Below are 72089 nucleotides of genomic sequence, written 5' to 3' on the forward strand. Positions count from 1 at the left end.
ACTGTATTTTTCCGCGAGGCATGTTCATGTTCGTTTGGGTCCCGCAAAAAAATACACACCGATTTAAATAGCTAATTAGTCTATGTTTTTTTCCCTGCGCAATTACGCAGTGTTTCACGCATCTCCTACTATATTTTGCATGCTGCGTTTTTTTTTTTGCGCGACCGAAATGTGCAGAAAAATACGTGCTTGTGAACGAACCCATTGAAATCAATGTCTTCTATTCTCTGTGTATTACGCATGCAAATTTTGTGCGCACAAATACGCCCGCGTGACGCTGACCTTGTACACATTTTTCTGCATGCAGCCTGCAAAGGGCTGTGGATTTTTGGGACTTGACCGGGTGGAATAAACACACATCTGTAATAACTGAGCCAGCGGGTGAGATGGCAAGCTTCTTGGAGCTGTACCTGAAGAAAGGTGAGCTCCTTCCACCACTCCCTCCTGCGGAGAAGGGAGGAGGCATGACAAGTGCAGAACAGGAAGGGCTAGTTTCATAACTCTCACACAACAGGAAGAGACTGCTGCAAACAGGGGGAGCGAGAAGTCATGGACAGGAGGCCGGTGAGTGCTGGGTCCACATGGAATAAGGGGGGTGCAGGTCAGGAACATGGAAAAACTAGGACTGAGACACTTGGGACTTTGTCAAAGAACTTTAAAGAAGATCTTGTGGGGGATCTGTCTGTCTCAAGGGGACTTTGGGAGACTTAAAACATTCCGAAAACTAAGTATAAAGTTTAATGTGTGCAAGTCGTATCCCATTTCTAAACCTCTTTAGCTGTACTGGTCGGTATGTAGGGTCTGTGAGACTTGTAGTTCTACTAAAGCCAGGATCAGATGAGATATTCCCTTTAGAGGACCCACTAGTAGGACTTCAGACTTCAAGATCTTGTGGTCCCACAAGTTGGGTCGGGGGAACAATAAAGTGCCACAGAAACTTAAAGTTTTGGCTCCTTCTACTTGAAATGCAAACTCTGTCGCATTGGGGTTGTAGTCCTACAAAAGCCGGGGGCCCGCGGGGAAACTAATAATGGTGCAATGTTCATGGTCTGAGACTTTTAGTTCTACTGTCAAGTCAGGACACTTCTTCCTTATGAATACTTTGTAACAATTGTAGCCAATTTAGAACTAGGGGTGCTGGGACTTCTAGTCCCCCGTAGCTTGGTCATGGTGCTTGTACTTAGTAGAAGTGATATTGGACACCGGGAAGTCTTGTTGGACTTTGTCTGTTGACTTCAGGCTGCAGCACACATGGGTTGTGTATATTGCTAGGAGCCGGCTGTTGTTAGGGACACAGCTGCTGTATACCGAATGATTTCCTGCTTGTCCCATCAACACTTGGATGTTGTGTGTCAATGAGAGTGTAGATTCCTCCACAGAGGCAATTAATGACTCCAACTTATGTCACCGCCATGACGTCTCCGTTTGCACCTACAAGGTCTCGTGTCCCAGTAGTGATGGAGTTAATACACTGCATGTGGCGGTAAAGCACTGTAGACTTTCCAGGACGCAGATTAGGTGTGTGCGTGCGATGACGTCAGGATATGTGACAGTGACACATAGGGCAAGCAGTGGCCCGCCACCCCTTCATGACCAGAAATGGTTTACATGTCACACCACGTATTTAAAAAATTCCTTGCTCCTAGAGTCATCCGTTTTATCTGCACCTAGGAAAGCTGGGTATATATATTGTCTTCACCCAGCTTTCCCAGAAGCCGATAAAACTTTTTGTAGTTGCATTAGAACAACAATGTAGCAAATGGCACATTGGACCCTTTCTTATGACTAGTTGGCCATAAATAAGTTACCAGTGGACCTTTTTAAGTTGTTTCTTGGCTACATCTTAGTCCAAAGGTTGTATACTTTTCAGGCGTCCTTGAGGGTCAAAGTACTGGCCACATAAGTTGCAGACGAAGAGCTGAATGTTTACAGCGACGTCTTATTTCTTAGATATATTTCAAGAAAAGTTGGGTGACCACTAATACAGCCTCCCTCGCAGTCTGCATAGGGGCTGTTCCCCAGCTTTCCTAGGTCTCTGAACGGCACATATATGGTGATACAAGGACTTGCATGTATCTCTGGCATTGGAGTCTGGGCCAGCAGGGTGACGGCGCCTATGGGAACTGCAACAATATACTCTTTGTTCTCTTTATTTCCCCAAGGAGATAAGCTGCTACCAGCCAAATATCTGGCGACGGGTTGTTCACCTTAGATGTGCGCTCAGCCGAGTAGTCAGATTGGCCTCTGGGTAAATGCAGATGCCCGTAGGAAGCAATCACATTCTGTGATTTTTTTTAAAAATTTTTTTTTTTAAATGTCCTTTTGGCAAAGAACTTGAGAAAACAGGCATATGGGGCGCAGAAATGGCAGTCGCACCTCTTGCCTGAAGCCTGAGAGGCTCAAAGACCCCATAATAAATGGCACATGGTAGGTAGGGCCCTGGCACGGATTTTGCATTTGGGAGCTTCCAGTTAGGTTGGCGTCACATGATCGTTAGCGTATTTTTGCGTGTCTGAGCACTGCATTGTTGCGTAATAAGCAATTCTGGATTTCTGGATTCTTTACGGAACTATAGAAAGCCACTTACAACTGGATGCGGTTTACAGGGCAGATACACATCAGACTGGCACCCCGGGGATGAAATCGGAACTGGGTGCAACTATTGTAATATAACCCTCACTCTGAGGCTAGTGGCACACTGTTGTAATTGCGAGCTGCGCCCAAAGGACACTGGTGCAACCCACATGGGTCAGCTCATAGGCTCCGGTCCGATATACATGGAGAACGCACATTGAAGGGCATTGCATGTCCTATCTCTTGTCTGTGGAATGGACAGGCCTTGAGATTTTTTCGACATGGACCACATTAAAAAATATCCCGTGTGTATAGCCTCACAGGCTTTAATCGAGCCGTGTGCTGTACATGGCCCAAAAATATGGCCTTGTGCCTCAAGCCTAAGACTAAAGCAATATTCTGCTCCGATAAAAGGATGAGACTTGCCTATTCTAGCCAATATGTCGCCCGTGTTTTATGAATCCTTTGCTAAAAAGTTCCGAAAAAAAAAACTGCGCCTGTTTCAGGTTTTTCACATCTGAAAAAGAAAAAAAGTGACACGCTGAAGTAAAAACAAAAATATGGACACCCTAATATGGATGGCATACGGAACTGGGCATGGATTGGAAAGAAATATCCGATGCCACATGCATTTTTATACGCTTGTATGCCAATAGCATAAGGCTGCTCTCACACTCGCTGCTTTGTCCCACGATTAACGCAACGTCCCGAGTACCGTGCTAACAGCGGTACAACGATCCCATTGATTTTTATGGGGTTGCGCAGGCTTGCGCTCAAGCGGAAATTTCACTTGCAATCTTAAGCCCAAGACTAAGCAGCAAAGTGGATGAGATTTGCAAAAATCTCGTCCACACGCTACAGACAGTCCGTTGTGGCCAAGCCGCGCTGAAATTGACATGCTGCATGGAATTAAAAGCTGCAACATGTCAATTGTATCGCCGTTTCTGCTGCGGGCTCTCTCTATGGGTAGAGATGACCGGAGCAGAATAAGCCGCTTTCATAACCCCCGCCAAATGTCTTGGGACTTCAGCTGCGGAAATCTCACGGAATTTCCATGTGTTCCCGCTGCAGACATTTCGCAAGATTTCCGCCCCATGTGAACCCAGCCTAAGACTGATGCTTAGAAGCTGATTGGCTGAAAACTGCCGCATGTAAAAAGCCGTGCAGCCTAATTCGTACCAGATATGTGCGATTATCCAACGAAATTGTGCTGAGTATTGTGCGATTTATGCAGTTATTGGGTGTGCCGCCCACCCCCCTCCATTGGCTCCTATGGGCCTTTGGGGTGCACAAAGATAGAGCATGTTGAAGGCTTTTTTTTCCACCCATAATGTGGGTTCTATTCTGTGTATTGGGTGCGCAAATATGTCCATGTGAGTTGGAACAGTATAAAATTTTAATGGGGTTGTCCAGGGTTAGAAAAACATGGCTGCTTTTTTCCAAACACAACGCCACCCTTGTTCGTGGGCTGTGTCTGGTATTGCAGCCCAGCTGCATTGAGCTGCAATACCACACACAACCCACAGACAAGGGTGGCGCTGTGTTTGGAAGAAAGCAGCCATGTTTTTCTAACCCTGGACAACCCCATTTACGGTCAGTTTCCGACTAACATTATATGGGCGCCTTTTTGCACCTGTAATATGTGTGCAAATCCTGGCTGCAGGCTTAATGATCTGAACTAATTGCATTGTGGGAACCTATAATGCTGTTAGTTTGCAAATCCATGTCCGTTAAGGGGACTAATAACCCAAACACACTTTGGCCGTGTGAAACGCGCCTGTATTTTTAGTTTTTTAGGCTATCGGGATAACTTGGTGGGCGTACATCACCATGGGAAACGCGTTGAGTACCGAAGGAGATGCCTGTTGTACTGGGAATAGGTCTTTGCATCTATAGGTAGTGTTATCTGTTGTCAACTCGCCTGGTTTTACTGGAAGTAGCCATATTGTAGCCTTACTAATCAGTGATATATAGCTTTTATCCAATTCCCCCGGGGAAAGGGTATAGCAAATGGTAAAACAAGTCTATTAGGTATTGGAGGTTCCATCATAGACCCGGCTGAAAATACCGGAGGGGAAAAACGCTAAATGTAGCACTTTTTCTTCTGTCCAAAAGGCGGGTGGAATGCGGGGTCTGTCCGGTTTCATCCAGAGACAGAGCCGTTCTGCTGTGGGGATTCCCCCTATCCACTTTTCCAAATGGAACAGGAAGGTGGAATCCCCAACGCCGGGGTGAAACCAGCCTTGGTGTGGTATCTTATGTTATGTACTAAGCAGATAAATGCCACAACAATGTCCTGAGTCAACCCAGCCGCAGGGTATGTACATATTTCTGCTGCTCCCACATATCCTGGGGACAAGCAAAACTCATCGGAGTGCAAAGTACAAAACTGGCAACCATTCTGGATGAATGAAGTAAGTGCATTTGGCATGCGGTATTGTCTTACGCAATTTTCAAACAAACGTTTGCGACTGAAATCGTCACTGACAGGGCACTCATTATTGCATTTAGTTTCCTGGTTCCAGAGTTGGCAGGAAATTGCACCCAACTGATGAAGTATGTTGCAGAGCTCTTCGTTGTATAAGGCTGCACAACGCTTTTAAAGGGGTTGTGCCGTGAAATCAAGTGGGGTTATACACTTCTGTATGGCCATATTAATGCACTTTGTAATATACATCGTGCATTAAATATGAGCCATACAGAAGTTATTCACTTACCCCCTCCGGTGCTGGCGTCCCCGTCTCCATGGCACCGACTAACGCTGTCTGCTCCTTCCATTAGACGTGCTTGCGCTGTGCGGTCTTCTGCTCTGTTGAATGGGGCTTCTCCGGCGTGCTCGCACCAGAGAGCTGGTCTGCGCATGCGCAGAAGACCTCGGCGGCGCGAGCACGCCGGAGAAGCCCCATTCAACAGAGCAGAAGACCGCACAGCGCAAGCACGTCTAATGGAAGGAGAAGGCAGCGTTCGTCGGTGCCATGGAGACGGGGACGCCAGCACCAGAGGAGGTAAGTGTATAACTTCTGTACGGCTCATATTTAATGCACGATGTACATTACAAAGTGCATTAATATGGCCATACAGAAGTGTATAACCCCACTTGCTTTCACGGGACAACCCCTTTAAGCAACTTTCTCATATACTCAATCATCCCCCCCTAGAAGAAGTTGGGATGGAATAAAACTTTCTGTGTGATTGTAATGTTGATATAAGTGATTACAGTATCAGAGCAAAGGGATCATTTATTATGGGAAACTGACCCCCTGAAGAGAGGCTCTAGTACCCTGTTGTACGGCCTCTAGCTTGGATACAGGATGTGATACTGGCAGGCATGGAGGCTCTAGTACCCTGTTGTACCACCTCTAGCTTGGATACAAGATGTGATACGGGCAGGCATGGAGGCTCTAGCACCCTGTTGTACCACCTCTAGCTTGGATACAAGATGTGATACAGGCAGGCATGGAGGTTCTAGCACCCTGTTGCACCACCTCTAGCTTGGATACAGGATGTGATACAGGCAGGCATGGAGGCTCTAGCACCCTGTTGTACCGCCTCTAGCTTGGATACAGGATGTGATACGGGCAGGCATGGAGGCTCTAGTACCCTGTTGTACCGCCTCTAGCTTGGATACAAGATGTGATACGGGCAGGCATGGAGGCTCTAGCACCCTGTTGCACCACCTCTAGCTTGGATACAGGATGTGATACGGGCAGGCATGGAGGCTCTAGCACCCTGTTGTACCACCTCTAGCTTAAATCGACTAATTTTATAAACGGAGACTTTCAACTTTTTTTTTGTTTGTTTACTACTTCCATCAAAAACTGCATCTGTGTTTCTAGCCGTCGCACTAGTCTAGGACGAGAGGGATTTGTCATGCTGGACCTAAGGGTCCTTTTAGACGAACGAATGAATGACGCCAGCACTAGCTCGTTGGCTCTCGTGCAGCCTGTTTAGACAGGCAGATACATCATTGGTTTGTTCAAACGAGAATCGTTCAGTCTTTCACATTAGCTGTTCCGTCTAAAAACACCTGAAGTGAATATACATTAATGGGTCCATCATCTTTTGTGAGCAGTAGCAGGTTAGGAGCCCAACAAGGGTGCGTGACTTTGTGTGTGAGACCACTGATCAGACCTCTTATGATAAGTGTCTGGTTCGCACACCACTAGTGGTATTGTTGGCCACTCATATACACAACACCCTCAGGGACATGTCATTTAGAAGATGCCTGAAATAGAAGCAGCTCAGACAACTTGCGCACGTTTCTTACCGCCCTTATTCGCTTCCGCCCCGCTAACCGCGCCCTCGTTATGTCTCAGCTGGAGTATGACAGAAGGGTTCTTATCCTGCCTGGTAGTTAAACATTCATGTGTTTTATCTTGAAGGAAGAGGAGGAGGGCTATCTAGATGAGGAGCAGTTGGTAGATGGTATCGAGGATTAGTGTTCAGTCAAGTCCAGTGGAATATTTTTTGCACTTACGCAATGTGCGCCTATGACAGGCACGGTGGAAGAAATAAGTAAGATACTTTTATTCTTATTCTTCCGGTATCTTGCGCAGGACCTGTGACCGAATCTCTGGCCGGCGGTTCCAACGCAGATATGAAACCGACCTTGCTGATACTTTTGTACAGCATATTAATAGTGCTCTTCCAGTAGTATTTCATATTGTGCACAGAGATCAGTCCCATAGGACAGAAATACGAATCGGGTAACATAGGACAGTCTTTAAAGGGTTAATATGTTACTTTTTTCAGTATAGTTTTTTTTTTTTTAGAAACACAGCGTTCAAACTCTCTTGAAGACGTCTCTGTAGTCGCCTGCTCACACGTTGCCCTCTAAATAATGTCTCGATCAAAATAAAGCAGCATATGTAACAGCAGTTCACTGAACGGTGCAGTCTCCTGGATTCGTTAACAGGCCTGTTGACTACTTAATAATGTCCCTGACTGTGTGCACACCTCATTTCTGTATTGAGGATGACCTCACTTACAGTTCATCGTGTGGGAGTCGTCACTACTACCGGCCCAGGCTTGTCTGGGGTCAGGAGCGCAACTCTACTAAGGCTCCCTTGGATTTTTGTCACAGCACAGATGCCCCCGCTGGGTTGTGCACATAGCGCGGTCCCTCTGGTAGCTTCTAGTAGTGGCAGTCTCTTACGGTCTTCTCTTGGCAGCTCCTGCTGCCTCTCCCCTCTTGGCAGCCACTCTTTGCAGACTATTGTGCCCCTCTTCAGAAATGCCACAGTAATACCTCCCAGCTGTCTGCATACCACCCTGCGTTCTCCCGTTGCACAGCAATGAATTGTCTCTTATCTGGGAGCCTCAGCTCCTGTCTAGGAGGCAAGCTCAGGTCTCAGACTTTGGCTAATGTATCTCTAGGGCGGACAAAAGGATCGAGTGTAGAATTTCAACATACTCAATCCTTTTCCTCAATAATCATCCATTGGTATGGAAGTCAGGAGGGCCTCACACGTGTGTGTTTATATGTATGTGTGTGTGTGTGTGTGTGTGTGTGTGTGTGTGTGTGTGTGTGTGTGTGTGTGTGTGTGTGTGTGTGTGTGTGTGTGTGTATGTATAATATATATATATATATATATATATATGAAATATAACTCATAATGACTTTGCATTGTAGTTTTAGACTTGATTAACACTTGGAGGAGCTCTTAAAAAATAAAAAAGTTAAAGGTGAGCTAATGGCAGGTGGAAAACTGATACAAAAAGGAAAAAAATATCAATCCGTTTTACAATCCGTTAAAATGCTAAAACTTCCCTTGAAACGAAAACCTTTTAAGAAGCACTGAACGTTTTAAACTGATAGTTTTTTTTCCCTGGAGAAGGTCTGACCTCCAGGCCATGTAAACTGGGTTCAGCTGCAGTACCATCAATGGCCACACTTGTATGGATGTTGCTGTTCCAGGTACTGATGTGAAGGTGGCAGTACCACTTGGTTCTACTCATCGATGGCGGGGGAGATCTGAGGAGTCATACATTCAATTGAAACTTCCCTCTTTTAGGAACATTTCCATGCTAAATGTATCTGTTTATTCACTGATACAGTTATATATGCTTTCCTCATAGGAAATAGTTTTCATCCTGACACACTTGATGCAGTTCAGACTGGGTGGATCTGAACAAATGGCAATGAAAGACTAGGTGTGTCCGAAACCACACCACAAGGAAGTCTGCACGGTCTAAGTGACCGCACATAAGTTGTTTGGTTGCAAATGGCTTTGTGGTATTTCGTGGCTTGGCGTGGCTGCAGATTGTGTGCGCAGGCTTAGCAGGAGGGGAATTCAAATCTATGATGGAAGAACATTAAAAGGGTGTGTTCATATGTACCATTTTTGTTTAGATATTTTTTCATGAAGCCGAAACCAGGAGTGAATCCAAAAATGAGAAGTTGTATCCGTTCTTTGTCTTTTTTTTGCTCTCCTTTTTATGATCCTCACCTGGTTTTGGCTTTAAAAAATCGGAACAAAACCTGCACATATGAACACACCCTAAGGGGTCCTGCCCACGGACGGATATCTGCTGCGGAAACCACGGCGGGCGCCCGCACCACGGATCCCCAGCAAATAGCGACCATAGCATTTTATGGGAAATCCAGTTTCTCCAAGATAAAACAAAAATACTACTGCATTTGTAAGCTACATTTATACCAGCCATATACACGGCTCATTTCATGTATGAGGATGTCTGAGGACATGGGGTGGAGCAGTTCCCCATGGCAGTAAAATTCTACATTTAGTTTCCTAACTTGCCCTAGAAAAAGGAAGGATGATTGGTTGCTGTAGGCAAAGATGACACTTTTGGCTACAAGTGGGGATCTATAGGAGCAAATGTTCAAGAGCGTGCAGAATATTTGTAAAAACACCACCAAAGGGAAACGTAGAAGCAGGGTAGATGGCAAAGAGTTTACATTACGTAATATATAGTAGGCCTCCCTAAAAAAAAAAGGTTTGCTTTTTGGGGGGGCACACTTAAAGGGGTTGTCTCGCGGCAGCAAGTGGGGTTATACACTTCTGTATGGCCATATTAATGCACTTTGTAATATAGATCGTGCATTAATTATGAGCCATACAGAAGTTATTCACTTACCTGCTCCGTTGCTAGCGTCCCCGTCGCCATGGATCCGTCTAAATTCGCTGTCTTCTGGCGTTTTTAGACGCGCTTGCGCAGTCCGGTCTTCTGACTGGTGAATGGGGCCGCTCGTGCCGGAGAGCTGGTCCTGCGTCGTCATCGTAGCTCCACCCAGTCACGTGTGCCGATTCCAGCCAATCAGGAGGCTGGAATCGGCAATGGACCGCACAGAGCCCACGGTGCACCATGGGAGAAGACCCGCGGTGCATCGTGGGTGAAGATCCCGGCGGCCATCTTGGAGAAGGAAGAAAGAAGTCGTCGCAGAGCGGGGATTCGGGTAAGTAATATATAATTTTTTTTTTTTTTTTAACCCATCCCTTGGGTTTGTCTCGCGCCGAATGGGGGGCCTATTGAATTTAAAAAAAAAAAGCATTTCGGCGCGGGACAACCCCTTTAAAGCTATGGGCATTAAAAACCAACCTGATTGTCAGGAGGTAGAGCATTCCAGACAACTGGTGCAGCTCTGAAGAAATCTTGGAGGCGGGAGGGAGGTTCTGATTTAAAGGGGAATTTAGCTTAAGGTCATTAGCAATGCGGAGATCTTGTGTAGATTGACACCGAGATGAAGGGAGGAGATATAGGGTGGTGCAGCACTGTGGATAGCTTTATGGATGAGAAAGATGGTTTTAAAGTGTAGTGACTGGCATAGGGTGGAGGCACTGGTGCAGTCGTTGGAGAAAAGGATAAGCCTGGCTGCAGCATTCAGGATGGATTGGAGAGGGGAGAGTTTAGTGAGGGGACAGCCGATCAGTAGCGAGTTGCTGTAATCAAGCTGAGAGCAGATAAAGGCAACAAGTTATTGATGTATCCACAGTGAGAAAAGGGCGAATACAGGAGATGTTCTTGAGCTACAGGTGAGATGAACAAGCAAGGGATTGAATATGAGGAGTGAAGGAAAGATCTGAGTCAAATATGACCCCAAGACAGCGGGCGTGCTGCCGAGGAGTTATGGTGGTTCCACAGACTAGGATAGAAGTATCAGGTTGGTTAGTAGATGGTGGAAAAACAAGAAAATCAGTTTTTGAAAGACTTCATTTTAAATAGATGACACGGATACAATACAAAGCTTTTGCCCACCAACGCCACAAAGACTTCCCCAAAATGTAGTGTGCTATCCATCCACATACATAAGGCACACGGGCCCCGTGGTGATCTGATGTTTTTGTTTTTTACTATAGAGTGCGGTTCTTTATTAAAGTTTTGCATGTAATAAAATTAAATTGTGTTTGATGGCAACAAAGCCTCAAGCTCCCTGTTTATTATAAATACAAGTTAATTCCGATTATTGCTGATGGCAGCAAGCTTTGTTTACCCTTCGTGTCGGTGACGTGAGATATGGGTTTAGTTTTCAGAGCAAATTCCATCATGGCGCAAGCAACACACAGATCATTTTCTGTGCAAATAGGGATATTGGCTTACATCAAGTAAATGTAATACTATACAATAATCCCATAGCCTAGCAAAATACATAGCATTGTTCTGTCTGGAGGACTCAGGGCATCTATATACTGCATGGAGACCTGCACGGTTCTCGGCACACCATAGCAAAGAGTATTGGCACCAGCCAGGACCAGTCCCTCTTACTCCATGAGCCCCCTAGTGGTCATGTGGTCTTCCTCTGTGGTCCGTACATGATCTGATGGGTATATCAATCAGTACAGTACATAATATATATAATTGTACATAATGTAAATGTCCACTCGTGTTTTGATTGTTTGAGATGGCTGGATGTTCAACTACCCTACTGGGCGCCGTTGGTAAATGGTTATATGATAGTACTACATACTGTTTTGAAATATGACCGTTTTATTGGGAAATCTTATTTTCCTGTTTTGTGAAAATTTTGTAGCAATTGAATAAGCCCGGGTGGATTCATACGGCCTTATGTCAGTTGCATCCTGAGAAACTCAGGCGCAACATGCATTGGACGGCGCACAGACACTGGTCTGTGTGCTATCCGATCTCCACGGACCCTGCATATTGCACATGCTGGCTTCATCCATGGATACAGATTAGAATGGGACATGCAGTGATTTTAGTTTCCGTGGAACATCAGTCCAGGTTAAAAATCATTCGTGTGAATAGCCTCATAGTCCATAGGGGAATGTGCTGTGCATGGAATACATGGCCTCCTAAATTGGTCCTAAAGATCAATTAGATTAGTGGTGATTAACTAGTGGATTGGTTGCTGACAACAATTTTTGGTGCAGCATAAAAGACACAATCCTCCAAAAACAAAAAAAAGTGTCTGCTCATTTTCAGTTGATTGCCAGCACCTTCACAAGGGGCAATAATCGGATGGGTGAAGATTCCTCTCCAATTATGGGCGAACATTCCTCCCCAATCATCAGCCCATGTAAAAGGACCATAACGCAAAAATGGTAAAACTGCCACATTGTAGGTTCATGTTTTACGATGCTTGTTACCGCTTTTATTTTTTTTTAAAGTCCTGAATCGTACAATGGTGTGAGGGTCTTGTACTCTCCGCAGGACAGAAGAAAGGACCTTGGGACAAGTGCAAGAAGTATCCATGACTGTGGATGCGTTAGGACGTCTGAAAAAGGCACGCAAACAATTCAGTCATGGACTGTACCTGTCCCTGGTAGACGACAATAGTTTCCACTGTTGAACCCCATAGTAGGGAGCTGAAGGCTTTCCATGTGCTGCCGTATGGTGGTCCAAAAGGCCCCATATTAAAGGGGTTTCCCATTAAGCAGATGTTTTCCTCAAGCGTTGCTTCCAATGTGTGGCTACAAATGAAAGGGGACCTATGGGGGTACATTGGGCCCCATGCATCTCTATGGAGCTTTCATGAAGCCATAATCTTGCCATGTATATGAGCCCTTACAGGAGTGTGATTGGTGCAGGTAGAAGTTCTGATATGTTTAGTTGGCGGCATGACCAATTTGTCAGATTCTCGTTACGCTCATGATGAGGCATTTATTAACCAAATTAGATGCACTTATGTCTCCTTATAACTTCACTAACTACATAACTATGTAAAATCACAGGAGCAGGTGACGGCCATTTGTAAACTTGTGCTGTACAAGTTGAGGCAAATGTAATGAAACGTGCAAACTTCTTAGATCATCTCATTGTTATGCCTCATCTCAATAAGCGTACCTATGACATACGCTAAGTACCATTTGACTACAGCCTTTGTGGCTGGCATAAAAGAAGCATAGGGGGATGTACTACAATTGACTTTTATTACCCATCCGCAGAATAGATAATAGGTCTGATCAGTAGTGGTCTTACTGCTGAGACCCCCACCAATCCTGAGAATAGGAGTCCAATGTCATCCTCTTCTCATCACTGTGGATTCGCACCCGTCTGCAGTGAAGTGTGACTATAGAGTGGTGGTCCCGCGTGTGCTGTGCTGCTCCATTCATTTCGGTGGGGCTGAGCACTTGTAGTCGATCTCCAGTAGTCCAGTTGAAAATAATTGGAGCACTGCGCATGTGCGGCCGCTGCTTCATTCAGTCACCCCCTCACTGCAGGGGTGCAGCACAACTCCCAACTTTTGAACAACGAGAAGAGGGGCAACTGTAGAGGCGTGCTATGTGCGCCAAGGAAAATGTTTATAGCAGGCCATGCCCTTTTAGCAAAGCCACATATCCCATCCCATAATAGTGCCCTTCTGTGACCCTCTTGCAGTAATAGTCCCCCACCCCCCTGGTTCTTCTTTCACATTAATAGTGCCCCAGGAAAAAAAATGAACTCTCCTAATAGCCAATGCCCATCTGCATCCATTGGAGCAACAGGTGATTCCAAGCTCAGACAAACTGCTGCGGCCTGTGAAGGTTTCAGATGAAGAAGTGCTGCCCATCTCAGGCTGTGGCGCTCTACAGAAAGTAAGAGCACAAATAAGTTGGCGCACTGCTTGCACAGAGCGACTGGGTCTGGTGATGGCCACAGCGTTGCACAGATTGGCTTCAGGTCAAAGGTGACTGGAGGTGGGGTGGGATGGGACATGCCTCCTGCTGCCTGGGACTGCGGGACAGGATTGCTTAGAGGAATGGGTGTAGTGAGCCCGCAGTAAGGATTAAAGGGACACAGGACCCTCCCATTCTCAGTATTGTTCTACATTAAGACCCCCACGGATCAGATTTTTATCACCTATCCATGGATTGGTGATTAGACCGTTGTGGTACATCCCCTTTAAGGGGGCATCTGTGGCTGGCGCACAGTTATGAGCGGTTTTATATCCAAAATTACCCAGAGTAATAGGGAAATCCTGTGGTCCACCATGTATGGGAAATAGACACATGGTTAGTGCTTTATTTCTATAGTGCAAGAAACAACTTTTAATTAGAATTAGAATTTAAGTTTTCTCCATGATATTGTGTTGCCCCTGAGTTTTTATACATGAAGGCCTATATACTGTATATCCTGCCTTTTTAATCCTGTTAGCCCGGATGTAACTACATCTCAAACAGCAGATTTTACTGTAAGTGAATAGTCATCAATGAGGTCCGTACAAAGGAACTATACAGAAGTATTTAGCAACTCTAGAACCTCGGAACCCAACTACAATAATGGCATTGTTTACCAGGACACATCTATTAGGAGAGAACACTTGTGGGCTGTGAGCTGGGACCCCCAGAAAGTGGCCATTACAGCTTTCAGTTTGGTGCTCATCATCACATGTCGGATCTTTGTGGTTTTGTTCATACATATCATATTAGTGCTAAGACCTATTTCTGGCGGTGTGCATCCCGTTGATTTGTCGGGGGTAGAGATGAGCGAGTAGTGCCTTAGCCGAGTATCTCCCCGCTCGTCTCTAAAGATTCGGGGGCCGGCGGGGGAGAGCGGGGAGGAACGGAGGGGAGTGATGCAAGGCTGTTTTGACATGACAACGCCTCTCATCCTCGGAGAATTCACATGGTGGGGAGCGGAGTATGGGGGCGGGATTCACAGTCCGATATTGCCTCGCCCCTGTGGAGTTGGCGTAAGGCCTTATTCACACGAGTGTTTTATCTCTGCTGTTTTGCCGCAATAAAACGTCGCGACCATGTGACACATTGGATTACATTACATTCATTCACATGGGCGCTTTTTATTTGCTGCATAAAAACGTCCAGCTGGCGAAAATAGGACATCAGTGAGCAAATACGACGGACGATATTTTGACGCGGCCGGAAAAGATAAGTCTTGCCCTATCTTTCGGCTACGATCAGCCGGCGGCTCCCATAGGCTTCTATGGGAGCTGCCGGCAAAGGCAGGGGAGGGAGTTCAGCAGCAGCTAGTACTGCTAAACCATGTCAGCTGGCTCTATTTAACTAATAGAAGCCATGCTTAACATTTCTCCTGACTGAAGGAATTCCAGGCTGCGGCATATATACGTCACACGTGATCGTGTGGATGGGTGATATGACACGCATTATAGCCACGACTTGGTCGCAGCTATTTCTCATCCATACGTTTTTCAGGCCACGAAGGTGGCCAGACGGAAAAAAAACACACCGCCTATGTGAAAGAGGCCTAAGGCCAGGTTCATGAGATGATATACACCATGGGTGGGATAAGTCCACAATGCAACCAATCTGTAGATCAGCGTAGTTTACAAATTGACTGCAACTAAAAAAAGTGGATTCATAGTTGGCCACGGATTTAGTTGTCCCCTGTAAAGTTTTACATAGAGCAATTGTCGTCCAGTTTTGTGACTACTGAATGGATTGTCAGGAGCATTTACATAGGCCAATGTATTGTCACCCCCCCCCCCCCACCCTCAGTGAGTAGGGAGTGTTCTTCTGTAGAACAGCAGGGTTGCCAACCTGCATTTTTTTTAATTTTTTTTTTCTTTTTCTGGAGAAACAGACTTGTACAAAAATCTGACAGACAAAAAATGTTATGAACACATTAGAAAACCATTCTGAGAGATCTAAGTGACACATCTTTATAGGTCAGAAACTGATGGGCACTCCTTACCAGCATTTACTGTGAGCTCTAAGGTAATTACAGTGATAATAACCCCAAGTACTAACAGCAGGGACTGTTCAATTGAAGATCGCTTGCACGTATTTGTGTGTTTTCAGGAACCAATAGGCGTTAAGTGGGAGGGCAAATGTTCTAAAAAAAAAAAAAGGCATGAACCAATAGGCTTTCAGTGGGAGGTGCATGCTGAACAAGTGCACGCCTCCTGCAAAGTTGTTGAGTAGTCCGTAAACAATGATTACCCGTTTACACCAGATGATAATTAATCACCCAGCGACAATTTTTAAGTAAGCTGAAGCAAAGAACATTTTGAATTCGCGAAACTGAATCGCTGCACGGTTTGGGGTTTGTTTCTGGAATTGCGTGCGCAAATACGCAACACCCATTCTGCAAATACGCTTATGCTTGTGTGAATCCGGCCTAATACAATGAAACGCCAGTTTACCTCGGGGCCATTGACAATGAAACTGTTTTACCTGCAGCCAATTTGAAAGCTACACTATGCCAGTATATCTCTGGGCACTGCGTAGCAGCGATGTGGTGCCCAGCCTTAATTTTTTAATGTTTTTAATTAATGAAAGCTGTAATACCTTACTATAGACAATTCGTTCTGGTTAACTTTTTAAATTACTTTTTAATAAATATACACACAAATGTATGAATCCTCTCTTTTCTTCGCATGTCTTCCTATTAGATTTCACAATTAAACACCCGGCTTCTGTGTCTTTGGGGTGAATTTACCCTTTTTACTGAACATTGCTCACTTTATCAGAAAATTAGCAATAAATAGGAATCGGTGGGCTAAATTCCAGTACATACAAATAAGACTCGGGGTGTTGGAGTCACACATCTTTATAGGGTTGCTTTGCTGTTTACAGTACCAGTCCTCCCACACAGACAATTGTCATGATTGTCTTGTTTAGTCATATTGCCTGACTGATGACCTATTCTTAGGGTAATGACTGCCTGCAGATTCTTGTAATGTTCAATGATGTTCGCATCGGCGGTGACTTACTATAAAAAAATTCTCTGACATTTTAATGACATCATTTGTGCAGGCAGAACAGGTTCTACAACTAGTAATGCTGCGGAAGTACAGCGCTTACCACAACATACCGCCATGTTGGGATGGTAGCACTGCATAGGGGTTGATTTAAAACGGAAGTCTTTTACCCATACTGGTTTGATTTCCTCAAGGGAGAGAATACAATTTAATGATTAAGCTTGGATATGACTATAAATTCCTCTAAGGACTAACATTTATGGCAACGCACATAGGCTTAGTACAGAGCTGCACAACCTCCGTCTGCTGCCATATAAGCGCTGAAAGTACGGAGCTTTTCTCTCAGCAATTCATTGGGTCAACAAGCAAAGCTACCCAACTTTTCAGGCTCCTTCTCTCTACACAGGAAGTTCTAGGGATTCACCAGCTCAAGTTTCTCCCAACCTCTCAGAAGGCTTCCAAGGTTTCTTTCGTGGCTCTTGGCTAGGCCACATCCAACCTTGCACAGACCTTCTTCTTGCTCGTGCACTTGAACAACATGGCCAACACAACATCTTGCGTGCCACAACTCGCTACCTAAACGAGCACCACCCTTCTCTTACTGTTCGTCTGTCAGACACCATCCCTCAAACACCTTCCAATGGATACTACCACATGAGTAATGCCCACACGGGCCACAACAGAGACCGTAACGTAAATCCGTTGCACGATATGCATTGGCATTGCACAATAGCCCTTCTCAGTAATTAATCATCAGCATTTGTACAATAGTCAGTTATCACAATTTCCTAATAATAAACCTCTGCAATTATATATTACACATTACTTATTTCTCAGAATAACCATTAGCACATATATCACATGTATTAATCATTACTGCGTTCCCTATAATAAACCTTTATGTATAAAGCATCAGTGTTGTGTCCGAGCTCGACACAAAACGCCCTGTCCGGATCGGACGGAAATGTCCTAAAAAAAAGTATATTGTTTGTATATCCGAACATGGAGAACGCAAAATATATATCACAACACCAGAAGTGGGGAAATCTGACTGTAACCCACTAAAGGTACACAGGACAGGCAGTCTTTCAAAGATTGAACAACTCCTGCTTACACTGAGCGAGAAGTTGCTCCCTAGTTGCTTTGTTTCAGCTCACTAAAAACAAAGTAACTAGCGACTAATGAGCAATTTCTTGCTTAGTGCCCTGTTGGTGACACTGTGTACACAGACCAAAATCGCTGTTTCAAGCAATTCTGGTGATCGCACAGAGTAAAGGTGCAATGAGATCATGCCGTTCAGCTGCGGGGATTGCTCTTCCCTGCTCCCCCAACTGAGAAGAAAAGTGAAAATTCCAGAAACTATTTAAAAAAATATATATATAGCAGGCGTCCTCCATAAGGAAAAGCTGGAATAAATGTGTACAGACACTCATTGGTTGGCTGAATGACACACCTCCCAGTTTTGCCGCAGAAAAAAAACGCAAGATTTCCGCCAGGAAAGCGCAGCGAAAAACCCGTGGCACTTAGCCGCGGGCCGTGGAGCGGCTTGGCTGCATGCTTTTCCTACGCGGCCAGATCCTCCATAGAGAGGAGCGCGGCCCCAACGTAAAAAAAAAAAAAATAGACCTGCTGGAGCCAGGGAATTCGCGCTGCAGCGCCGGTTTTGCCGTGACGGATTGGCCACCCCGTGTGGACTAGATTTTTGACAAGTCTCGTCCACATGGCTGGCCAATCCCGGGATTAGCGGACGCAGGCTGATCAGCTGCAGTAAAATCCCGCACAGAATTTCCGTGTCAAATCCGCCCTGTGCGAACCCAGCCTCATAAAGTCGTGTACTGAACTTGCTGTTCTACTGAAGGTGGTCATGTTATGCCCTTACTATTCGGAAATATTTTTTTCCCTAAAACTTTTTAGTTCCACTTTTTATGATGGGTATCTAGAACCATGTGTTTCTCAGACACCATATTGGGTTAAAGGGAACTGGTTACCAGCAATGAGCCCCATAAGTTATGGTGCTTAGAAGAAACCTTTCCAGGAGCCCAGGGAGGTATCTTTCATACTTGCCTACGACCCATGTTGGCACCGAAAGTTGGCGTGCAGACCATGTAATGAACCCCAAGCTGCAGACTGTGCACGTATACTCCCATAGCAATCAATGGGAGCGTGCAAGTGTGATGGCATGGTCCACACCCTGACTATCATGACCATGCAAGCATCAGGAGGCAGGTAAGTATAAAAAAAAACAAACCCTCTCCAGGCTACTGGGAACCTGCCCTATAAGCACCATCACATAGTTGCTCACAGCCTGGTCCCCTTTAAACATACCAGCTGATGCAATGAGTCTTTCTGTAGATTTTCTCAAGATGTGTTCAAGGGAGTATATAGGTGCAGCTGGTCAGCACATGTAAAAGGATATACAGGACTATCCCGACACGTGCTAAAACCCTACAGTGTGACCCATACGTGCCGCAGAGCTCTCCAACCTCCCATACCGTGCAGAAAGGAATTCCCTTACGCAATCAAATGTGCTCTGGAACAGATTGTGCTGTACTTGCCGATGGAAAGGCAGTAATATCTGACAGTCACTGCTTTCATCTTGTATAAGGGAGCTACAACAGACCCCTTAATAAGTTCCCTCTGTACAGCACATTACAAAGTACACCAATTGCTAAAACTGCCTATGCGGCAGGTGGGTGGTGTTGGGATGCAGTTTCAGGATGCGATGCAGCAGATGGAGTCACCAAAATGTACAATAATTCAAGAATAGAGGAATGAAAATAAACAAAGTCATGGCGATTAAGTAGATTACCTGTTGCCTTAAAGTGGCTTGTCGCTAATGATCTCTGGCTAAATCCTAGGATTAATACTACATTGTACTTAATACAAAATAACACCAATGCTGCAAAAACCCAGAATGCTATAAACTGGTTCCGTAATGTATACAATTCGTCTATAAAGGATTAATGCTTCACTTTTGGTGACCAATACTCCACTTGGCCTTTTAGGAGTTCCCACTTACCCGTACAATGTTCCTTTTAAATGACACCGTCGTTCAACCGCGTTCGAGTACTTGAAACTTGCAGGAAGTTTAGTGTCCATAACGCTAACCATACCACATATACGGTAGCAAGCCTGCTGGGTTCCTTTCTGGTGTGCATGTGTAACGGGGCGGCTGGATTCACATGTGCATTGTTGCTACTGGGCTAGTCCAAGCTCAGGAAGGCGACTCTTCCACAGTTCCCTTGGATCTTTGTCACAGTCGAAATACCGCGCCGGGTTAAGCCCCATTTACACCAGTAACACCGCGCCGGGTTAAGCCCCATTTACACCAGTAACACCACACAGGGTTAAGCCCCATTTACACCAGTAACACCACACAGGGTTAAGCCCCATTTACACCAATCTGGAGTTGCGACCCTTCTGTAGGTATAACTACCTTCGCTCTTCTGGATCGTTTGTGGGAATTTGTGCCCATTCAACCAATAGAACATTTCTGAGGTCCAGCATGGATTTGGGTGGAATTTGGAATTTACACACAAAGATTATCGCTCAATATTCACTCAAAAGATAGTTTGAGTGACCGTTTTGAGCGATCATTTTGCATAGCTGCTAATGAGCAATAATGCCTATTTGTAGCTTATTAGCTTCATTTGCATGAAAATGAGCCTCCCTTCGCTGTATGCAGATAACAGCGGGTGGTCTCTTATCTGCATACCGCTACATTGTTCTCCTGCGGGACACCCACTGAAAACAATGTTATCAGCACTCCCACGGAGAATCACAGCGTGTGGTCTCTGCTATCAGCTGGCCGGCAAAATGATTGTTTTTATGCTGAACTAAAAATCATTGTTCGGCTGAAAAGCTAACAAATGAATTTTGAGTGATAATTGTTGTGTGTAAATTTGCCTTTAGGGTTCGTAGCAAGGTCTTCCTCCCTGTAGTAGTAGTAGGCGTAGGCGGCAGTCTCTAGTTCCTCTGAACAGCACTCCTTGGTCCTCCAAACGGTCTTTTTCACCTCCAGTAATACAAGCTTCCCTTTACGATCTCTGTCCGCAGCATCCCTGCAGGCTGTTGCATCCTCTGTGGCGCAGCAGAAATTCTTTTTATGTGCCAGCCAATCAGTTCTACACCAGAGAGCATGCTCAGAATCACTGTGCCAAAATTTAGTGCACATTTTGGCGCATCTCACAGTTCAATATAGTAGCAATAGTTTAACCCATTAGTTCAGCTGTTTACACTTATTCAGTCTGCTAGAAGTTGTAGTCCCATAGACAATATCTGTACTAAACTTTTCTAGGTGTGGTTTCCTAAAAACCGGCATGAGCAGCTCTTATTGCTCTTGGGTACTGATCAGGGACAAAGGCAGGTCAGTATACAGCTCCAATGACACCGAGTGACGCTGCTAGTGATAGAACTCGTTCGGCCTGCTTAACAGATTCTGGCAGTGTCTGTCGGCGTTGAACAGGTCACTGCTACTTCCGCTATTACGTATTGATATTATAAACAGGTAGGGAAGCCATGGCGGGTGCAGACATTGCAGTTGCGGCTTCACACAACACCTCTAGTAATGGGATAAGCATCCTGAATCGGCAGAAGCTCTAGAACTACAAGTCCCAGCTGGGTTTCAATTCTTGCTGACAACTATTCCTCTATAATAAAGTTTAACTGCCCAGCCCCCGCTGAGTACAGACTACCTATTGATGGGTTAAAATGCAGTGGATTTTGATACAGATCCGCAGCAAACTTCATCAATCAAATGGGGTGGATTTCGGTGCAGGAACTCCACACAAAACCCACCATATACGAACGCACCCAATGGTTGACTAATGGCATTCTGGCTACACTACTGATAAACCCCCTCCCCCCCCCTCCCCTGCGAATCCAGACTTGAGAAGATATCGGTACTGTAGAAAATCGTACATAACAAAGTGGATGGGCATCAATGAGTTCCTCCATACAGGTACCAAAAATGGAGTGGCCGTTTGCACTAGAGGGGGTCCACCTAGCAGGAGTGACGCAATATATCCAGATCTATGAGGACACTTCAACGTCCCATTTGAAAACCATTGGTGTTAATTTGGAGTTGCGACTCTCCTGTAGGTATAACCACCTTCGCTCTTCTGGTAGGTGTTTGTGGGAATTTGTGCCCATTCAACCAGTAGAACATTTCTGAGGTCCAGCATGGATTTGGGTTGAATTTGGAATGCAAATTGGGAGTCTGACCTTCTCATCCGAGGTGTTTGAATAGGGTTGATGAAACCTGTGTGAAACCATGGGATGTGTTAATTTACTGATATTTTACACACTAGTTAAATAACGCTAGAATACGATGCACAAAATGTAGTAAGGGGCGCAAGCCTGTTACAACAATTGGCCCATCTTGAGCCACCCGTTTACCACTTACTGAAATCTATGGCACTCTAATTTATGCCAGTTTCGGGTGTCCTTTTCATGGTGAAGTTGTCATGTTACGGGTGGTCCTGCCCCCTTCCACCAAGCTCCGTCTAATTTTTAAAAAGGTGTAGAAAATGCTAAAAAGTTGCAAATTTTTGCTTAAGATGGACCGGTCCAAAAATTTTGTGGTTTTTGTTTAACGCCAGAATTACGGTTTAAACTGTTGTATGCAGTCCCTCACTTCATGCACGGTGATACTGGAACAGGAAGGCTTTCCCCAAACTGTTGGAAGGGGAACAGTCTTTCCATCACTCAGCCGATACTTGGTAAGGCGATCTTAGGATTGTGTGTATGGAAGCTCCTGACGCACGGTTCTGGTGCTGATGTCATTTGCTGGAGCCGTTTGTAGCTCATTGTCGTGAGCGATGAAATAGATGGAAGGCGATTTTACATGACGTGCTTCAGCACTCGGTGGCCCCACTTAGAGCTTTGTTCTTAGTTTCCACTTGTAGACCCTTCATTCCAGCACTTATAGATAACTGGGAGAGATCAGAACTTTCACAAACTGACTTGTGCAAAACATGGAGTCTTATGACTGTACCGTGTTTCCATTCCCTGAACTGTTCAGTATGATCCATACTACTATAATGTTTGACTATGGAGATTGCATGCTTGAGTGCTTAACTTTATGAACCACCATGTTTGCCTTGTCTATATTCAATAAAGGGTGTCTACGTACTTTTGGCTACGTAGTATATATTTAGGTGCATTTTCCTTAGTCATACACTGCGGTTGAGGTGTGGTTCTTGCTGGAAAGTTGGGAACTTCACGGCAAAAGTTGCACATCAAAACTTTGCATAAAATGAAGTCTGTTCACCCAGGACCGCCATTCTCCTACAGTGCCTGCAAAACTCCATAATCAAAGTTGGAAGGTTACATGGATACCTCCAGTGGACTCCAGATGTAGCCAAATGACACCTCAATCCAGTTAAACCGATATTTTTAGTCCAAAATTAAAAACACATTTGCTACGATGATTTACCGAGACGCAGGAGTAAACCTACGCGTTTCGAGCAAACAAAATTGGCAATTTTTCTCCTTGAAACATGTAGGTTTTTTAATATTTTTTTTATGAACTTTACTTATGCGTGCAAGCTGCAGAACTACACCAATTCATGGTAATATTGCATGGGGTTCTTTGCCACATCCTGTAAATAGACCTCTGGTCTGTTCAGAGAGCGTAGTTAAGCTGCATGGCCAAGAAGTATTTGGAAAAACCACATATAGTTGTGATTCTGCAGCTAGCACAGATGAAGCTCATTGAATTGGGGAAAAAAAGGCAATTGGGGGAAAAAAAAACATGTTTTACCAAGTTGTTCTGGCCACACAGCAAAAACCGCAGCACAAATGTCCAATCAGAATATACCTTTAAAAACTGCCTCGTTAGCTGCTTTTAGTAAATCTAATCATGCAGATTTGTTGGGGACCTGAAAAGTTGTCAGAAGAAACTACAAGAGCGAACAGTACGTTCCACGGAAATGATCAGTCCTTGGCTGGCGCTGGGTTCATTGCTGGCATGCTTGGGGCACCAGATCTTGGATGATAAATGAAAGCTTCTGTATGTTTGTGTGTGGGATAAAGAAGTCTGTGTGAAGGGCAGAAAATCCTTTGAAGAATGAAAATCCTATTTAATTACTTTGAAACTAAAGTAAAACGTCTCAATATTGCTGGCTTATATGGCTTCTGACTCGAGCGCCCCCTTTCCTCCTTGTAGGATATAAGCTCTTCGGATGGCGTTTTTCTGCTTCCTTTGCTGCCCAATATCCTATTAAGCATAAGTCCCTGTGAACCCCAACTAGAACTACAAAGGTCCCACTGTGGATTGTAGCCATATTTCAAGTCTGTGGGCGGTGTGTACTCTTCACGTTTCCCGGCACTGCTTTGTTTGAGACTGATTTAATGTAAATATTCATTGTATAACTTCTGCAATTCTTCATCTGTTTGCCGTCATTACATGAAAAACCTTCTTGGCTCCAATCTGCATTTGATCTGTTCAGACGCAATATTTCTCACAGCGAGTAGTTTGCCACATTGTATCCAAGGTGAATAATCTTCACTGCAGACATTGTAGCATATGAATAAACTAGTTGATATACATTATAAAGTCTGCCCTGCTGATAGATCTAGTACAGAGGATCCCATAGATAGGGTACAGCGCTGTGTGAGCAGGACTAGGTCTGTACAACAAATGTTCCCATTGGCGGGCAATAATAAGCGGAGTGGGCCACAGAAAAGTACCCCGGCACCCACACTCTTATGAAAGCTGTCTAAAAGAAAATCTGACTGTCCATTGACACTTTTGACTATAGCTGGGGTGTCCAGAGGAACAGCATCCATAGGAGCCCCAGTTACAGAGGAAAACATCCCTCTGTAGTAATGAACAGAGCTGATCTGAGTCTGCTAGGACCCTGCAGCTCTGCCGAGGTAGGGGACACCCAGCAGTCACATGATCCTCAGGTCAACTTGCGGAAGTGACACTTCCGCTTTCTCTATTCAGTGCATAGTGCTATGTAGTCTGCAATAGAGAAGGCAGAAGTGGTTAAAAAAACAATTTTTGCTGTCTCCGGGTTCTTAGCTGGGACTAACGGCCAAAGACCCAACTTGATCCTACTACATTGCAGAAGCTCTATTCCCACGCCGTATTTTTTTATAATCTGCCTAGATTAAAGCCTAGGCCCAAGTCCATAAATTTACTATGCTCGGTCCTTAAGGGGTTAAAAATCAAATAGAATGTAGAACTGAAACTGCTGAATAGTTTCACTTAATCCCCAAAATACTTAGTGTAACCTTCATTTATTTATTTTTAATGTACAGAATTGGCAATTTATAAGCATTTTTACAATAAATTTAATCAGCTTATTCTGTACACTTTTTTTTTTTTTTTTTTTTTTTTAGTAAAAAAAAAAAACTCTCTGAAGCTTGGAGAAGCCGTTGCTATTGCATAGCTAAATGCAGAGCTCCCTTCTGCACTGTGTTGTCTAGGGCAGGCACAGTTATTCCCATCTAAAACTTAATTAATTGCTGCCTATTTCATCAATTTACATACACAGTCACAGTGCATCAGGTCTGGCAGGTAGCAGGTGTGATCTGAAGAGGAGAAGCGGTTTGCGGAACTGACCTGATGTACTGAGAAAGACAGAGCATCAGGTCTGAAGAGGAGAAGCCGTCTGCAGAACAGACCTGATGTACTGTGACAGACAGAGCATCAGGTCTGATAGGGAGCAGGTGTGATCTGAAGAGGAGAAGCCGTCTGCAGAACACACCTGATGTTCTGAGACAGACAGTGCATCAGGTTCGGCATGCTGCGGGTGTGATCTGAAAAAACCGACTTGTTGTGGATTTTGCTACAGATCTGCGGCAGATTTGACTCTTTCAATTGAACTCAAATTGAATGGGTGAAATCTGCCACAGATCTGCAGCAAAATCTACAACAAAATTTGCTGCAAGTCAATGTGTGAACGCACCCTCAAATCTTCCACCATCCCCTCAGGGAGAGATTAAACCTTATGATTAAATTCTCATGCGAATCCCATCGTAAAGATCGGGATCCTTACATTATAAAAATTTTCATAAAAGGGGTTGCCCAAGTGAAAGGAAACCCCTGTCACCAGTTTCCCCGTGTTATAAAATAACAAATGAGCAGTTACTCCTCTCTCCCCACACCCCCTGTTCGTCCGCTGGCTTCACTCTCCCTGTGACCTCACTCTGCATGCTGAGCTTGTCTATAAACAAGCTGAAGCAGCCAATGACAGAGCTCAGTGATCATGGCTGGGTGCTGTCATTGGCTGCTACAGCAGGTTTACGGGACATCACCGCTGTCTGTAAACAGAAACCGGGGTCAGTGGTTTAGGATGAATGGGAAAGAGGCGAGTAACTGTCCTATACCATAGGGGACCTGGTAACGGGGGTTTCCCTTAACTTGGACAACCCCTTTTAATATGAAACTAGAAAGCCACATTAAGGGATAATCCGCAGCGTTATGCTGCAGCTATTAGGTTCTATTGAACCTAATATCTCAATGTTCACGCTGCGGAGTACTACTGCAAAATTCCGCAGCGTGAAAGAAACCGCGGCATGCTCTAATTGCCGCGGGAATACATGCGGCCAGCTTCCATTGTAGTCAATGGAAGCCATCCGTCACGCTATGTCGCGTGAATACGCATCACTGACGGCCGCGTCATTTCGTACCGCCGGCGTGTCATGTGCTGTACTGCACATGCACGCCGGCTCGAGGGACGGAAATAATTCGGTGGATCTGGGAGGTGAGTATGGGGGTTTTGGGTGGCGCCTTGGCAGACTCTGCTGCGATATTCCGCTAGGGGAGTCCGCCACGGCCGTGGGCATGAGGCCTAAATAGCTACTTTCTAATGTATAACTTTTGGAAGCGCTGGGTTTACATTGCGTTTTTGTGTTCCTGACCTTTCCATCCCAGGGTTCCATGGATCGCCGAAAACTGAAGCATTGGCCTTCATTACTAAAACGAAGACCAAAATAGCAAGCTTTGGTTTCCGTCTGAGCTGGTTTCTGTTCCTCTTCCGGCACTTATGTTAGACCAAATATTGTTGTTAAAGGGATATTCTGGCAATTTTTTTCTTCTTTTTGTTACTTTTTACCTATCCAGTGGATAAAAACTAATAGATCAGTGGGGGGTCCGAATGCTGGGACTCTCACCGATCCGGAGAACAGGGGCTCCTTTTTGCCCCATTGCCAGTAGCTTCTGCGTCACAGCTCCAACAAGAGTGACGTCACTTTGCACGGCACACTCTCTGCGCATGCGCAATGCCCTCCATTCTTTTTAATAGGGCTGATGAAAATAACAGAGCATAGAGCTTGCCTATTTTTGTCAGCCCCATTGACATAAATGCAGCAGCACTGCGCATGTGCGGGCAGCAGCACTGCGCATGTGCGGGCAGCAGCACTGCGCATGTGCGGACAGCAGCACTGCGCATGTGCGGACAGCGCTCGATCCACTCCTGTCGGTGGTGAATGTCAGCAGTGACCAGAATGGGGGCAAACAGGATCTCCCCCCTTCTTTGGATTGGCGGGGGTCCAGTGGTCGCACCCAATTTATCATTTTTTGGGGAGTTTTCACACATTCGCATCAACAGAATACTCCTTTAACGACACACTTGTAATGTGGCGCCCATAGAATTCTACGGGCTCCTCTATACCTACACCAACCAGCAATTTGATGTGAAGTTAGACAGATTTCTTTCTGCAGATTCTATTCGAATCCCTGCAGTACTTCATGATGTACACTATGGCGACACGCAGACTACCTATGGGTCCGCAGCCATGCTGTATATGACCAGACCATTGCCCCTGCAAAGTCTTTTTATGACTTGGTGCCGTTTTAACTGAAGTCTTCACAGGAGCGGTTTAGCAGTTTCTATATTTTTTTTAACGACCTTTCACATTTTTGTTCCTTCCTCGTTTCTCTATGATCGTCAAGTTTGATTTTCATTGCTCGGCAGAACATGTCATTCAGTAAACACGTTTTCCATATATTTGCTTACCCAGTGCTGGGTTCACGCGACCGCACAGTCTCCATCCTGTTACAGGGACAATAAACCTCACTGGTGGATGGCAGTATGCTTGTCATTGCAACACCCACAGTGGTTGAAAAGTAGCATCCTCAGACTGCTGAATAGCAAATCTTTCCATGTATGTTGTGTTGCCCTTTAATTTAAAGGGTCTGCATTAAAGGGGTGTTCTGGGACTACACTATTGTTAAGCTATCCTCGTGATAGGTTATCAGTAGTTGATCAGTAAGGGCCTGGCACTCAGAATCCCTCACATGAGTGCTGCTGTCACTCCAGTCCATGTTGGGCACAGTGCTGTACATTGTATAGTGGCTGTGCCTGGTATTGCAGCTCAGTCCCATTCACTTGAATGGGACTGAGCCGCTCTCAAGCCATTAGAAAAATGAATGTGGCATCACTGATCTGCGAAAAGGCTGCAGCTCCTGCCCAAGTGCTGCAGCCTCTTCAATCGGCTGATTCGCAGGAATCCTGAGTGGCAGACCCCTGCTTATAAACTATTAATGACTTGTCCTAAGGATAGTAACAGAAATGCATGCCTTCGCACTCATACACATATAGGCCCAATGCACATGGCTGTATTTGCTGTGCGGCATCTGCCCCGGATTCTGCAGCAAATACCTGCCATAGCATGCTATGCAAAATTCCCCCCACCCCCTTTCCCCACTCGCAGCAGGGAAATCTCAGCATACTCTATTCTAGTGCGGGCCTCGCACAGTTGGCTTCAATTGAAGTCAATGGAAGCTGTCCGTCCCACGGCCCTTCCACAGTGAGCACTGCAAAAGTGTTGCAGGGTCCATGTTATCATGTCGACGATGGCGCAGGTAACTGTACTGTGCATGTTCGATGGCTAGCACATCCACAGCACAGAAGAAGAGAAAAATGACAGGCACGCAGGGGTCGCCTACGTGCGGGATCCCACATCTGGAATCCAACTTGGCTGTGAGCAGGCTGCCTTAATATGTGAATAAATTTGCACAACTGTTTATACTAGCTGTATAAAAATGCATGGTTCTTGGCTCGTATAGTTTGATCAAAGCATGGGGACCCATCTGCAACATTCAAGAAAACTTTGTTGGACAGATACTTGCCTCTAAAAGACACCTGTCTTTGGGGCCAAAGGCCTCTAATGAACTCAGGGAAAGCTGGATACTTGGCTACATACTTTCATTAAGCCACTTGGGACTGATGGATAAAGAGAGTGCAAGACAAGTGAGAGCAGCCGCTCCCCTAATCATGCATACTAAAAACAAAAGTCCAACAAAGAAATTAAATGTGAAGGCACATGTAAGCCATGGCTTAGGCAAATATAGTTACAGAAACAAGTGCCTCAACGCTCATACACATCTAAAGAAGTTGCCCATGAGGGCATGTCTGCAGAATAGGCTATCAATAGATCAGTGAGGGTCTGTTTGCTGGATTTGTATGCTCATACAATGAGCTGATTTCTGAAGAAAGTCGACAGCTCTATTTTCGCTCCAGTGGCCAGCCTTGGTATTGCATGCCAAGTTCCCTTTCACTTCAATGCAAACTGGACCTGCAATATCAAGGCTGGCCACTGCAGTGAAAACGGAGCTGTCTGCTTCTGGTTTGAGCTGCTCTCAGGGCATGTGAACAATAACCGTGACGTCACAGGCCATGAGAAGCGATACAAGTCTTATAACAATGACTCGGAATGTGTTTGCTGTATTTGTCGCAGCTATAGCTTATGTGCACTTTCACATTTAATTTGTTGGAAGTGCTGTTTTTTGTTTTGCTATCCTACAGATAGATCACCAGTAGTTTTAGTCCTGGAAAATCCCTTTTAAAAACTGCAAGTGAAACAATGTCCTCCAATGGATTTTATTAAAGGGCTGATTAGGAGTCGGCCAGGACGACTTTAAAACAACCAAGCTCAGCTGAACTATGCTGCTTCCATAACTCCCATAGAAGTCTATGGGAGTTACCCAAACCATATAGCACAGGTAGCTTGTAACATGTTATGCACACAATAGCTTGCTGTGCTACACTGTTTGCATAACTCCCATTTACTTCTATGCCCCATGTTGGGCAGCTTGGCCTCCTCCTAGTAGCCCCAGTGGCCTAATGCATAACTGGCCTCCTAAGCTAGGGATTGTGGGTTCGAGTCCCATCTGGGGTGGTTGTCCACCTTCCATCCAAAAGCATGTTGTGTTTTTCCTGCACCTGAGCAGGGGGTTGGACCCGATGACCCTGGAGGTCTCTTCAAACTCTACCGCTCTATGGGAGTTACAGAAACAAGGTAGTGCAGGGTGCTCTGCTATTTCTGCCTTCCCAATCGTTACATTCAGGGTATATAGGGGGCCCTACTTCAGGATAGAGGTTGGACCCACATCCATCAGACTGTAATGGTAGATCATATGGATATGACCTTAATTTCTGGGGGCCTTCATAACTCTTCATTGCATAATAAAGGTAGATTTCTATGCCGTACATCTAGGAATGCTGGATAATAACCCCTGAGGGATTTGTAATGACAACTGTATGATGCATCACCATATTCTTGGAAGCTTGATCATGGGTTCAGCCATACAGTGCGGAGGCTAAAATCTCACCTGGGCCCTGGCTTCTTGAGGAGCCCAAAGTCCCCTGTGACACATAAGACACCAGTATTATATATGACACGTGGCACAGTATGTGGAGAACCAATTACTGATTTTACATTGACGCCCAAGAGCTTCAAAGTCTAGACCTAACGAAGATATTGTCTCACCACAGGTTGCTGCTTCATTCCGTTTGTGAATATTCCCTTTATTTCTGTATTCTCAGGAGACAGGAGGGCCTTCGGGCCAAGTTGCCCCAGATCGCGTGAGGGATCTGCAGAGTGAGGTGGAAGGTGTGAAGAACATCATGTCTCAAAATGTAGAGCGAATCCTAGCTCGAGGGGAGAACCTGGACCACTTGAGAAATAAGACCGAGGACCTGGAGGCCAGCGTGAGTATATCTGTCCTAAGATGTAACGGACACCTGAACTGGGATGCAGTGTTGCTTGCATGCCCCCCCCCCCCTATAGCCTTGGGCTTCATGAATACTTTTTCCTACTTGCTGAATTCGCATGGCTCCAGTATGAGTAATTCATCACCATCTTCAAGCATTCAGGAATTTACTTATTGACTGATAAGGGCCAATGGGGGCTGTAAAGAAATTAATAAATGTCGCTAATCAAAAAGGAGTTAATATATTTTGCTTAGTAATCTATTTGAATCAATAAGGTTGAATACTGCAAATATTCTATTCTGCTCTGAAGGACTCATGACTATTGAGTAATAGGCCAAACGTCTGATCTAAGTGGAATCAGGAAGTTAAGAGCAGATGTTCATAAATGTAGTGAGACATAGCCTAACCGCAAAGAAGTTGTCAGCTATTTCTCTATATTTACTAATGTACTAGTCTAAAAGTCATGTGAAATCAGCTATTTCTTGAATGTCATATATCAAGCCTAAATGTCAAAGTTTATTGAATGATTATGTCATTGTAAGATATAGAAGTCATGTGTTTTTATCAGATGAATGTATGTATCATGAGGTTACTCCTTGTATTACCAGAGGTCGCATCCCTGCGTGGGCGATCTTCTATATAAACTGAGACTATGCCAATAAAGACTTAGAGTTCATTACTTCATCATATACCGTGTGTATGGTCAGTACTTAGACTCTCAAAAGGAGCGCTCCTCCTGCTTAGGTCAATTCGGAACCGACAACATAACTGACCAGTCTGTTTGAACAAATTAACCCTCGACAGTTCTTGGCGTCCAACTAGGGGGCGGGGCTTACCTTTACGGGACATCGCAACCAGTAGACTGAAACAAACTCCTGGCCCGTTGACGTGGATACTGGATTCGGAGACCCCAGACTAAAACACCGGTGTAACAGGTAAGAGCTTATCTTACTATTATACAGTCTGGATTCTTTTGATCTGTGTGTCTCTAACGGACTAGAGGTATGTTGTTGCCTGTTTCCTATATTTTCTGCCCCGTCCATATTTTAGAGTGAATAAGTTCATTTAACTGTCCTAGACGGAAGAACTCACTCATTGGGACTTAAAGAGTCATGTTGTCTGTATTGGAGATTGAAATAATTGTTATTGTTATAGTCTCATTTCTGGCAGTCATATTGTTACTCTGGATCTGTTATAATATTACTAAAAGTTCCCTAAGAGGCGAAGTCTGGTCTCCCCTGAATCCTAGTGTTTGAAGTTGACCACGTTTTAGTTCTGTAAATCTATTCCGGGACAGGGAACTGTGTGTTCCCAGATAGTCTTAGTGATTATCTTAGTTTACTGTGTGAAATATACGTCCTGTATACTTAGTGAAGAATAGTCGGAAGTGGTCAAGATGGGGTCTGAACAATCTAAGATATATCAGACTCCTATTGAAATAATTAAAGATAGAGAAGGGGAGGACATTTGCAGACAAGCCTATAAAGTTTACAAACGTATAGGCCTTAAGAAGGCGGGAACATTCAATTATGAATTTTGGTCACAATATGAGGATAAGCATAGAAAGGAAATAAGAAAAAAGGGTTTGGAAAAAGGCATGAAGGCTATTCTGGACTGCTCTAAAACAGCAGAAGACGAACACTGGGACTCCGAGTCCCGAGGCGAGGGCATTTTAGTTTATTGTCCTATGCCCCGGCCACCAATAGACGTTCCCATGGAAACCCCTACGGTTCCATTAGTCTCTCCTGTCGTCCCGGCCGTTCCACCAATGTCTCCTAATAATCCCTTTAATTCTCTGTATCCCAATTTGCCACCCTTGCCTCCTACGTATCCACAGGCTACTGCCCAGATGGATACACCTCCCTACAGCCCTCAATCAGGATCCCCGGGCCCTGAAGTAAATAGAGGTCCGGCTTGGGACTGTCCACGTTGTGGTCAACAGAATGCCTGTTTTAAAGAACTCTGTACAGTATGTGGGACTCCACGTCGCAGGGATCAGTGTAGACAACCGATTCCCTTGTTCCCAGTTACAACCTCCACTACCCATTATAGAGAACCAAACAGACCGAGTCCACCATTGGGCACGGTCAGACAAGAGGACACTGACAGACCATCGTCTTCTAATGACAGACCTACGGACGCACATAGACCAACTCCCGGGTCTACAGTCACTACATGGCGACCCTGGAGCGCCACAGACCAGATGGCACTGTGTCAGCAACTGCCCGATCCCCAGACAGAGTCAGCAGCTTTCCATAGAAAGTTGGAAGTCATACAGAAAAACTATTCTGCCACTTGGACAGATATGGAATGTCTTATGAATGTAAAATGTCCTCTGGGCCTTTACAATAGTATTGCTCAATTTTGTGGTCTTGAAGATCGCCCAGATGACCCCCAGACATTACCTAGTGGTACTCAATATGTTGACAAGGTTAAAACCTGGTTTAAGGACAAAGCCCAAGAGAGACGTACAGCCCTAACCCAGTGTAGACAGAACAAGGGCGAGTCTATTGAATGTTACTTTGGCCGTTTAGAGGAAGTTGGCAGAGATCTGGGTTTATATGACTGTCCAAAAGCAATACGTAATGCTGCTTTTTGTGAAGCCTTTATGCAAGGAATAGATAAGCGCCTGTCTGAACGCGTTAAAGCATGTACCCCCGATTGGCGACAGGCCAGACCGCGTGATCTATATAAGAAAGCTGTAGGATTTGTCATGGACACAGAAGACCACGCAAAGTGTGTTATGATTAAACATTACACCATGGAGGGGGACACAGTCCGACTTAACGACCCCAGGCGGGAGACCCGTAAGTGTTATAACTGCGGGAAGACTGGACACTTGGCCCGTAATTGTAGAGCCCCTAAACGCCCTAGACAGAACATGTCAGACGAAAGGGGGCAACAGGGAAGTACGGCCAATACCACATCATCCCGCCCACAGGGAAACAACGGGTATACCAATTACCAATGAAGGTCTGGCACTCCTTCCCCCGTGTCCCTTATAGTTACTGACGCACGTGGGCCACAAATTTTTCAGCCTCTAAAAATCCAGGGGAAGGAGGTGCCCTTTTTAATTGACACAGGGGCTACTAAATCATGTGTCAGTACCTCACAAGTCAATGACCTTAGTATTCCCCTCTCAGACTCCATAGCCATAGCCGTTGGAGTGTCCGGGGAACCAACACCCATGCGTGAGACCGAGCCCATAGAAGTCTCCTTTCAAGGGTCACGAGTCCTCACTCGCTTCCTGGTGTCACCCGCTGGGGATTGCATCATGGGAACCGATGTGATGGGACCCCTGGGGTGCTGTATTCAGCTCCATCCTTCCGGTGAGGCTCATGTCAGTACCTCTGCGGCCGACCACCAAGTATTCTGTCTCATGGCAGCAGACTTGGTCACTCCGCCTCCTTCTTGTACTGTATATGTGTTGACCCCAGAAGATACACAGGTTCTCTCAGCAGTGCCAGAGACCCTTTGGGCAAAAGGGAAGACAGACTTGGGCCATCTCCACGTACCCCCAGTCATGGTATATCTCAAAGATGGGGAAAAAGCCCCCATGATCCGCCAATATCCCCTAGCCATGGCACAGGAAGACGCAATAGCCTCCACTATTACAGAGTTATGTGCCTTGAATGCTTTAAAACCTTGCGTCTCACCCGCTAACACGCCACTCTTCCCAGTTAAAAAGAAAGGGAAGAAAGGCGAACCTGATACCTACCGGATGGTTCACGATCTAAGAGAAATCAATAAGGTGACCATCCTAGAAACACCTTTAGTCCCCAACCCTTACACTCTGTTGTCCACCATACCATCCGGAACCTGTTGGTACACTCTGATCGATCTCGCCAATGCATTTATGTCCGTCCCGATCCACCCCGATTGCCAGTACCTGTTCGCCTTCACGTTCCGAGGAAAACAGTACTGCTGGACTGTCCTACCACAAGGGGCACAAAACAGCCCAAATCAATTCACCCGATGTATGAGGCTTGTACTTGATGCATGGACGGTCCCACCAGGTGTGGCCCTGCTTCAGTATGTTGATGATCTCCTACTGTGTGCACCGGACAGACCTACCTGCGTTGCGGCCTCACTCAGCCTCCTTTGTTTTCTTGCAGACAGTGGGTGTAAAGCCAGTAAAGACAAATTACAGTTTTGCAAATCTCATGTTGTGTTTCTTGGTCACTGCCTAGGTCCTGGTACAAAACACCTCACGCCAGAACGTACCAAGGTGGTGGAGGACATGCCACTCCCTACCTCCCATGCTCAGTTGCGGACATTTCTGGGGTTAGTTTCATATTGTCGGCCGTGGATTCGCTCTGCCTCCATGACCATGCAGCCTCTGTACGACTGCCTGAGTTCTAAGCCATTTGCTTTGTCTCCGGAAGCCGAGTCAGCTTTTCATCAGCTGAAAATACAGATTACCAGTGCTCCAGCACTGGGTCTGCCAGACTATGATAAGCCCTTCCAGATGTTCGTGACTGAGATGGCGGGACATGCTACTGCCGTCCTCACACAAGAGCATGGTGACAAAAAGCGCCCTGTAGCATACTACAGTGCACATCTTGATGCAGTAGCCAGGGGTTCACCCTCCTGTGTAAGAGCAGTTCTGGCTGTACAAGCACTACTTGAGAAAGCTTCTGAGGTGGTCCTAGACTACCCTCTTGTGGTCCTCACGCCCCATGACGTACATGGAATTCTGACACAGGTGAGCCGTAAACATCTGTCTCTTGCTAGACAGGTTAAAATGGAACTTGCAGTACACTCTTCATCCAATGTCTCATTTCAACGTTGCACAACTTTGAATCCGGCCACCTTACTGCCATTAGGTGACACTGATTCAAAAGGGGGAGTAAGCACAGGGGATCAACTTTTTGTCAATTCCCTAGGCGAAGAGGAAGCTTTTGACACCGAGCACCAGCATGACTGTGCTGCTCTGATGGAGCAGGAGACAGCTGGATTTGCTCATGTCACAGATAAGCCTCTCCTGAACCCCCACCTTGAAATGTTTGTGGATGGATCACGATACCAGAATGAGATGGGCAGATTTGTGACAGGGTTTGCTGTAGTATCAATGAATGAAGTACTGATAGGCCGCGCCTTGCCCCCACATATGTCAGCACAGGAAGCGGAGCTGTGCGCTCTGACCGAGGCCTGCAAGTTAGCCCGGGGAGTCACTGCTAATATCTACACGGACTCCAGGTACGCGTTTGGCGTTGCGCATGACTATGGGCCGATTTGGCGCGCGCGGAGCTTCCTAACAGCTCAAGGCAGACCGATAAAGAATGGTGAGGCAGTAAGTAATTTAATGTCAGCTATCATGCTCCCGAAGCAGGTAGCCATAATAAAGGTAAAGGCACACACCCGAGGGGACTCCTTGGAAAGCAGAGGCAACGAGAAGGCAGACGGAGCAGCAAAGGCTGCAGCCCTGCTGGACTGGAGGGCACCCGTGTGCAGAGTTCAGACCAGGTCCTGCCCAGCGGAGGATCCTGATCCCCCTGCCAAGGACCAGACCCTCTCTGTCCCACCACAGAAGGAGGTGGACCTACTCCCCTCAGGGCAAGAGCAGGAGCGCTGGGCAAGTGCAGGGGCAGTAAAAGGAAATGAAGGTTGGATGATGGGTTTCCGTATGTGTTTACCTGCGGCTGCCTATCCTAGTATGGCCCTTTTGGCTCATGGAAAGGTGCACGCTTCTCGTAATGCCATGGTAGCCCTGGTGGAGAAAATGTGGTACGCTCCGGGATTTGACAGGATGGCAAAGGCATACGTCAAGGCTTGTGAAATCTGTGCACTACACAACCCCGGTCAAGTAGTAAAGACCCCTCGGAAGTGCACTCCGCGACCTTTGTACCCCTTCCAGAGACTACAGATAGATTACATCCAGCTGCCCAGATCAGGAAGGTATGAGTATGTCTTAGTATGCGTTGACCTCTTTTCCGCGTGGCCCGAGGCCTACCCGGTCACGAAGGCCACTGCCCAGGCCACTGCAAAGAAACTTGTGTCAGAGTTAGTGTGCAGATTTGGGGTACCAGAGACCATTGAGAGCGACCGTGGTACTCACTTCACTGGTGAGGTAATGAAGGAAGTCATGTCCGCCTTAGGAGTAGAACAGGCCTTTCACACCCCCTATCATCCGCAGAGCTCCGGAAAAGTAGAAAGACTCAATGGCACCCTCAAACTTAAGATACAGAAAGCCATGGTTGAAACAGGAAAACCTTGGCCCGAGTGCCTACCTTTGGCACTCTACTCAGTACGAACCACGCCAAATAGGAAAACAGGACTGTCTCCTTATGAGATTCTCTTTGGCTCCGTGCCCAGGTTAGGACTGTATCACCCCCAAGCTCTATCCCTGGGTCATGATAAAGTTACTTCCTTTGTGCAGGATTTATGCCAAAAGCTAAAAATAACACACGACCTAGTCTTCTCTTCTATTCCAGACCCTGATAGTTTGGAAGGATCCCACTCTCTGAATCCCGGAGATTGGGTGGTGGTAAAGAGACACGTCAGAAAGACTTTGGAACCTCGCTTTGACGGACCATACCAAGTGCTGTTAACCACTCCCACCTCGGTCAAGCTAGAAGGCAAACCCACTTGGATCCATGCCTCACACTGCAAGAAAGTTCCAACGCCTCAGCACCACGAGGGGGGTGGAGAGTAAGCCCAACCCAGGGTGGGGGAGGAGGATGGCAACCTGGACACCAGCATTGATAGTCTGGATAGGTGTATTATTTACCCTTTGTTTTCTTGGACTACTCTCTTTTCGGGACAATTCTTCATCAACTGTCAATGTAAGAAGAAGATGGACTGTTTGGGCGGAAGGACACCCCAACATGTGGGAATACTTTGCAAAGGACGTACTGAATATTTCCCACATGTGCATGCCCAACCTGCGGAGTGGGGAAGATATTTTACGGACTTGCTTACTGTCTATCCCCACTCCAATAAAGACACTTCGTGATATATATTCAATAGTGCATAATGATAGTGATGTAGAGGAGAGCAATGTTATTCAGGAAAATACCTTTCTTAATGTATATGAATATTGTCCCCACTGTGATGCGGTCGAACATACACTTTGGTCTAATATGACTCGTTTCCGGGTCAGGAATGTCGCTCCGGCTGAGGTATGCTATAACTTCACGTGTAATAAAGAACATATGGGAGGCTGTGCGCAGAGAACCAGGGTGACTAGTGATTCCCAGAGACTATGTAATCGCACAGTCCAGCAATGTAGAAAGGTACACACTCCTATGCTTTGTAACCACACAGTCCGAAGCCCCAGCCATTTTAGGCACGTCAAATTACCATTAGGCTGGGTCCTGTCCTGCGGTAACCTGACTTACACATATATCCCAGCTAACCTGACCGGAGGTCCCTGCTCCTTAGCTAGATTAAGTATACTAATGTACCAAAAACCTAGCATCCCACAACTCACCAACAGACAAAAGAGGGAGGTAGAAGGACTGGATAGCAACTGTGAAGGACCACCCACTCTACTTAGCTACTCAGAACATACGGCACTGGCAGTCAGTATTGTGGGTGTTCCCGGGTTGGCACAATATAACACAAGAGTAATCAATGGATTAGCATGCGATATGGTAAAGGGCCTGAATGCGACATCACAGGCCTTGGACCTCCTCCTACTAGACATACAAGGAGTCAGGAAAGCAGCTTTACAAAATAGAGCCGCCATAGATTACCTGTTGCTCGCAGTAAACCACGGATGTGAGGAATTTGAGGGGATGTGTTGTTTCAACCTCTCTGATCACTCAGAATCCATTCACCAAAAGATCAATACCTTGGGAAAAATAGCTACTAGCATAAAACAGGATAAAGACCAGGGATGGTTTAATTTTCTTAACCCTGCAAATTGGTTTTCTGGTCTGGGAGGATGGTTCATGGGAATCCTACAAAGTATATTACAGATAATTGTCATGCTGTTGTGTATATATATAATAATCAAAGTCATAATCTCTTGTGTGAGCAAATGTACGGCAAAAGCCTTTACAGCCCCTGTGTAGGCCGACCCCTGCTGGATGAAGGCAGAACATACGGCGGTTCCTTCCAGTCTTGTCACTAGGTAGTGTAGGGTCAGGGTAACGCGACCTGGACGTGTTCACCACTAGGACTATCTCCAGGAGGGACATTGGTGTGGGTGAAGATTAGGGAATCCCCTGCCGTGCGTACCTATGCACGCTACTAGTATTGTAACATCATACTAGAGACACCTTATATGGGCTAGTCGACCAATAAGACCTACCTCGACTATGACTTTTCAAAATAGAACTGGACCCTGTGTGTGACTTCCTGATGTCCAAAATGGGGGAATGATAAGGGCCAATGGGGGCTGTAAAGAAATTAATAAATGTCGCTAATCAAAAAGGAGTTAATATATTTTGCTTAGTAATCTATTTGAATCAATAAGGTTGAATACTGCAAATATTCTATTCTGCTCTGAAGGACTCATGACTATTGAGTAATAGGCCAAACGTCTGATCTAAGTGGAATCAGGAAGTTAAGAGCAGATGTTCATAAATGTAGTGAGACATAGCCTAACCGCAAAGAAGTTGTCAGCTATTTCTCTATATTTACTAATGTACTAGTCTAAAAGTCATGTGAAATCAGCTATTTCTTGAATGTCATATATCAAGCCTAAATGTCAAAGTTTATTGAATGATTATGTCATTGTAAGATATAGAAGTCATGTGTTTTTATCAGATGAATGTATGTATCATGAGGTTACTCCTTGTATTACCAGAGGTCGCATCCCTGCGTGGGCGATCTTCTATATAAACTGAGACTATGCCAATAAAGACTTAGAGTTCATTACTTCATCATATACCGTGTGTATGGTCAGTACTTAGACTCTCAAAAGGAGCGCTCCTCCTGCTTAGGTCAATTCGGAACCGACAACATAACTGACCAGTCTGTTTGAACAAATTAACCCTCGACATTGACTAAGAACCTGAAGACAAGCAACATTCCACAGTACAATACATGACTACGGGTGCTCTTACAGTGTATCCGTTCAGTAAATGGAGGTGGAACGCGTTGGAGAGCTCTTCCAGCCATCAGCCTCCATTCGCTGAACAGGCTGTTGTTCACAGTTGGGAGACTGCCTGTTTACACATAGTAAGAAGTTGCTCACTAATCACTTTGTTTCTGAGCTGTAACAATCTGACTACCGTCTAATGAGCAATGTATCGCTCCATACCCTGTCAGTCTCCCCATGTAAAAGTGGAACCCATCTGTCAGAATCGCTCAATTGAGCGAATTATACAGCTTTAAAAAAAAAAAGTGCCCTAAAAATCTGCACATCGACGGTGTTGTAGTTTCCATCACATTTCATAGCACTGCATGCAGCACTATTTTTTTTCCCCCCTCTTTCTTTCAGGAAAGAGACATCTTAGCAGAACCCAATAGAAACCCCCATTGTAAGTCTGTTGGGCGCCGTTCATGCCTGTCATGTGACAGAAGCAGCACTGCATCATGGTTTGTTAGAAACTGAAACCATGGTGTAGATGTAAACGGAGCTTTACTCGCCAGTTCAACTTCTGGGTGGGGGCCGTATTGTAAAATACATCAGTTATGTCATTTATAAAAATGGTCAAGGCCTTTATTGCAGTAGTGGGAATTGGTCCTAATTCCACCTTTTGTGGTACTGGTGCAGGATTAGTAAGAGGTAGACTAAATTAGGCAGATCACTAGTGGCGGTATCCACCAGCTGGTAGGCTTATTAAAGGGGTATTGCCATGTTGTAAAGTGGTCTATCCTCTTGATACGTCATCACTTTATGGTTAGTGGGGGTCTTGCCTCTGGAATCCCTGCTGATTCTGAGAATGAATGGGTCGCAGGGTGCTTCGTCCACCCACTTGTACAGGTTTCATGTGAAAGCAGTCTCGTATCACTTCGGAGATGAAGGGAATCCCGCTGTGGCTGTCAGTCACAGCAGAGGATTGCGGAGTTCTACCATTGTCTTCAATGGGCCAGTGCTGCTGCTGCCGCCGGCCACATTGAGAACAATGGGCGAGATCGCCGAAAAATAGGACATGCTGCGAAGTGTTTCCTGCATAGCAACTTGGTGCCATGCAGGAGAACCTCGCAAATGTGAATGAACCCATTCAGAGGAATGGAATTAATATTTGTGCGTCTCGCAATCTCTCAAAATTTTCTCACCAGTGTGAACCTAGCCTAAGGGTTTTGTTTGTTTTTTTTCATCAATAGTTGGCCTGTGTAAATCGTCAAATAAGCAATTTCCAGTGAAAGTCGTCCCATGTGAAAGCGGAACCCGAGAGAGTACGGAGCGAGAAATCCTTCAATAGTCGCTTTGTTTCAGCTCACTGATTTGATGGCTCCTGTGTGAAAGCACAGGAGTGATAGTTGTTGGGACGACTATGTAAGAGTACCCTAAAATATCAGAGTACGGCCCTGTTCAGACCTCGTTGTGGCCCTCGTCCCAGGAGTCCTGTCGGGGGGTTCCATTTAACCCTTTCCAATCCACTGTCTGACGTCTAAAGACATTCTGATTGAAGGCTGTACAGCTCCGATCTCGAAAGACGTCCAGCAGGGTATTCTTACTGTATATTACTGGCCGCTCTGTCGGGGGCTTATCCCGAATGTCCAATACCACAGTACTGGCTCTAGCCAGCAGGTGGCGCCATTGTATAATGGCAGAAAGAGAACCTCCCCCCCCCCCCCCCCCCCAGGAAACCCTGAATCCAAAATTGGATTGCAAAGGGTTAATCGATGGAAACTGGAGCAAAACCCCTCAACTATTAATGAAAACTGAAATGGAGACAGATATGTCTCCTTTTCAGCAGGTTTCCATTAATTTCTGGGAATTTTGTGCTGGAAAGAAGAGCATAGTCCACTGTGTTTATTCTTTCTGGCACAAAATACCGAAAATGTACAGAAACTTGTTAAAATGAAGACATTATGATTTTCGCTTCAGCAGTTTTCATTGACTGGTGAGAGGTCCCACTCAGAACCCATCAGGGGTGGTGCTTCCGGGTATTTAAATGGAACCCCTGGGCTTAATGGGTCACTTTGTATCATCTTCTTTCTCCGATTGTGATGTACCTTCTTGAGTATCTACTTCATTGCCTTCTAACCATATTCTTGTCTTCCTCAGTCTGAACACTTCAAGACCACCTCGCAGAAAGTTGCCAGAAAATACTGGTGGAAAAACGCAAAGATGATCGCTATAATTTGTGTAGTTGTGGGAATCATCGTCCTGCTCATCATCCTCTTGGCCACCGGTGTCATCCCCACATAGATTTCCTCTACTTCCAAGCTTCTGCCCTGAAGACTGGCGCTGATCTCGAATCAACCCCCAATACCTGGCACAGAAGCGATCCTGTGACTGTGATTATGATGACCCTCCAAGTGTCTGAGGGGATATAATTTGCCTCTATGTATGACTGGATCCTGTTTCTGATATCCAGCGTGTGTGTATATGTATGTGTGTACTTGGATATCTTCTTGTATAGCCAAATGGAAGTGCATCCATCTGTTTTGTGTCCATGTTCTGTAATTAGAGCAAATAGATAATCCGATCAAATACCTTTTGTCGTCTTCCAATGTGCCACGCTGTCTGGATTTTGGTTCAGCCCGAGCTTATTTACTGTGGAGGTAGCTTTCGGGTCCATAAAGTGAAACTCGAGGGACAAGTGACGTCATCGCTGTGTGATCTGCTCTTTGATAAATACTCCCTCTATTGGATATAGCAATATCCAGAGTATGGGATAAGTCATGGCAATGCTGCAAGAGGTCGAGAGAAGCTCTGAGGGCCCTTTTTAATATGACCCATGTAAATATGATCAGCCGGCGGACAAGCAAACGCTCGCTTGTCAGCTGATCATGTCTTTTATGCAAGCATAGAAATGCTTGCTTGGTCAACTGCACATTTTCCCATGTCAATGGTGAGATATGCAACTGACCATGCTGTTGCTTCATAACTAGGTTTTTTTCCATTTAAAGGGGTTGTACCGGATTAGAAAAACATGGCTGCCTTCAAGTTTAAAAAAACACAAAAAGCACTGCCATACCTGTTCACAGGTTGTAAGAGGTATTGCAGCTCTGCTCCATTCACTTCAATAGAGCTGAGCTGCGATACTGGATACAACCATGGTCAGATGTGGCGCTGTTTTTAGAGGAAAGCAACTATGTTTCTCTAATCCTATACACCCCTTTAAATATGTTTTAGGGCAGATTCACACGGGTGTGTTTGCATGCAGTATGTAGAGATTGGAACCCATGGATTAAAATGGGTTTCACATAAACCCGAGGTCCCCATAGAAGTTTAAGAGGGATGCGCAATTCAGTGGGGGAAAAAGCAACACATTTGGAACTCATTATGCGAAATACCCATTTAAATCGAGGCTGTGATATAGCTCCTCCCTCAAAAAATAAAGCTAAAAACATTTGAAGACCTAAAAACATCATGGCGACAAAAGGATTCAGTTTAAAGGGGTTTTCCAGGCAGTGCCGGCTGTCTGTGCCAGATACACCGGGGTGGGAGTGGAAGCGCTGCTCCAACCCCTGTAATTGCAGGCACAGCTCTCATTGATCAGGCCAACTGTAGTATAATGGGGATGAAGCTGTGCTTATGTATATACAGAATATATGTACTGCTGATATGAAGAGAATGTAATTTAGCAAAGTGTATTTTAATGGCAGATAAGAGAAATGACTCCTAAAATATTTTTTTCTGGCGACTCGGCCTGAGGATGCTGTAAATTTTCTGATTTATTCCAATTGGGTCGAGTGCTCTTGTATATTGGATTGTGAATTATAGAAGATGATTGTAATAAATAAAGACCTAGGTGCCTTTCTTAAAGGGTTTTCCAGGATTAGAAAAACATGGCTGGCTGTTCATAAACAACGGGTCAGGTTAGGGTATCGTTTCTCCTTAGGGAGACCACTTATAAGGCCATCCATGCTCCTCTGGGAAATATGCAAATGTGAAGATGGAACAATGCCTCTACAGCTCCACCTATTGGGAGCCAGCATTCCTGCAGAAACAACCCCACCCCTGTCCATGTATTGTGTATGGTATTGCAGCTCAGCTCCATTGAAGTGAATGCAGATAAGCTGTAGTGCCAACCACATTTCATGGTCAGGTGTGGCATTGTTTCTGGAAGAAAGCAGCCAGGTTTTGCTAATCCAGGACAACTCCCTGAAATAACATCCTTTCATACTGCTCTCCTTTGTTACATGATTGTACTTTTACTGTTGCCTTACTACAGCTCAGATCCATGATCTTGTACCTCCGTTAACCTGTCGTCTATAACAATGGCTGGGAAGCTGTTAGTGACCCTGCTGATATTTATATTGCACAATGACTGGATTTCAATAGACGGACATATACAGATTTATCTTCCATACATTAAAGGCTTCATATATGGTACTTCTATTCAGTGCCTGGTTCAACTTTATAATACATAAAACGGCCTGGATGGAATGAATTTGTAATATCTGCAAGAAGTTCATGAAGTTACCCCCCTCCATCCCAACCCCCTAATAAGCATCTAGGGGTTGCAGTGTGTGGAAAGCCCTGTCTGGTGGTAGCTTTTAGCGAATCGGCAGGATGATGTGGCCAGATCAGATCTCCTCTACAAGTAGACTACCAGACCATGTAACTCAACTGGTACCATGTGGACATTGCAGGAAGCAATAGTAGAAAGGCTGCAGGGAGTAGCACAGCGCAACGTTTTCATTGATTGTGCAAGAGTAGACCAACACTTGAAGGCCATATGTGACTCATGGTGTGGTCTACTGGGTGTAGTATAAGGTGCCAAGCCATTTATGTCCACAGGTTCTTGCGGTGGAAATCCAGTTCTTCATAGGCTTAAAAAAAAAAAAAAAAAAAAAGAGGACTATGGAACCTATTGGTATGGTGACACCCAGTTGTTAATGTATATTTCCAGGAGATAGAACGGAAGACCTCACAGCACTGACATCTAAGAAAAGGAGCTCCAGACTTATAGGGAATACGAGCAGTTGCTTAAACGGACACATCAAGAGTGTGGATAGGCCATCTTTAAGAGCCTGTTCACATGTTTGGGATTAAAGGGGTTGTCCACCTCTTAATTACTGATGACCTTTTAAGCAGTTGATCAGCAGGGGTCCACTGCTTGCAACCACAGACAATCAACTGTTAACTGGATTGGGAATAGTGCCTACAATACCAACCTGCAACACTGCCAAGTGTGTGCAGAAATCTGCTTCTCGTCAATGGCCCAGCGAACAACTGATCAAGAGGGTTCTGTAACTTAGGACCACAGCCAATCAACTATCGATGACCCCTCCTGATAATAGGTCATCAATCGGTAACAGGTGGACAAGCCCTTTAATGCTTATGCTGTACATTTTCCAAAGATTGGCAGTAGAAGCATGATACTTGCATTTCTGCTGCAGATGTAGTGCAGATCGACATTCGGATTAGCTCAATTGTCATTCAAAGGATTTTTTTTAATTTTTTTTTTATGTGCGGGAATCCATAAGAACAACAACATGTGATTCTCAGCAAAAGAAACCAAGGAATCTTGTAGATATGATACCTTTTAATGGCTAACAAAAATACATGACGTTAATGCGAGCTTTCGAACTTCTCCGGGTTCTTCCTCAGGCCAAGGACCCTAAGTAGGTTCGAAAGCTTGCTATAACATTATGTATTTTTGTTAGCTGTTAAAAGTATCATATCTACAAGATTACTTGGTTTTCCAGTAAGAGAAACCATCACATTTTGCTCTACTGGCTAACACGGTACTAAACGCTTTTCCCCTTTTCATAGGAACGAACATGCTTGCTCTTCTCACAATCTCTTTTTTCCTCCCGTGATGCAGGCAAAACTCTGTGCATTTCTAGTGCAATGTGTTAGTGGGGTACAAAATCCTGCATTCCCTTGCATTGAATGCGGAATGTCAGCGGATCAATGAAGATTTGGGTGCAATTTTGTTTAAAGGCAACCTGTCACCCCCTATAAATGCCACTAGGGTATGGTGTTTATAGGAGAGGTCCTGCTCAGTCCGGGGTCTAATTTTTACACTCACAAGGCACCCTGTTCCTTTGTGGTCAGCAGTTTGACTTTTTTTCATTTAGTCTGTGTGTGCCCACTCCCATAGAGAACAGTGGAATATATAAGCACGGACTCAGTGGGACCTGTCCTATAAGCACTATAACTTAGTGTATGGCACTTAGAGGGAACATGCCACCTTCTGTTATGTGATTTATGTAATGGGTGCATTTAAATGAGAAAAAGAAGTGGCCGTTCAATGTTCTGTGCACAATTAAACACCAATAAATGAATACACACACATGCTTGCAGCGCTCATACCAAACAGCAGAGGGCAGCTGAGTACTAGGAAAGCCCAGCTGCAGAGGAAGACAGCGGGTACTGTAGACTAACATGCTGTATACTGCACGCACCAGGGGCAAGAATAGATGTGGTGCTAGTGGATTTCAGCATCAATTCTGTAAATGTCTGCAAAGAAATGAATCAGAAGCTTTATATTCTACGACTACTAATATAATTTGACGGAAATTATTTATAAGACTCGGCATTAAAGAGTTAAATTGATTCTGGTTTCCTGTGATTTCATTTGTAGAGCCTTTTCTTTGTTTCCCATTCTTTACTTTTTGTCTCTTCTTCCAGCAGCTTTCTAGGCTATGACGGGACTTGTATAGCACCAACTTATTCCACAGTGCTTTTAAGTAATTTATTTATTACCCTCCCCCCCCCCCCCCCATGTGTGCTGTTGCAATGTACTGCCTTTAAAAGGCCTGACGCATGACTCTTCTTCAGGCAGGGCTCACACGAGCGTATCTGACAGCGTGCAGGCTCCGAGACATATGCGCCCGACACGCAGCCAGTTCACAATGACCTTGTATACTGGCTCAGTGCAGGGTAATGGGCACTGAGATCTTGACGTGTACATGCATGTAATATGCACCAAAATAGAACATGCTGTGACTTTTCTTGCATGTCGTGTGAGCAGCAACATGGCCGCCTATAGCAGCGTACTATATGTGGAATATGCTGTACCGATACACTCGTGTGATCCCTGCCCTAAGATATAGTCATTTTAAGGGTATGGTCACACGCTGTGGATATTTTGCCGCAGAAAATGTGTATTGAAGTTTGGTGCAGAAATGTTGCAGATTTGCCGCATATTTTACCCTTTGCAGTGTAAAATCCACAGTGGAAAAAAAAAACATGCGGATTTAAAATTTGCGCTTTGGTCAGTTTACGTGTGGATTTTGTCGGAAGCATGTAGCTCAGATTTTGAAAATCTCGCCCGTTTTATTTCTATAAATACATATTTTCTTAATCCAAAATCTGCCCCACGTGAACGACACTTAACCCTTTGTAATCCAATTTTGGATTCAAGGTTTCCTAGGGGGCTTTCTTTTTCTGCCATTATACAATGGCGCCATCTGCTGGCTAGAGCTAGTACTGCAGTATGGGACATGCTGAAGAGGCCCCTGACAACAGAGCGGGACAGAAATATACAGTAAGAATACCCTGCTGGACGTCTTCCGACATTGGAGCTGTACAGCCTTCAATCAGAATGTCTTCAGATGTCAGACAGGGGATTGGAAAGGGTTAAGGCTACTTTCAAACGTTTTTTTCGCTGGTAAAATATGGCACAGTGTTCATGTGGCCGCTTTCTGTTGTATGAGGTCATACACATAAGCTTTTTTTTCCGCATCGCAGTGTGGGAAAAAGTCGTGGTGGTATGTCCATGCTTTGGGCGTTCCCTCGCATCACCCATTGTTTTCAATGGGGCCGGCAAACCATCGCACAGTATGCGAGGTGCACGTGAGTGTGATGCGATGTTTACCATTGAAAACAATATGAAACACTCTGATCGCTACTTCCCCGAAGTGATGCAAGGCGTTTTTAACAAACTCCTCACATTTGCAGGAACTTGGCATGTTGGTGAGTGTGTGATATCAGGCTGCCGTTGGTGAGTGTGTGATATTAGGCTGCGTTTCACGGCCCGACATTACACTCGCCCGTGTAAAATTAGCCTCGGGTGACATTTGTATCGTCTTTATTGTACGGAGAACTTAGTTGCTTAGTTTTCCAGTCTCTTCATTTCCTTTAGAAACTACTATGGGAAAAGGTTAAAAAAAAAAAAAAAAAAAACTGTACAAAAAGCACACTTCATTTTCAAAAAAGAAACAAAATTCTACTAAAGCTGCACCAAAACCTCAAGAAAACGACACAATAACCCCCATTGTTTGCGGGGATTTCCATATCTGTTGCCTTATGGCTGGGCCCGGCGGTCAGTGTTCTTTTTAATAAATGAGCGGGAGGAGGGAATTAAAGGGAAGTTGATGACATTTTTCGACAATACAAATCTAGGAGGGGAGAGAGGGGAGTCAAAAAGATCGAGACGAGCTGCAACGTTTTTTCCTCCATTGATTTTAAACTGAAAGCTTTGCTTCTGTTCCGTTTTTTGTTTTTAGCCGAAGCAATAACGCAGTCTGCCGCGCGATTTGGTTACATTTCCATTTTGGGAACCGCAAAACAGAAAGAGCACGTTTCCATTTTCACGTCCATTGAAATGTATTGAAGCAGAAGGTCTTCAGTTTCAATCCGCTTCAGTATTTTCCATCTCCGTTCCATATTTTAAACCGGATCAAAAGCTCTGACTGTTTCGGAAACAGAATACAGATGAACCTTTTTTTTTAATTGCTTTTGTACTCAACGACAGCTGGATGGAAGTGGAAGATGGAGATGCTGCTGTCTCTTCAAGGAATGTAGGCTCAGTGGTTAGCACTGGGGGGGTCCTGGGTTCAAACCTCAGCAAGGGCAACATTAATTTTGGAAAAATTCTGTACAGCCATTATCCTTGGTCAGATGTGAACCTACAACGTCAGTGCTGCAAGGCAGTTGTACTAACGACTGAGCCACCATGCTTGAGAAAAGCCATAATGAGAACATACAACCTCCGTGCAGATGTTGTCCATAGTCTGACCTGAACCTCGACCTCCAGAGTTATAAGGCAACAGTGCTAGCCACTGAGCTATCAAGCGTCTTTCTTCTTCACCGTCCTATTTCTTCCTTCTCTAGAGGAGGATACCTTATTCTCCTCCTTCCACTTTCTTCTCTTTCTCACTGTTGCCATGTTGAAATTTGACCAAAGACAACATATGGATGGTGTTTCTTGTTCTCTTCCTTTCTCAGAGAAGAGAGAAGTAAGTGCCAACATGGTGGCTCAGTCATTAGCACTGTTGCTTTGCAGTGTTGGAGTTTTATGATGTCTGTATTGGCTTTTTATGTTCTTTGTGTTTCTTTTTATTTCTATGGCAATGAAAGAACAAGCATGGTGGCTTAGTTAGCACTGCTACCTTGTAGTGCTGGCATTGTAGGTTCAAGGCGATCCTTCAGGATACATCAGTATACAGACCCAGCCTAGCTATCATGTCTGTGTTACAAAAGCAAAATGTGCCTCTTGCATGGACAATCCCTATGCGAGTATTCATACAGCTGCATTTCTGGTCCAGAACCTCTCCATAAGCCTATGTGAAAAGAGTCTAAGACCGTAGCTTCTGCACTCGAGCGTAAGAGCAAATATTGAACATGTGTGGCGACGCCATCCTGCGGGGCCTTTGGTACTTTCTGGGCTTGTGAGAGAGGAGCTGAGGTTGGAGACGTCTTCTGATGACGAGGATGCTGTTCTGCCTTAGTAGCTGACGCGCACATGTATGTAGTCATGGGAGATCTTGGACAATGTTTCGAAAAAGCGGAGGAGTTTCCGGGTTCATTCTTTGGGGTCCCAGACTGCCGGCCTCTGATCTACGAAATTTATGAGCAATTCCATCTCCACTCCATTGAGCACGCTTCCGAAAGGAGATTCTCCTAAACACTCTCCAAAACGACTGCCATGTCTTTCCTGAAATTAGCTGCAAACTTATAGCACCCTCCCCGAAGGCTGTGGAAATACACCGCTTTCATGTTCGTGCGCATTTACGCGCCCCCATAGACTCCTATGGGGCCTTTAGTGCGCAAATCTACACAGAAATAGGGCAAATAAGGCATGTCATGAATTTTTTCGTCTAATGTAAATGCACATTGAAAAATGACCAATGTGAGTTAACCCATTGAAATCAATGGATTCTATTGGATTTCCATGCGCAAAAATGGACGCAACATCTCCCATGTGCAGGAGCCCGTAGGGACCTTTTACGTACAGGGAATATTTCCACAATAACCAGCAGAATTTGCCACGTGGAAGATTCCGCAGCAAAATCCCCACTATGCAGAATTTGATGTGGAATTGCCAGGAGAATGATGCCATTTTCAATTTTGCTCTAAAATTCGCAGTTTTGGGGCAGAATTTGATGCACAGCCACAGATTCTGCTGGCGTGTTGCGGAAATGAACCGCCCCTATGAAAGGCCCCTTTATAGTGTTTTCCCACTGAAGACATTGATCCACAGGACGGGTGTTAAATGCTTGATTGCTGCAACCCCCCCAAAGATCACAGGAACGGCACCCCCCGAATAAATGCAGCAGAGGAGGGACTTAGCTGAGCGCATCGATCTCCCTCCATCCCATAGAATGAAGTGAATGGATCGCTGGTCGCTCATGTACACTCCTTTCATGTGCGGCATTCAGGGTGACCACTTATTGTGATCGCTGAGGGTCCAAGCGATGGGATGTTTAACCCTTTGCAATCCAATTTTGGTTTCAGGGTTTCCTAGGGAGCTTTCTCTTTCTGCCATTATACAATGGCGCCATCTGCTAGCTAGAGCCAGTACTGCGGAATGGGATATGCTGGAGAGGCCCCCTGTCAATAGAGTGGCCAGTAATATACAGTAAGAATACCCTGCCGGACGTCTTCCAACATCGGAGCTATACAGCTTTCAATCAGAATGTCTTTAGACGTCAGACAGTGGATTGGAAAGGGTTAATGCCTATTCTGTGAATAGATGGTTAAAGGGGTTGTCCCGCGCCGAAACGGGGTTTTTTTTTTTTTCAATAGCCCCCCCCCGTTCGGCGCGAGACAAACCCGATGCAGGGGTAAAAAAAGAAAATGGGATAGTGCTTACCTGAATCCCCGCGCTCCGGTGACTTCTTACTTACCTGGTGAAGATGGCCGCCGGGATCTTCTCCCTCGGTGGACCGCAGGTCTTCTGTGTGGTCCATTGCCGATTCCAGCCTCCTGATTGGCTGGAATCGGCACGTGACGGGGCGGAGCTACAAGGAGCCTCTCTCCGGCACGAGCGGGCCCATTCAGAAAAGAAGAAGACAGGACTGCGCAAGCGCGTCTAATCCGGCGATTAGACGCTGAAAATTAGATGGCACCATGGAGACGAGGACGCTAGCAACGGAACAGGTAAGTGAATAACTTCTGATAACTTCTGTATGGCTCATAATTAATGCACAATGTACATTACAAAGTGCATTAATATGGCCATACAGAAGTGTATAACCCCACTTGCTTTCGCGGGACAACCCCTTTAACTGTCATTTAAGCTCCCACAATGCACTGCTTCATGGTAACATCATAACAGCAGAATTCCAAATTTAGTTTTCAATGTGAATGGAGAAGAAAATATGAAGTCATTAATAATCAAGTCTGTTGTAAAAAAGCGGAATTCGCCTCCATGCCAATCCTTCTATGCACACATGATCCTCCTATGGGGATTCCATTGCAGCTGTAAGTGGGAGTGAATTCTTAGCAGAAATGCTGACATTTCATCAGGAAGGCTTTCATCTGGGTTGGTATTTCCAGGCAGGACAACATGACATATCTGTTTAGTGTCAGAGTTGGCATTTGTATCTTCAGACTCTCCACTGTGGGTCAGCTGACCCTCCAAATAGTCCAGTCCTGCTACCACCAATGTACTTACAATGGTACATTGAATGGGTTGTCTGCTTGTTAGTAGGCCATGTCTGAGTGCTGGGATCACAGGGATCATCTATAATCTGTGGCGTAATGGGAGTGGAAGTATTAAAAGTCTCCTACAGCACCATCCTATGGAAAATGAAGCCCTATATAGTTCACATTGAAATGAATGAGCACGTAGGAGCCTGTACGGTCAGGGCGACCAAGGACTGAGGTATCGATCCGCTTATGTGTAAGTTAATACCCATAACTGTGTGCAGTATATTAATGACTATACATAGTTGGGATGGTTTGCAAACAGTGTTCCGGTCAGGCATGGCTAACAGCATGCAGTGTGTTCTTGGGAAAAGACAGGTCTGAGGACTGCTGCGGAAAAACAGGGAGTAGTTGGGGACTAGTATATCAAGTCAAGCATGGTGGACGTTTCCTGAAGAATGCCAGCTGTATCAACTGGAAGAGTGGTGAGCCTGTGGAGAAGAGCAGCTGAGAGAGTACATTGAGGTTCACCCAGAGTCAGTAAGTCTATTGTTTTCATCAATCAAGCAATGCCAATCAGGTTTCTCAGTAAAGAACTGTTGGTTGAGGTATACGTGGCAGTATATTCAGTGCTGTGCCACCCCAGCATTCTCCAAGATTCACCCACTCCAACCAGTATTACTTGGTGAGAGTTTTACCACCTGAGAATAAGCTGAACCACCAGAGTACCGCAGTGACATGACTAATGTAATGCATGGATGTGTTGGTTCTGCCAGAGTTACAGATACTCTTTGTAGCCTTTTGCTGCTCTAGCTAATTTATGAAAATCCGAAATACAAGACGCCCTTTATTAATTCAGAGTTTTCCAAGCCAAACCACTCCCTTATTGACTTTATATATGGAAATACCTATTTGTCATGTAAGAAATTTAAGAAGAAAATGAAATGTCACACAAGATGCAGGGGGATAAAACGAACACCCTGCAAAATAGCACCTGCCTAACTCAGGAGGAAGTGCAGATTCGGTTAAAAAAGGTTAAAATCGACAAATCACCAGGCTCAGATGGAATACACCCAAGGATCCTAAGTGATGTGATAGAGAGAGCGCTATTTCTTATATTTAGGGACACTATCGAGAGTGGGGTTGTACCACTGGATTGGCGTATTGCCAATGTGGTTCCAATACACAAAAAAGGGGTCAAGAAGGGAGCCTGGTAACTACAGACCAGTAAGTCTCACTTCAATAACTGGAAAAATATTTGAGGGGTTTCTGAGAGATGTCATCCTAGAATACCTCAAGGAAAACAATGGCATAACTCCTCATCATCAGCATGGGTTCATGAGGGGTCAATCATGTCAGACCAATTTGATAAAACAAAAGAATGGTTTGGTACTGTGTTAGCCAGTAGAGCAATGTGTAATTGTTTTCAGTGAGAGAAACCAAGTAATTTTGTAGATATGATACCTTTTAATGGCTAACAAAAATACATGATGTTACAGCGAGCTTTTGGGAATATCTCGCCCCCTTCGTCAGGATAATGAATGAAACTAGTTTGGATGGCACACAATTATAACATACAGATGCAGAGGGGAGGGGGACACATTCCTCTTGATCTAAATAAATGTTCACACACAGAAATTTGAGACTGTTTTTCACTCAAAACTTAAAATAGTCATGGTTAAAGCCCCCTTTACATAAGCATAGGCATATTTGCGCACACCTGAGTGCTGTGTATTCGCAGAATGAACTAAGCTTTTTTTGCGCGCACATCGGTGTATTATACTGTACTTTTTCTGCGCATAGGGCATGTTCATTAATGTGCGGCAAACAAAGACGCACTGATTGAAATGGCAAATTGAGTTCCAGATGTGTTCATTTTCCTGTGCAATTACGCAGTGTTTCACGTGTCATCTAGCGTATTTTATGTACATTTGCGCATCCCCATTGACTTCCATGGGGACTTTTGGTGCACAAATGTACAGATAAATAGAGCATGGCGCATTTTTTCTTTCACATGACTGAAGCTTGCAGGGAAAAATATGCCCATGTGAAGAAGGCCCATTGAAATCAATGGATTCTATTCTCTGCGTGTTGCGTGTGCAAATACGCCCGTGTGAAGGGGGCCTAAGAGCCGTTACGCTGGAAACGTGTTGCAGGAAGGGGCAACTGATTCCTGTTAGCGCTGTTGATTCGTAAGATCCCATAATAAGTGAAGCTTTGATTTATTGAGTCGTTCTGGATTTTACGAACCGGCTTTGGAAGTAAAGAAAGCTTTCCTCATGTCTGCTGGTGCTACAATAGGCTGTTGTACCAAACAGGAAGGTCCTACTTGTATCTATATCAGCTCTTACAACGTCAGATGGCTTCCTGTAAGGCAGAACAATACGGCTTACAAGCAGGCGGTGACGTCACCGAGCTTCCAGCTCTGGAGCACAGGACATGTAATGGTTAGTGATCCTGACAGGTGGGTCTAAATATAGGGACATAACGCAGAGCGCCGGCGCGGCTGGGGCACCGTGTGAATCTACTCTTCTACAGTTGCTAATATACCAACTCCCTAATATAAGAGAAACAACAGACCAGCGTCCATCTTATTAGAAGCGCATACACGGTGAAATTGCGCAAGGCGATTGGTGGCACGCAGGAAATATGCATGTCAATGGCAGCATGCAGCGAATTATGGCCACCTGAGCCTGGCCTAAGGTCATTGGTTCTGTTGCTAAATCAAGTTGCCCTTGACAGCATCAGCATAATGTCGTGTTTCCTTTAATAAAAATGCTTATATCTGTTGCCCAGATGTTTTCTAACCATTAAATGCCACATCACATAACGTCATGACTTCTATCCTGCACTTTTTAGCAGTTTTTCCACCTCTGACAGCTGTACCTGTAAACTTTACTTTTCCTTGAGCTGGTGGGTATAGACTAGCCACTATGATGTCTCCCATACACTGCACACACAGGAGAGGAGATTCTGCTCCCCTGTCACTAGCTCTTATACACACAGGAGCAGCATGAAGGACATTATACAGCAGTACTGAGCAGTGTAGATGTGATTTCGGTAGCAGCAAGACAGTAAAACACTATTAGCTGCGTCATGACCTCTAACATAGTATGTTAGGCTGAATGAAGACAATGTCCATCTAATTCAGCCTGTTTCAACCCCACCCCCTCGTCCCCCTTGTTGGTCCAGAGGAAGGCAAAATAAAAACAATGAGCCAATTGAGCTCATTGGGAGGGAAAAAAATCCTTCCTGACTCCATAATGGCAGAGTAATCCCTGATTCTTTTGCACTTGACTCCTCCATCATCCAGGCAGCATATAATCTGACCTCTCAGTGATCCGTTAGTCTGTCTCGTCTACCAAGATGGATTTTTAGCAAGTAAGTGAATAGTTTAGGAAAGGGGGGAGAGAAAAGAAGCTCAATCAATGGAGGAAGAAGTATTTTACTGTAACGAGATCTATTGCAAACTTTCTTATATTCACCCCTATTATTGATGTTCGTCTGTTATAGTTTAGATACAGCAACATTTTGTTAGAAAGTCTAGGGAAGCGACAGACATAATAGAAGTATATTGGGGGATTCTCCTGCATGCGATTTCCGATCCCACTTTGCATTCACTTTTGGTTCAGGCTTTGTAGGCTAAATTGTTACAAGTCACAGAACAAGTAATTAATCTGCTCCGTATGTTGTAATATGGGTGTGGAGATCAGATAATGAGTATTTATTCATGCCTGCAACTTGTGATTGCTCTGTGGTGGCAGTAGCAAACATCTATGTCCAGCTCCTCCTCTAGGGGTGGATGACTAGATGGCTGAGGGGGAGGAATAGGGGTCAGCTGCCAGAAAGTTCACAGCAAAGTGTCAGCAGTACTTCAATTCGTTACATTCACTACTACAATGTAACACACCTACAGCCACCACCGTTCATACTCGCTGCTGCCAGGATCAGCCATGGTAAGGGCAAACCGCATGCCACTTTCCCTTGCACTGCTTTCCTGATGTCTCGCTCACCAGCCTATTTCTGTTCCCAGGCTTTTTTTCCTTGTTAGTTTCACTTTTGAGCAATGGGGAAGAATTATGGATCTGTGCGAAAGGGGGGGGGGATGTTGGTTAATGCCCAACATAAGGGTACAGGAGGTCAAGCTGGCACTCCGCCTGTCTTCCATAACTTCGGTGTATTTCTCCCGTATACGTATATTGCTTTTATTTTTGTTCTATTGTTGCTGTATTTTTGGATGACCATGTAGTAGTAGTTTTTGCTTTTTGTTTATATCCTGTATGTTACATTTTTTGCTTTTATGTGTAAACAATTGAAGAAGTGATTTCCAAAGTGACTAATTCAACAAATGCCATTTTCAACAATAGGGCTTTCTGTGATGTAACTTCGGAGACTTTGGGGTAAAACATGGTCTTTGCAGTGAATGTTTTGTAACTTTTTGAGTGATTTTTGGCTAGAACATAGTACTAATGATACAGCGGGCATCATGAAAAGTATGGAACAACTCTTCATTCATTTCTTCGGAAAATGGATATAAGGGTGGTTTTACACCTGCGTTGGGGATTCTGCTTTCCGGCTCAGTTTGGGGATCAGCTCTGTCTCAAGACGGAACCACCTTGACTATAATGGGGTCGGCCCGCTTTCTGCCCAACTCTTGGACGGAAGTAAAAGCACAACATGCAGCGCTTTTTTTCTGGTATTTTGTAGCCGGAAGTTCCGAGGAAAGATGTGAAAGCGGCCCAAGTCACTTGGGAGATCTTCAATGATAGATTTCAGACTAGTGAGCTTTCTTGTGATCCCTGATGCAAGAATGCCAGACAAGTTGAGATGTGTGATATTTGTTTTGTACAACCTTTTGTTTTCCTCTATATTAGTAAATAGAAGAGTCATTCTCCAATTGTACAGTCAGAGGAGTGTAAATTTCCATTAGCTTGTATGGGATGTGACAGCCACACTATCATTCCACTAAAATTGGCATCAGCAGTCATGTGACAAGTGATATCAGATGGCTGTAATATAGATAAATATTAGGATCCATATTACATCTATGCTAGACAATAGGGCTCTATACTGATCTAAATGTGTTCCAGTAAGATTACACATGGAGCACAAGTGCTGTCAGAAGGGCCTTAATATGGGTCAAATTGGGATCAGTAGACGACTGGGTCAGAGCATCCAACCAAACAGCAGGTATGCAGTGGTTAGTACATACCAAACCAATCTGAAGAAGGCCCACCAGTGAACCAGCAACAGGATCATGGCATCCAAAACTCACGGGAAGCGAAGACTAGTGCATCTGGTCCAATCCCACATAAAAGCTGCTGCAGTAAAAATTGCTTAAAGGGGTTGTCCCGCGCCAAAACGTTTTTTTTTTTTTTCAATAGCCCCCCCGTTCGGCGCGAGACAAACCCGATGCAGGGGTAAAAAAAAACAAACGCACAGTACTTACCCGAATCCCCGCGCTCCGGTGACTTCTGACTTACCTTGTGAAGATGGCCGCCGGGATCTTCACCCTCGGTGGACTGCAGGTCTTCTGTGCGGTCTATTGCCGATTCCAGCCTTCTGATTGGCTGGAATCGGCACACGTGACGGGGCGGAGCTACGAGGAGCAGCTCTCTGGCACGAGCGGCCCCATTCAGAAGGGAGAAGACCGGACTGCGCAAGCGCGTCTAATCGGGCGATTAGACGCTGAAAATTAGACGACACCATGGAGACGAGGACGCTAGCAACGGAGCAGGTAAGTGAATAACTTCTGTATGGCTCATAATTAATGCACAATGTACATTACAAAGTGCATTAATATGGCCATACAGAAGTGTATACCCCCACTTTGTTTTGCGGGACAACCCCTTTAAGAGATTAATGCTAGTTTATGATAGAAAGGTGTCAAAAAACACAAGGCATCACAGCTTGTTGTAGCTGCAGCCCAGTCAGAGTGCCCAAGGTGACCGCTGTCCAGCATCAAAATCTCCTACAATTGTCATGTGACCATGGAACAATGAAAGAAGGTAGTCTGGGTGTGTCTTGAGTTGCTCACCTGGGTAAGGCCTGGCTCACAGGAATGGGTCGGATTCCACATGCAGGAGGCCCACAATGGATTCCGGCTGTGAGCCCGGCCAGTCACCCTGCGTACCCAATTCGATTTTTTTTGTTTGCATTGTTTGCATTTACTGCGCTGTCACTAAGCGATGACACAGGTACTCACAACCTACCCCGTGTTTCCCCGAAAATAAGACAGTGTCATATAAATTTTTTTTTCAAAAAGGTTTAATTTTTTTACATGTATAGCTGCCTGGACACTATTTAAATTGACTTTTTAAATTAACTGTTAGCAGGGCCTAATTTTGGAGTGGGGCTTATATTTCAAGCATCCTCAAAAAGCCTGAAAAATCATTTTGCATCTTCAGAAATTCTGAAAAATCATGCTATGTCTTATTTTCAGGGGATGTCTTATTTTCAGGGAAACGGGGTATATACAATGTTAATTGCGTATGGGCTGTGGGTCGGATGCCTCCATTGACTTCAATGGAGACTGTCCGTGCGGAGTCTGCAGCAAAATAGAGCATACTGCGATTTTTCTTTTGCTCGTCGATTACACAATTTGTATACTGCGAGTGTGAATGAAAAATCAAAAGTTCATGCTTTTAATACCTGTGTTTTATAGAGAATCCTTCATGCGGACGGCGATCGCGGATCCCGCAATTACAATGTGTTCATGTGAGACCCCCCTTAGAGATAGCATAAGCATGCACTATGCAAAGAGGACAAGCTGCTCAGTGATCCAATGTTTGCACTCTTTTACCCACAGGAGTCTCCTCTTTCCGTTTCCCTTAGACACAATGGCGCTAGAACAGCGCAGGATAGACCCCATTGACTATAATGGAGTCCGCCCGGCTGCCTGACTTTTAGACGTAAGAAAAAGCACTGCATGCAGCGCTTTTTCTCCCGGTATTTTCAGCCACATCTGTGACGGCACCTCCAGCCAGAAATTCAGACACAGATGTGAAACCCCCCAAACACGCCCGTGTGAATCGGCCTGCGCAATTGTCACAATTCTGCCAAGCACATCTGCTATAACTTTGTATGTGTTTCATGTATCCATGTGCGACACACAGTGTAGGTAGTGCTTTCCTTCTGTGGTATATTTCTGGGTAACAATGTTGCCTTTTTGATAGTCAGATAGAAAAACGGTGATTTTTATCATTTAAGCTTTGGACATAATTTAAACTTCAAAAGTTTTAAAATAAAAGTATTCATCCGCATCTTGTAATGTATTTCTGCATTGGTCCTGGTAACTATAGACTCTGCACTTTGAGGTGTAGTTTGTTTTTTGACCAAAATACAGTTAAAAAAAACTTTTTTTTTCTAAATTGAGCACTATAATGACTCATTTGACCTTTTAGACCATGTCTGATCGATAAGACATAAAGTAAAAAAAACAAGAATGCTATAAAATCATTGTGTTCTGTAAACTAGACCCCCTAAAGTGTTTCTGGGAGTTCTAAGTGTCTTAGGCCTCATGCACACGGCCGGATCCGCGGCGTTTTACTGCAGCTATTATGTTCTATTGAACCTAATAGCTCAATGTACATGCTGCGGAATTCCGCGGCATGCTCTTTTTGCCACGGGAGTACGCACTGACGGCTTCCATTGCAGTCAATGGAAGCCGTCCGTCACGCTATACTTCCGCTGTAGCACAGCGGAAGTATAGCGTGAATACGCACACCACCGAGCGTGTCATATGACGCTGCTGGCGGGTCATGTGACACCGCCGGTGGGTCATGCACTGTAATGCGCGCCGGAGCATCATGCAGGACTTCGTGCAACCGATCCGGAGGTAAGTATGGGGTCTTTAGGGGAGGCCGTGACGGACTCCGCTGCGGTATTCCGCTTGCGGAGTCCGTCACGGCCGTGTGCATAAGGCCTTACCCCTCCACATTTTTTAGAGTATTTATCCAAACTAGGCCCCCTGAAAACTAGCATTTTTTTCACAAATGTGTCACTTTTCTCAAGTTGTTTTAGATCACATGACGCACCAGTAAAATTGACGCAATTGCACATTCTGCTACTTCCTTCGTGTATGGTAATATCCAAAATATATATGTCATCTACTGCATTTTGAAGAGGTGCATTTTTAAGGAGCGTCTGAAGCTCCGTGTGTCAAGATTGTCCAGATGTCCAGATGCCTTGGGGTAGTGCGTTCCAGAGGATGGGTGCAGCTCTGGTGAAGTCCTGGAGGCGAGCGTGTGAGGTTCATATTAGAGGGGCGTTTAGTCTGAGTGTGTTAGCGGATCGGAGTGTGAAGGCTGGGTGATATATGGACAGGAGGGAGGTGATGTATGGTGGCGCAGCACCATGGAGAGCTTTGTGGGTGATGGTGAGGAGTTTGATTTAGTTTTGTAATGGATGGGCCGCCAGTGCAGCAATTTGCATAGTACAGAGGAGTCTGAGAAGCGGCTGGATAGGACAATGAGCCTAGCTGCCGCATTTAGTATGGAGGAGGGGAGAGTCTGGTGCGAGGAAGGCCAATGGGCAGCGAGTTGCAGTACTCGAGTCGGGAATGGATGAGGGCGACCACGAGCGTCTGTAGCGTGCCCGTGGAGAGGAACGGACGGATTTTAGCAATATTCCTGAGGTGCAGGTGGTTATTTATTGCAAAGTGCCAGCACATCAGGGGGCGGGCGTATCACAGCGTATGATTTTACCTCCGTTGTTATATAAAGAACAGAGCTGTTACAAAATAGACAGGGAGGAACACCCTGTGTCTTTTTCCTAGCTGGAGCACAATGGGTGCGGATTTTGACTTGAAACCAGCCATGTAGCTGCTGCTGATTTCATACTATGCAGCGCTCCCCCTCACCTCCTACAAAGGCTACCCGCTGTCAGCGCTCCCCGGCCACTGGTTTCCAGTGGCTTGTGGTGACATCACCTAACCAGCAGCACCGCACCTGACCAGGCCGTTGGGAACCGGAAGCTGGGAGCGCTGACAGTGGGAAGCCTTCAGAGGTTAGGGGGAGGCCCGCATTGTATGAAATCAGCTGTGGGTACACAAGGCATCCACTACATCAAGAAGAAAGCAGGTTTCATCGCCAACACAGAAAAGGGTTCTTTACTGTAAGAGCAGTGAGACTGTGGAACTCTCTGCCTGAGGATGTGGTGATGGATCCGCAGCGTCCGGACAGGTGAGTAATTCTTCTTTTTAGGCCTTATGTCCGCGAGAAAGGAGGAACCTGCTGCGGGATTCTGCATGAAGAATCCACGGCGGTCCTGTTTCCCCCCCATGGACATTAGGCCTTAGAGGTTGATTTAGGGATTAGTCTGATTGCCATTAGGAAGTCGGGAAGGAATCTTTTCCCCAAGAGGGCTAATTGGCTTCTGCCTCTTGGTTTTTTTTGCCTTCTTCTGGATCAACAAGAAGGATAAACAGGCTGAACTAGATGGACATTGTCTTAATTCGGCCTTACATAGTATGTTACACGGCTGATTTCAAGTTTTTTTCATGCAGAAACTCTGCATAATTTGCTGCGGACATTGCGCAGATTTTTCACTATGTGTAAACATACCCTGAGTCAGTTTGAGGTATGCTACCATGTGCAGCGTAGCCCCAGTAGTGATAGTGTCCCCCACAGTGTCCCCAGTAGTGATAGTGTCCCCAGTAGTGATAGTGTCCCCCACAGTGGCCCCAGTAGTAATAGGGTCCCTTTACAGTGGTATCAGTAGTAATAGTGTCCCCTTACGGTGGCCCCAGTGGCAAGTGTCCTCCACAAAGGCCTCAATAGTAAGTGTCCCCTATATGAGTCCCAGTAGAAATAGTAACCGCCACAGTGTTCTCGGTAATAATAATGTCCCTATATTAGCCTCAGTAGTAATAGTGTTCCTTATATCAGCCCAAGTAGTAAGAGACCCTCACAGTAGCTCCAGTAGTAATAGCGCCCCCCTGAAACCCATATACTTACATCTTCCTGGTCTTTAAAATGCCGTTGCTCCTCTGCTCGGCGATGCTGCGTGTGGAAGTGTGTGTGACGGACGCCTCCTCCGTTTTCCTTTCCTCTTGAGGAACCAAGGAGGATAGATCGGGGGAGGAGGATCCTGGGTGCACACACTGCCGTCAAGTTGTGCACCCGTAATAGTGCCGCTGAATGATTTACCAGCCAGGGAGCCATGGCACCCTGGCTGGTAAATCACTTTAATGGTCACCAGATGTCGGCGCGTGTGCCCACAGAGAGGGCTCTAAGCGCCTCCTCTGGTACGCATGCCATAGGTTAGCCACCACTGATACAGATCATTATACAGCAGTACTGAGAAGTAGAAATGTGAATAAAGAGCAGCAGATAACTCATCATTCGCTTCAGCACAATGTTTGTGTGAGTCTCCCTCTTCCTCCCCTCTGCTCTCATAGACTTGAATGAGCACAATGATTCATCCTACTTTTACACTTGCTGTTTTGTCATGGTGCTGTCTTCAGTCACACACTTGATGGCAACTAAGGACAAATGGAGACCCTCTAGTAGCTAGCACTTTAGAGTAATTCTCAGGACAAAAACATAATTTTAAATAAATAAATAAATAGCAGTTTTCCTAGTTATCACACTGAAAAGTTAGTGACCACTTAAAATGGCATTTCTTCGCAAATGTTACACATGCTATATTGTGACACACTGGTTAAAGCAATCCTTTCACTTTCTGCTGCTTCTCGTGTGTATGGCTATGCCTTATACGTATTTTGATAAGCTGCAGGGCCTAAAACATTGGGTGTTCATTTTGATAAGTGTCAATTTCCAGGAATAGTGCTATTTTGGCATAGGCAAAGAAACATTCATCTGGGGATATAATGAGTATTTTTAATAGGTGGAAAAGGAAACAAGCAATCTTTGTGGAGAAAACAGCATCACTGCAATTCTACAGTTGGACCCACCAAATTAAATCAACCCCACCCAAACACTACCCACCTTAAATGTGGCCCTAATGTAACAGTAAGACCCCTAGTGAATTGCAGAGATCTGGATTTGTGAGATCCATAGGGCAATAAAATAGTGTATCACTATGTATGGCATTGTTACTGCACACTCTACATCACTTTGGGGGGTATTTTTTGCTTTGGGCAGCAGGTACAGGGTGCACAAAATGACATTCCACATGTTGACTGACATCTTCTGCTTGGTATGGGGGTCAGGAGACTGACAGAAAAGCTTTTCTGTAATATTCTCTAAGAATTGGAAAAAAAATTGCATCAGTAAATGGTGGGGGTGTGACACCCGATACTGCCGCCAAGCGAGTTTTCTGGAGCCATATGTGATTGTTCCCAATAAGAAAAACCAAGTAATCTTGTAGATATGATACCTTTTAATGGCTAACAAAAATACATGATGTTACAGCGAGCTTTCGGACTTTTACTCTCGGTCCTTCATCAAGGCATAATGAAATGGATCTGAAGAGGCATGCATATTTATACACACATACTTATGACAAGGCACAGACATGAATGTGATTAATTTAACCTTAACTATTCACATCTATGTCTGTGCCTTGTCATAAGTATATATGTATAAATATGCATGCTTCTTCGGATCCATTTCATTATGCCTTGATGAAGGACTGAGAGTAAAAGTCTGAAAGCTCGTATTAACATCATGTATTTTTGTTAGCCATTAAAAGCTATCATATCTACAAGATTACTTGGTTTCTCTTACTGGGATCAATCACATTTGCTCTACTGGCAAACATGGTACCAAACCTTTTTTTATTATACCTCCTGGAGCCATTGTATGCCAGAACTCAATAAATGGGAGAGAGTCTGTGATGATATTTTGCTCCAGTACACAATGTATGGAGCTAGTTCTGGCATGCAGTGGCTTCAGGAAACAGCTGACTAGTGGGGTTGACATGTGTTGGACCCTTGACTGCTCTCTATTGATGACCTATCTCATGGGTAGGTCATCTATAAAAAAAAAAAGTCTGGAAATACCCTTCAATATATCTGTGTTATTTATGTTTGGTTATAAAGGAAAAAGTTTCTGCTTTTCATCAAGCATATGAGGGGGTATCCAAAAGATACAGGAATCTTCTTGTGGTGGCTGAGGCATTACTAGTTCAGGCTTCTGTTGGTAGGTGAATGTCTATGAAACCATTCTGAGGCGGTATGCCCCTCCTACCAGAAAATTCCTGTTTTTTTGGGGTACCCTCTTCACATCAGTGAAGGTTCAGGAACAGTTCCCGATGCTTTTTTCCAACATACATATATGATCATCCCACTACAGGAGACAGTTGAAGTTATAGAAATAGGAGCCCTCTCAGCTTCAAGATCACCACCATGGCTGTTTCTACCACCGGGTGGCGGGTGCAACTGCCCGGGGCACAATGTAACAGGGGGTGCAAGGGTAGAGCTTGCAATTAAAAAAAAACAAAGAAACTCATATATTCAGCTTTCACTGCTCCTGTGCCCTGTCTGCACAACTCTGTTCACTGACCGTCGTGTGTAGCAATCAGCGACCACTGCGACAGTCTTCTCTCTGTGTTGCCTAGCAATGCTGCGGTCGGTGACCGGCCGTAGTGATCATGTGGTTGCTGAACTCTGAAGTTACTGTGGGACAGTGCGCACAAAGTGCTGAGGCCGGGTGAAATATGAGTATATGCGTGTTTTTATTTTAATGTGCTTATAAAGGCACCATGGTGGCATTATTACTCTAAAGGTGGCATTGGAGCCATCAGGGGCATTATTATTCCTACAAATGGGCCATGGTGGCATAATTACTATAAAGAGGCATTGGGACCACATGGGGGGTTATTATTGCTATAAAGGGGCCATGGAGACTTTATTAGTAGTAAACTGAGGCTATGAGGAGACAATTCTTATTACTAAGAGGCATTTTTAATAAAAGGGGGTCATCACAAGGTGCACTATTACTAAATGGAGGCTGTAAGAGGCTTTTTTTATTGAATGGAGGTTATGGGGGGCATTATTACTGGGTGGCGGCATAAAAAGAGGCACATTACTTTGTGGGGGCACTAAAAGTGACACTGTGTGAGGAGTACAGGGAGCATATAAAGGGGATACCATTTCTATCTGGGGCACCATGGATGGGGAGAGTAAGTAGAAGTTTTGAAAACCAAGTCCTGGTGGAGTCAAGATTGACAGAGTGGTGACGCCCCCTGTACCTGATTGGCTGCAGAGCTGGATGGGCTGCAGGTCCTTGCAGCCCAGTAAGCTCATGCAGCAGCTAACATCCAGGAAGCTCTTCACCTCTGATGCACCCAGCACTGTTTTATGATTTCTGTCAGGGATGGAGGGTTTAGGGTGAGAGGTAAGTGTCACAGTTAGCCTTACAGCCTTAATAAAAGGCTGTTACACTTATCCCTCACCCTAACCCTTCCTCCGTTACACAAATAGCTGCACGGCTATTTTCCAATGCGTGAGAGCTGATAGGATTTCCCCCCCCCCTGCGGCCAAAGCAGGCGGGAGCGCATTGAGTGCCATCCTCGATGCTGTTGCTCGCCCGGCACTGTGGTATCGCACCGTTGCTCCCCCGTGACCGGGAGCGCTGTAAGTCGCATCGGCGGTCTTGTCACCGAGTGTCACTCCAGCACCACCGGTAAAGTTGCCTCTCCCTTGCACTCCCCCTAAGGGGCAAGCAGGCGGGAGTGCTGGCACTGGTGCCCCCGCAGAAGTCCCGCACTGTAGGCTCCTGTGTCGGCCAAAGCAGGCGGGAGCACTGTCACTGATATCCCCGGGTGTCAGTCCTCCAGCAGCATGTATCCCGCTTCGTTTTTCCCCCACGCTGTAAGTGGCGTCCCCAGCTCCTAGGTCCTTCCAGGACCTTTGCTTCTTGACCCTGTCGGGATCTGGGGGTGTGAGAGGGGCGTTCCTCCTGTCAAACCCCTAGCTTCCGGTGGCGTGAACATACACTAATATCGGGTGATCACCCTCTTATGTCTATCTTCCTCCATGCAGCTGTGTCTTCGTTCTGTATTTGTTATAAGCTTGGTTCTGTATTATATCTATGTACGGAGCTTGGTTCTGGTACATTATTTATTCACTGAGCTCTTCTGGTGTGGGTATGTTGCTATCTTGTTGCTTTCTGCACAAACAGAATACAGGCAGATGCCTATAAGTGCAATAAATACATATTTTTTTTCTTATGATGAGGAAAAGGGGTACACCCCAAAAACTTTTGCACAGGGTGACATGTAACCTAAGGCTGGCACTGGTGTTAGCAACAAGCATCAACCACTATTGCATACCAGTATCTAATCCAAGTAAGGTCTGCAAAACAGCAGGAAGCAGACTACGGAGAAGAACATGGGGGTTGTTTGGTGCTGTAAAACACATCTAACCCCACAACATTAGCATGGCCTGTCTCTACGGCAGATAGTCCCTCTACATGTAGGGGGCCAAGAGCAAAGTGAGGACCTAATAAGGCAAGTAATGAAACAGGAACTGTTGAAATGAGTCTAGGGAGAAGTATAGGTGTTTGTAACTGTGACCGCGGGAGAATGCTGCAAGGCTTGAAGTTGAAGTGGTAAGCGTGAGAAAATGGAAATGGTAATTTCCCAAGTAGTTCAGTTTATGCTAATTAGGACTATTTCACATGACCACTATTTTATTTTTATTTCCAAGAACTTTCATAGTTAATTCATATGTATATTTTCTGTACGGGCACATGCAGAGAAAGTCTGAGGACTTGAAAAAAACAAAAACACAGGGCGCACCACTGTATGCCCATATGTGAGTAGGTCTCCCTTACAGAAGTCAACGGTGACTCAAAATAATGACACTCGGTATAGAGATCTGAGAAGACATCCATGTTGGATCCGTATTAAGTAGGTTACAACAACAGAAGATTGACTTTTGGATTTATTTAATGGATTAAAGTTAATGAAAATGGGTAATATCCGCCCAAACAAGCGTTCATCAGATGGATTTTAACAGCCATCTAGCTAACCGATGACACACTCACTGTGACGAAGTTGTGTGTTTTTCAAATCTTCAGTCAAATGTTCACAGAAAGATTGTTTCTCTACAAAAACAGAATCAACTTTAGTTAAATGATGGTCTTCTTTGGACAGTATTAGTTCATGTGCAGGTCCCCATACAATCAGCTGTAAAATAGGACTGTGGGCACTCAGACTAAGGCCTCATGTCCACGGCTACAATAACATTTAAAATCCGGAGCGGATCACCCACACGCTTAATCGGCGCCCCATAGGGATGCATTGGACACGCGCAGGTAATTAAATACCTGCAGATGTCATTTTCCCCTGAGGCACGGATTGCGTGTGCGGTAAAACGCCCGCAGCATGCTCCATTTTAGTGCGGGGCTCCCGCAGGCCTCTGTTAAAGCCTATGGAAGCCGTCCGGATCCGCGGCACACCCGCAGCTGAATTTCTGCTATCCGGCGCGGAAGAGCAGAAGTTAAAAAAAAACAGAGTGCACAGCGCATAAGCGCGGCACGCTAACGGCGTGCCGAGCACATCCGCTGGGCCGAAGAAGGAAGATCCGCAGCGTCCGGACAGGTAAGTAATTCTTTTTTTTAAGCCTCATGTCCGTGGGAAAGGAGGGACCCGCTGTGGGATTCTGCATGAAGTATCTGCGGTGGGCCTGATTTTCCTGGTGGACATAAGGCCTAGCAGAGGGGCAGTCTCAATTAATGGATCTCCCTTTATGTTTTAAAGGGGTTGTCAAGGATTTAAGAAAAATATCTACTTTTCTTTCCGGAAACATACCAATATTGTCCATGTGTTATATCTGGTAATATGACATTGCAAATGTTCTATCTAACTGAAATGGAATGAGCTGCAATACCAGACACAAACCTTAAACGACTGGCGCTGTTATTGGAAAGATCCTGGACAGCCCCTTTAATAAGACCTATAGATAGGGGTTGCCCAAAAATGTCTCTCCACTGTATCATATATACATAGTTTTCAGTAGCAATCTCATGGTACAACAACTCCAGCAGAAGAACAGGACCAGGATGAAGTCATGGCATCAGCCACGGTCCACATGATTCCCAAGTCAGTGAGTGCTTACTGTCATTCTAGCACTAGCCACCGACAAGTGCACATCTCTGTCTGTGTATGGTAGATTGGTTGGCTGGGAGGTGTTTCAGCCCAGTCAGCCAATCAGTATTAATCTTGGCAAATTTATTATGGCTCCTCCCCTAGGAGGGCGCCAGTTATACTTTTCGTATTCCTGGTCTGGTCTGTTGACTTCTGTCTAAAATTGTTCTGGTTCAATCGGTGGTTCCTTGCCTGTCCTTGGTCTCCAGCTCAGCTAAGTTTGCTTAAACACCTGTTTGCTGCACAGTCACTTTAACACCTGTGACGCTGTTTAACACCTTGCTGCCCTGAGCATTTGTCATCTTTTGCCTCAATTCCCTGTCATCCTAGGGAAATTTGGGGTCGCCCTCATTAGGGCAAGCGCTCCACTTTTAGGGTGCCTTCACACTTGCGATAAAATCGCGTGATGTGAGAGTGAGTGAAAATGCAGAATTATGCCCCCATGCTTTTCAATGGTTTTCTTCAATTCTGCAATGTTTTTACTCCTGTGATGTTGCAAAATTGTAAATCACAGCATGCCCTATCTTTCTGCGTTTTGCTTTTTTTTTTATCCCCCATGTTTTCCTCTGGAGCCTACTTTTTATCGCACTGCAACGCACGAACTTGCGATTTTCATGCAATGCATTTTTAACATTGGAAACTCCTATTGTGGTTTAGGGCTTAAATTCCCTTTTTCCAAACTTTTTTGTTATAAATACTGTTCTCTGCATGTACAGGTTGTGTGTAGATCTGTGCTTCTATGCCGATCTGGACAAGGTGTTTGGCATCAGGCTCAGATGTAACAAGCAGTCTGCGAAGATGCAGTGAAGTATGACACCCACGCAGTACCTGGCAGGATATAGGGCTGTATGACTACAGACAAGTATGTTTTCTCATAAGCAGCTGCAATCAAAGGCAGAGGATGACAGCTTGACGAAACCTGCTTGTCTCTTAAAATAGATGTGGGTTTTGCTTCAGAGACATTTGCTTAAGTGTCTGGTTGCACAAGTTGTAATATTGAGCAGTAGTCCCATACTTCCCAAAACTGGAAGTGAGCAGAGCACCCAAGAATGATCTATTGTTATAAGCCTGCATGTAAGCGGTCCTGTCATGTTGTAAAGTCAGCCATGGCCCCGCTGACTCTATTGCTGGTCTTCTTTTTTCCAGAGGTAGTAATTCCAACTTCCTTAGGCCTCCTACATATGGGCGGCAATTTCGCGACGGGATTTCCCGCAGAATTTCCGCCCGTGCCCGCTGCCATAGGAGTGCATTAGATAATGCAATCCTATGCAGACAGCCGCAATTTGACTGCGTGAAAATACGCGTGGTAAAGAAAAATCGCGGCATGTCCTATTTCTGTGAGAGCCTCGCAGAGGCCCACACAGAAAAATCACTAGTGACGTGCCGGCTCCGCTCTGCGCATGCGCCAGCTGGGCAGTAGCCGGCACATAGCAGAGAGGGGAGACGCCGGGAGCAGGTGAGCCACAGTGGTCATGGCAGAGGCTCCGCTCGCATCCCGCTGCAAGAATTCTTGAAGAGGGGTGCGGTCCGGCCATCTGCAAGTGGCCTCATTTGCATAAATTACCCAGAGGAGTTTGCATGGGATTATAAGTCTCCTCACTCCCTTTTGTCAGCGATCTGGGGTCCGGGTACGGGATTCCCCGAAAACAACCCATTACCCCTGTCCCTACCTACTTGCCCCCCTGGGCTAAGCCCCAGGGCGACAACTGGGCGACGGTCCCTACACTCACTAGGGAAGCGGGGCACCAGGACCGATACAGACAAACACTGCAAACAAACAAACACAGAGGAGAGTCAGACAGTCCGAGTCGGCAACTGGAGGGTACGAGGTACAGAGGGGTCAGGCAAAGCAAAGTCGGGTCCGAAGTCCGAGGGTCAAAAGCCGGGCGCGCAATCCAAATATGTGGGTGTAGCCTGGGGACAAACATACACTGGCAATGCTGGGAGGAAACAGGCACGTTTAAATGCTGTCAGAACTCCCGCACCAGCAGCTGATTAGGGCGGGGCCCTGCCAGCAGCCAGACCCAGACATAAGGCAGCGAGTGCGGAGATCCAGACATCCAGCAGCAAGTGCAGATCATGCTAGTCAGGATGTCATGGTAACGAGGACGGCATCCGCTGCATCCCCAGCAACTCGATTACCCAGGCGCCGCCCCCTGAGCACAGGAGCATGCGCCCGGAGCCAGTGTCCGGGACCCCGACGGCCAGGGGAGGTCACCAAGACCGGAGCTCCCCTGTGCCGCACCTGATCAGCTTGGGTGATAGGACCAGTGGTGCGGACACAGAGACCCCGAGAGCTGCCGGTCCTGACACCTCTAGGTGTACCCACACCCCTTTTGGGTGCTCTCCTTGGGAAAAGACTATGCCAGACACAAGACCCCTCCTGACCCACTCTTTTTTCCACAGTCACTTGTACGGACTCTTCTTAGATCTAGCTTCCAGCTTTACAACTGTCAAGTTGGCGTTTCCAGCGCTCACTGTCAGTGCATGACTTTATGGACAGATTGAGTCCATGACCAGTCAGGATTGCTGATGGGGCTCCCATGTTTGGTTCTGATAGGGTTCCCATGTTTGGCGGTAGTGCTTAACCTTTTTTGAGCAATGGACCCCTTGTAGTAGTCTTGTGAAGTCTATGAACCCTTTCTTTGGCTAAGGTTTTTCAGTATATAAAATAGTGATGAGGATTCACAATATATTCCGAAACATCCACAATAGCTGTAATGTCAGGCTGGGTTCACACCAGCGCTAACTCTTTCCATTGTTTGGCTCCGTCCCCAGTGCTGAACCACAAAAAAAACCTGAAAGTGCCAGACATGACACATACTGGACCCGAATGGCGTTGAATGGATCTCATTGACTATAATGGGTTACATTTGGTTTCTGGCGTGTCGCCTGGAATATTCCTGGAAAAAATAGCGGAGCATGCTGTGCTATTGTGTCTACCGGATAGAGAAGGCAAAAAAAGCTGGCATACACCATGGATAGGTAAGTAGAAGTAAAAATCTATATAAGGCTGAAGACGGGAATCAACATTTTTTGTGACCGTACGGCCACTTTGTAAGGTAGTTCAAGACGAACGGGCTAGTGTGGTCCTGAAGTGCGTTTACTCCTGTCTCCAGCCTAATAAATCAGATCTACTTACCTGTCCATGGTCTGCGCCAGTGTATCCTCTGTGTCTTCTATCCATTTGGTATCTCAGCGGTGCAGAGGGTCCCAACACAGCAGGCACTAATTACATTTTGAGGAGAACATCTATTGCAGATGCAGGTGAACAGCTCATTAACAGATTGTTCAATTTATTGAAGTAGATTTTTGCATATTTGCTTTAGTCTTTTGCACGATTTTATCTGCAATTTTACACCAAATCTGCATCGGAGGCTCCGGCACAGATGTGAACACAGTCTACCTGTCACAGGTAGGCAGTCTTTGCCCCGAAAACCAGCTACTAAGCTGCAATCAGCCAGCTAGTGTATGTACAAACACACATACAAAGTGCACAGTGAGGCAAAGTGGGAACAGTTTAGGGATTGTTGTGTGAAGACGTATCGGACCAGGCCAGGCTGTGTGTGGGCAGTAAGCTGTGGACGCAGCTGTAAGAAAAACTACATGACAAATATCTTAAGAAAATGGCTTTTGAAGGTACACTTAATGTTAGGAGCAAGTCTAATGGTATGAGGGTACAAGTTTCATAGGGCTGGTGCAGCATGAGAGAAGTCCTGGAGAGTTAACATAGGCAATGAGAAAGAAAAATATAGGTGCTTACCTGAACAAAGAGCCTGGTGGTTTAGTAGGCCAAGATTCTAAGAGATATGGTGGGGCAGCACAGAGGATAACTTTTGTAGACTAGTAAGGATGGTTTCACACCTGCGTTTGGAGTCCTATTAAGACCCTCTGTCTACGGCCGTTGTGGAATATCGCTAGCGATATTCCGCAGCGGGGGATGAGAGCTGTCAGTGCTCTGCGGTGAGCCTATCTGACAGCCTATCATGCCGCGATTTGAATCCTGCAAGCAGAGAATCGCAATGATTCTCCGTTCGTGGACAACGGGGCTGCGCTTCCATAGCAATTCTATGGAAAGCGTTGGATGTGTTACCCACGGCCGGATTATTGCTGCAGGTAATGCAATGAACTAATGCCTGTAGACAGGCAGCCTAAAACGGATCAGTTTTTAACTGACTGTGGACTGATTACAAACTGAAGTAGAACTGATGCATGCATGCAAATACCTTTTTTGGGATTACCTAATTACCTAATTATGTGATATGCAGGTTATTGCACACTCCACAAGTTTCTTTCTGGGAGGTCTGCCAGAGCTCTTCCTCCAAGCCATCACAATGCACACTTTACACACTCCTGGCTGGTGGGTGGTGGCTGGGCTTCTCCCTCCAGCTCCTCTTTCCAGGGCTTCCCTTCTCTTCTCTTACTCGTCCCTCTCCCCTACCCCCTCCCTCTGAGGTCACTTATTGTTTTGCTTTGCAGTGTACTGATAAAAAGCATCCATTCAACACTGATGGCAGATAAAAGCCCCTCAGTTTGATGCTGTCATTAAGTTTAATGCAAAAAAAAAGAAAGGCGCTTTCTGTTCTCTGTCTGG

General features: G+C 45.4%; 2 protein-coding genes across 2 annotated transcripts in view; both read left to right on the top strand.

Moving 5' to 3' along the window:
• The first annotated feature begins 473 nt into the window (after positions 1 to 473).
• On the top strand, positions 474 to 46180 carry VAMP8 (vesicle associated membrane protein 8). Its single transcript, XM_066593113.1, has 3 exons — positions 474 to 564; positions 30436 to 30600; positions 41732 to 46180. The coding sequence occupies exons 1-3, from the start codon at positions 550 to 552 to the stop codon at positions 41873 to 41875; spliced, it is 324 nt and encodes a 107-aa protein (XP_066449210.1). The 5' UTR covers positions 474 to 549; the 3' UTR covers positions 41876 to 46180.
• Positions 46181 to 55238: 9058 nt separating this feature from the next.
• The window catches only part of VAMP5 (vesicle associated membrane protein 5), a 20723-nt gene continuing 3872 nt past the window's right edge, over positions 55239 to 72089 (top strand). Inside the window, exon 1 of the mRNA XM_066593114.1 lies at positions 55239 to 55395. Coding sequence (XP_066449211.1) covers positions 55393 to 55395 — 3 coding nt within the window. The 5' untranslated portion in view covers positions 55239 to 55392. The remainder of the gene's footprint in view (positions 55396 to 72089) is intronic.

This window comes from Eleutherodactylus coqui, chromosome 2 (assembly GCF_035609145.1).
Source record: "Eleutherodactylus coqui strain aEleCoq1 chromosome 2, aEleCoq1.hap1, whole genome shotgun sequence".
Lineage (NCBI taxonomy): Eukaryota > Metazoa > Chordata > Amphibia > Anura > Eleutherodactylidae > Eleutherodactylus > Eleutherodactylus coqui.

What these genes read in the sequence shown, in the direction of transcription:
- VAMP8 (XM_066593113.1), top strand. An exon ending in CCGAGGACCTGGAGGCCAGC is followed by an intron (nt 30,601 to 41,731) that starts GTGAGTATATCT and finishes TGTCTTCCTCAG; the next exon opens with TCTGAACACTTCAAGACCAC.